This window comes from Ascidia mentula, chromosome 1, assembly GCF_947561715.1.
Source record: "Ascidia mentula chromosome 1, kaAscMent1.1, whole genome shotgun sequence".
Lineage (NCBI taxonomy): Eukaryota > Metazoa > Chordata > Ascidiacea > Phlebobranchia > Ascidiidae > Ascidia > Ascidia mentula.
In genome coordinates this window covers 12,287,235-12,348,182 of record NC_138566.1, presented here as the reverse complement: position 1 = coordinate 12,348,182, position 60,948 = coordinate 12,287,235, and the positions used below count along the sequence as shown (strand labels likewise).

General features: G+C 37.3%; 6 protein-coding genes across 7 annotated transcripts in view; 3 read left to right on the top strand and 3 right to left on the bottom strand.

Moving 5' to 3' along the window:
- Positions 1-2,031: 2,031 nt before the first annotated feature.
- LOC145910849 (cyclin-J-like) lies at positions 2,032-9,467 on the bottom strand. Its single transcript, XM_082998063.1, has 8 exons — positions 9,435-9,467; positions 9,219-9,358; positions 5,509-5,719; positions 5,380-5,453; positions 4,678-4,776; positions 3,729-3,840; positions 2,316-2,475; positions 2,032-2,251 (listed from the first exon to the last, which is right to left on the bottom strand). The coding sequence occupies exons 2-8, from the start codon at positions 9,330-9,332 to the stop codon at positions 2,032-2,034; spliced, it is 990 nt and encodes a 329-aa protein (XP_082854189.1). The 5' UTR covers positions 9,333-9,358; positions 9,435-9,467.
- Positions 9,468-21,490: 12,023 nt separating this feature from the next.
- On the top strand, positions 21,491-29,616 carry LOC145887767 (uncharacterized). The gene is made up of 10 exons (XM_082978983.1): positions 21,491-21,586; positions 21,692-21,748; positions 23,046-23,186; positions 23,344-23,451; positions 28,009-28,081; positions 28,384-28,440; positions 28,760-28,952; positions 29,197-29,235; positions 29,289-29,406; positions 29,478-29,616. Exons 2-10 carry the CDS (start codon positions 21,715-21,717, stop codon positions 29,489-29,491), a joined length of 777 nt encoding a protein of 258 aa, XP_082835109.1. The 5' UTR covers positions 21,491-21,586; positions 21,692-21,714; the 3' UTR covers positions 29,492-29,616.
- LOC145887766 (kelch-like ECH-associated protein 1) lies at positions 29,518-34,214 on the bottom strand. Its single transcript, XM_082978982.1, has 11 exons — positions 33,921-34,214; positions 33,660-33,844; positions 31,643-31,823; positions 31,441-31,561; positions 31,216-31,386; positions 30,997-31,161; positions 30,734-30,939; positions 30,530-30,670; positions 30,264-30,469; positions 30,029-30,205; positions 29,518-29,975 (listed from the first exon to the last, which is right to left on the bottom strand). Exons 1-11 carry the CDS (start codon positions 34,013-34,015, stop codon positions 29,833-29,835), a joined length of 1,791 nt encoding a protein of 596 aa, XP_082835108.1. The 5' UTR covers positions 34,016-34,214; the 3' UTR covers positions 29,518-29,832.
- Positions 34,215-36,191: 1,977 nt separating this feature from the next.
- Positions 36,192-37,098, top strand: LOC145917776 (uncharacterized). The gene is made up of 2 exons (XM_083003058.1): positions 36,192-36,824; positions 36,883-37,098. The coding sequence occupies exons 1-2, from the start codon at positions 36,192-36,194 to the stop codon at positions 37,096-37,098; spliced, it is 849 nt and encodes a 282-aa protein (XP_082859184.1).
- A 10,016-nt stretch (positions 37,099-47,114) lies between these two features.
- On the top strand, positions 47,115-51,313 carry LOC145887705 (serine/threonine-protein kinase 36-like). The gene has a single exon (XM_082978891.1). It carries the CDS (start codon positions 47,532-47,534, stop codon positions 51,222-51,224), a length of 3,693 nt encoding a protein of 1,230 aa, XP_082835017.1. The 5' UTR covers positions 47,115-47,531; the 3' UTR covers positions 51,225-51,313.
- A 4,700-nt stretch (positions 51,314-56,013) lies between these two features.
- Positions 56,014-60,948, bottom strand: part of LOC145902353 (RNA polymerase-associated protein LEO1-like) — a 9,373-nt gene continuing 4,438 nt past the window's right edge. The window contains exons 10-11 of one of the 2 annotated variants that reach the window (XR_014402597.1): positions 60,855-60,947; positions 56,014-56,957 (exon numbers count right to left, since the gene is read on the bottom strand). The gene's annotated coding sequence lies outside the window, so the exon portion shown is untranslated. Of the gene's footprint in view, positions 56,958-60,854 lie in introns of those variants that run through there. The other variant, XM_082990292.1, reaches the window with a different exon arrangement.

The window sequence follows — 60,948 nt, the reverse complement described above, 5'->3', positions numbered from 1 at the left end:
GCAATTTATTGACAGTGCGCCTTATAATCGGGTGCGCTTTATGGTCCGTAAAATACGGTAGTTTCAAACATAGTAGAATCTACAAACTTTGTTACCTCAAAGGTCAGGACAAGGTTTTCATCATACAAAAATATGTCACTGTGACGTCACAAAGCAAAGGCTTATTTGTCCCTGATTATCGGAAGACCAAACAAGGGTATAGCAGCTTCGATAAGACTTGGATGGTGCGTTTCTTTGACATTACTTGACGTGATTTTGGGTGTGGTGTTATAACTTTAACCTCACGTTTGTGTTGACTTTAATTTGATGATTCCAACATTTAACAGTGCTGTGTTTCATAATCAGCTAATTTGGTCGGATTTTCTCGGAGGTCTTTGTCTGCCTCAAAATTCAATTACTAATATCTTTTGCTGTGAGTGGACAAAGCGACAATGCTTAATTGCCGGTTTGTCTCTGTCGTCTTTTCAAAAGTTTATGCATCAAGTTAGCGATCATAAACGTTTTTGCCACAAGATTACCCTGTCCCAGTAACTGTTTTATTATTACGCAACTAAATAAGACCTAATAGATCGAAACAGCGGCCATGTGTCTGCAGCTCAAATTAACATCAAATTCCGTTTGTTGCACTTGTTGTGCCCTGTTTTAATGAAAATCGATACTAAACCAGTTTTACAATGTTTTCCATTCCTACGCATATGGCTTGCTGCTCGCTTTCTCACGATAATCTCGCTTTCTCACGATTTTGTTTGCAACGGTTTAAAGCTGTATCTCAGAAACAAGTCGCTGTGTCAAGCTACTTTATTCGCCAAAATGTTTTAAAATTTTGACCATCTCTTAGTTTATTTATACTAGCCTATGTTTTATTTTTCCGTGTCACATGCACTATAAAAGTAGTAGAAACGTGGTAGCACGACAAACTAACGAACTCTAGACTACAGATTGTTACTCAGGTCGATTTTTTATTAACTAACATTCCTCTGATCCATTTGCAATTAAGTGCAGTCACCAACCCTCCTCTACACAATGAGTTCTGAATAAGATGCCTTGTAACTATTTTGGTAGCTACGTAAGTCTCAATAGGTGCCAGAAACTGCTTTTGGGAAACCGCCCCAAGTGCATGATTTCATATGACCTCCGAAACTGAATTTTTAGCATTTCATTGTGAGATAGGGAAAACAAAGGACCTATATGGGTATTAAATTGGAGAAATCCTGTTTTCAAGGCCCTCTGTGGTAATGCATCTGGCGACCGTTCCGCTCGTTTCCCAATGACCGTTGATGGGTCTTGTGACTTACACAGGGACCAAATATTCTTTAAAGTTAAAAAAAATTTGCTTCTGGATTGAACTGTACGGAGCAAGGACTTGTTGAGCCTCCTGGAAGATCTTATGACCGACATGCGGGTATAAACAGCCCTAGGATTATTGCTTAAGGCAATTTTTCAGCAACTAATTTTTGTGGTGTTGTGTAAAGGAGAGATGGGCCTTGCATAAAACCACAAATGGACTTATAGTTCAGCGATTCATTTTTCTGCAAAATCCAATTGCATTTTTGTTGTTTTTCACCCCAAATAATGTCCAACTCATTCAACCGAAAAATTTACCCCCATGCATCACTGATTGCTATGTGACGTGCCCCTTCTATTTATAACAGAGAACCCACAAGGTGGGCACTTCCCGGCTGCAAAACTTATTTTAATAGAGATACCCAAACGGGTCCTTAAGCGCAAACCATTTAAATTTAATTGCACAAAAAAAACACTCACAAAATAATCTTGCTTTTTGTTCCCAATACCGCGGCTCAACGCTAAACAAAACGTTAGACGAGATGCATTGTTAAGAAAGGTTTACACGTGATAATAATGCACACATTTCGCAAAATCCTAACTAATGGGTGACCAAGTACAACGAAATTTTTTAGCAACGTAAAATCACAGTGAAATCTTTCTACGGTGTTTACCAGCACAGGAAAAATAAAACATTTTGGAAGGACTACAAACGAAATTTTGTCATGATGCAGAAAACACACATTTTTAAACAAGAAAGCCCTTGTCTATCTGGTAAGAAGGCCGAAATAATGCACCAGTCTGGTGCTTGAAATAGCAACTTGAACGAAATGTGGGTGGAACAGGAGATGTTACAGGTGTGTTTCCTGTACTGTTCATACCATCTTGGTGTAGAACACTTAAACCACCAGATAAAGGTGTTGTTTTAATGCTGCTTTGCATTGCCTGTCTATCATCTTCATGCAATCTTTAAATGAAAATTGATTGTAAAAAATTATTGATGAGAAACAACACTGCAAAAACCCTCCTACCGAAGTAAAATTTCAATGCATGGAACAAGGTGATGCCAAGCAAAATCTGATTTTTTGTGCAATTCAACAGTCCATGTTGGAGCAATGTGTAGACAGATTCTTGATGCAGCAATGCATGATGCCATTACTAATGATGGTTTAAAAACCAAAAAAGACTGATCTATATAGATGATATGTCAAAATTAAACAATAGATCAGTGTTTCCCAACCTGGGGTAAAAGCTGTTGTTTGTTGTATTCCATTTATTTTTAAATTAAGTTTGGTTTCCAATTTTTCTTACTTGTTATGTCACACTCATTTATATTAAAATGCAGTCATTTTTTATTATATCTAAGTTAAAAGAACATGTGATGGGATTTCAGCAATACTAAGTGTTTAAAAATTATTGTGCATGTGTATAGATATCAACAGTCAAATTTCATCAAAGGCAAAAAAGTCACGAAGACTATTCACAGCTATTAAATTACATTGTGGGAATAAGGCGCAACATAATTACTATTTTGTTTTATGATGCATTTAAAATGGCTTGACAGGAGAAATACAACAAAAGTGCCTAGAGCGGTTAAATTTAATTGAGTTTAGTGCGACATGTACTATAGTTTGCATTAATAGGTTCATCAGCACAGTTGTATTGTAACAATATGGTAATGCAACTATCTGTTGGACATATAGGCCAGCAAAGAGAAAATACATATTTAATTAAAACACTGCTTGTTAGATTTAGTTTCAATCCGACGCGTGCAGTGGTTGAAAAACTTTTTGTGCAAATTTTCTCTAATGTTTAAGTGTACATTCAATACAAGTACTTTGTAAAAAAACATTACCTACACAATAATGTTATCCCTGACCTCATTTTACTGCATTTATCAGAAAATGACAAGCAGTGCAAAATCAGTTGATTTGTTACAGAGTTGTCTAGTATGAATTAGATATGTTGCAAAGTTGACAGATGCAAGGATATGAATGTTAGAAGTATATATTTGTACAGCACTAAATGGATCGGACTTGAAAATGATGTAACCTCGCAATCGTCGGGTCGAGTTCATGTAAACAGGGTTAACAATGTTGTGAAATGAATTTATGATTTACAGCAAAAATGCAGAATGGTTGAAATGTACAACAAAAAGTAATAAGTATTTTTGCAAGAAATGTCACTGTTTAACCAAACTATGTGTTCATAATATGTCAACAGAACCACAGAAATGATAAACTACATTGATGACTTTTGCTGGCCAACTTATCAGAATTTATAGTTTGTGGAATTTATTCGGCCAAAACTAGGGTTTTTGCAAACATTCGGTTTAGGCGCAATATAATTTGAATTGACCAGCAACCAAATTTTGTACGCTTATGATAATGACTGAATTACAGTATCAAATCCAATACAGTATAAAATAAATTTTAGTCACAAACCTTGTAATGAGACTTCCAAAAAATAGTTTACATTCTTCTCCATATACACATTTGCTTGCTCATGGTTGGACATAGGTTTTCCAGCATGCATATCCCGTTCCCCAAAAGCGACCTACATTCAAAAATTTACGGTTTAATATTTTATTGTGTGCGTAACAACAAAAAGACTTTTAAACTGCTTGATATTCAACTGTATGTTGCCTCACACTTGGCCATTATAGGTAAGATTCAAAATACTAAAGTGGCTTGAAAGGAGTAATATTATGTGCAATGGCATGATTGGCAGGATCGCCCCACTGTGCAGGTCCTTGCTTGGCGATCACAGCTAACTCATCGCGATCATGAGGTTTTCGAGTTTGGCAGCCCAGGCAATGCAACCTAGCTGGATCAGCCACTTTTTCAACTAGGCTGCATCGCCAAGCAAGGACCTGCGCAGTGGGGCGATCATGCCATTGCATGAGATATTACTGCGTTATCGGATACTGGGCTGCCAATTACTAAAACCTCATGATTGACTTGAAAGGTTTACAAATGTATTCATTTTATAATACAGTAATGACTTCAAACCTGTTATTCTTTTTGTTTTGTTTTTCTGGCTTAAATATAAAAACAGATTATTAATTTCTCAAAATTGCCTAACAACAGTTTAGCAAGCTTCCAGTCAACACTTAATGTACTAACAAACCTCAAAGCCATGAAAATTTCTAGGATACACCATGTATATAAAATCACTTCAAAAATTAACTCAGTTACTGAATCTCAATTAAAAAATGTACAATTAATCTATCTTGTTTAAACATAATTATTTTTTTGTTTTTATTTATTTCGTAAGATTTGAGATGTGACAAGTACCGATGCTTTTTGGTACTGCGCAGTGGTTAAACAAAAACTATTACTGTGTAAACATTGTATGCAAGGAAAACTATAATTTCCAGTGGTGTGAAGATACCTGCATGTAATAGTCCTTAAAATGACAAGCAGTTGGGAACCCAATGTCCCAGTGAAATGATGAAAGGATCCGGATTTCCATTTGCAGATAGTCGTTAGACTAAACACAACCTAGTTTTTAACCTGACAGCAAAATTTAGTCCAATCCTACTAAGTATATAGTCATAGGCACCAAGTACGGGGGAGCACCACACTCCCATTTTGCTACACGCACATGTGCCAGAACCTAACAAATTTACGTGGCTGGCAGAAAAAAATATGTTTGTTGTAACACCAATTCGCTAATTTAAATTACACCTTATCCAAGATGTTTAAACAAAAAGGATACAACAATTTGTGGTACTGGATCACAGGCATAGATTTGCATATTTACTTGTTCTTAGTAAAGGTTATATGGGGCCATAGACAAATTTTTGTTTTCGTTACAAACCCTGGTGACTTTTAGCCTAGAATATAGATGTTTAAACCTCCATTAACAACAGTGTTGCACAAAAAAACTCCTGAACACACCTAAGACGTCACAAATTTTCAGCACCCCCACGAATTTACCAAACCTGGCACCTATGTATACAGGTATGATTAGATATATTTTTTTAAATATTAACAAACTGTTGAATCAGCAAATTATTTAAAAACCCAGCTAAAAATACATTTTTTTTCTAAACAGCAGCACTTTAACTTACAAAAAGTTACCTAAACTTACATTTAAATTCCATTGCAAGTGTTCCATAAGTATTTTAAATTTTGGTATTTTCTCCTCTCTTTCTTCAAACTTACCTAAACATGTAAATCTTAACACACATCGTTTAATGAAATAGGTTTGCTTACTTACAAGCAATAAGCAGGCAGCACAACACAAGCATCTGCAAATCTTCAACCACAACATCAAATCTGTCAGTATACCGGTCATAAAGACAGACAGATAAATGCTGAGCATTGCAATTCAAATGAAACTTTTGGCAGGTTAAAGCTAGCCAATCTACCAAATATCTTCTCCAATACAATAATTTTGATCCTCCTTTCAAGCGCAGGAGTCTGTTTTCCTAAACAAAATGCAATGATCACACAATTATCCCTTACCACAGCTAGTACAGAAAAAAAAATGCAATAGGAGTTTAAGCCGTCATAACAACTGCACTTTTCATCTGATAGTAATTGAAACATTTAATAGCAATTTCTAGAATGTATTTAAAGCAATTGTCTCCTGTCTATATCAGTGGTTCCATAATGTCCAAACACACTCTTACTAACATTTGGAGTGACTTTAGAATAGGGTTTCTCCAACTATTATTGTGTAGGCAAGCAAGTTTCCCTTATTGCCACTTCAATGATTTCTTACAAGAGTGTGCTTCAAAATTAAAGTACATTAGTATCCAAAATAGACTTTGCTATTGTAAAGTCATTTGAAACATTATTTTGATGTTGTATGCAGACCAATCAAAATGTTAAAGGAATGTACGTAGTCAACATTTTAGGCGACTGCATAAAACTCTTGACAAATGTGACAAACAATTTTTTTTTGTTAGTTTAAGCGAGTTCATTTTATACTATGCTGTTAAGGTAAGATGGTTTGCTTGTTTGGAAGTTTACATTTATGTAAAGATTAGTTGACAAATTAGTGAAGGGATACCCACCAAATTTAACCTAATTTTATGCTATTCTATAAAAAATGTTTTATTTTTACATCAAAACTTTTAGGGTACTATGTACTGCAGTGCATGAATTGTGTTAAACTATTAAAGCAAGAAATTTAGGATTGAAACTATATAAAATGCAGGACTGTTTCAATGGTGTAGTCTCACATGGACATGTATGCATAGGCATCAATCATATCTTCCAGAGAAGGCCTGCCCAACCTGCGAAAAATCCAGGTTAGGCTGCCTACTCTGGTTTTGAAATGTCTGTGTAGTAACATGTCCTGTGATGGTGGAATTGCATTGCTTTGTGCATTACTTTTACAGTTCTTGGCATGACTGATCGAAATAGAACGTAATTCTTTATTCGATCAAACTGTGTTTGGCAAACAAACGGTTTCAACTGGAACCTTTGTTAGACCTGTGGATTGAAACAAACAGTGTATTAACAATAAATACAACATGGTAATGTGAAGGTGAGTAAACTAAATTATTAACATATGTGATTCGTTTAGGAACCCGCACATCCAAATACCACTGCCACAAAACTTTCAGACAAGCTCGCTGCTTTAGGACGCATATTGGTATTTCTATAAAAATAAGTTTCAGGGAAATGCCCACTGTGTAGACATCTGTCACAATGGAAAGGGCACGTCACAGAGCAAACCAGTGATGCATAGGGGTAAATTTTTCAGTTGACTGAGTGCAAATGCGTGTGCTGTTGTCATGGTAATTTTAGGGTGTTTGGGGCAGTTTTAGTGGGGTTTTGAGCTATTTTAATCAGGTAGTTACTTGGTGGTGGGTGCTACTGAAAATTATGGTGAAAACAGAGCACAAAATTCAGGCTGTATTTGTGGAAAAATGAATCATTTAAGTGGCCGATCATTCGTGATTTTATGAAAGGTGCATCCCAGATCAAAAAATTTTAATTAAAATTAGTCTCTGGAAACATGGTTTAACCACCCCCTGGTTAGTCAATATTTTGGTAAAAAAAGCAATAAAAAATGGAACTGGATTTTGCAGAAAAATGAATCATTTAACTGCCCACTCATCTGCATTTTTGTGTAAGTCAGAACTCTTCTCTATGCAATGGCATCAAATTTAGTTGCTGAAAAAGTGCTGAAGCACCCCCCTAGGGCTGTTTATACCCCCCTATTGGCCATAAGATCTTCCAGGAGGCTTAACCTGTCCTTGCTCTGTACAGTCTCATCCAGGATCAAATTTTTTTTAAAACTTTGAACAATATTAGGTCCCTATGTAAGTCACAAGATCCATCAACAGTCATTGGGAAACAAGCGGAACTGTCGCCAGATGCACTATATCAGATTTAAAAACAGGATTTATCCAATTTAATACCCATGTTTTATGCAAGATGCGCCAGATTCAAATATGTTTATATGCCACAAAACCTTTGGACCAAGTAGACAATTATTTTTCATGGTGAATTAAAATAATTGACGCCTATGTGTTGAGAACTTGTATTGTTGTTAAACAACCAAACTACTAGCGAATTAATAGATTGCATTTATCACGGTCTAGCCAAAATGACAGGCTCCGACCAATTGACAATGTGCATTATATTTGTTACATCTTGTTGTTTAAACATTTCACTCCTATTTTTGATGCAAAAATGATAAAACAAACTTTTAAAATATTTAACAATGCTTGGTAACTTTTATAGCAAAGTTTTGTATACTAATCCTTTTTCAATAGTCCGACCTGTTGCATCAAAACAGTGGCCATGTCTGCACATCACTAAAAAACATTATTGCCTCCATGCTGCTTATTTATACATGTGTTGTGGACCTTAAGACCGCATATTAGTATTTCCATTAAAAAAGTTTTGCTCGCGGGGAAAGCCCGTCTTGTACTCCTTTGTCATAGAAAAACTCAGTGATGGTGATGCATTGGGGTCAAAATTATGGTTGAATGCTGTCGCCAGAGCGATTTCAGCGTGTTTGATGCAGTTTTAGCGCATGTTTTGCCTTTCTCAGTCAGCTACTCATTTGGTGCTGGGTGCTGTGAAAAAGTTAGTTGAAAGAGCATCAAAAAGTTCAAGTGTTCATAGCTCAAAATTTAATCACAGAAGCACACCTTAATTTGTGATTTTATGTTAGGCCCGCCCTTTGTCTACTCTTCAGGTCAAAATTAGTTGCAAAATAGTGCTTGAAGCACCCCCCAGTTTGGATATTATTTTAGCTCGGTGGTTCCCAACCTTTTTAATTTTTTTTCTAATGAATCACAAAAACCTCGTCCAATTTGCAATTTAACCCTTTTCTACGCAATGGCAAAAAAATTGTCACAGGAAAGTTGCTTTGGTTGCCCCTTGGGACTGTTTTTGCTATTCTATAGGACATAAGATCTTCCTGGAGGCTCCTCAGATCCTTGCTGTGTCTTGTCCGATGCAGCTGCAATCAATTTTTTTCTCTTTGAATAGTACCAGTAAATCTTCATGGGTCACCGACAACAGGAAGCAAATCACTAAGTATGGGTATTAATGCCGATAGCCTTCAAAATTTGATTTTGGGGATTTAATACTGATATGGGGCCTTAAAAAACATTGCATTAAACACAAATTATTATTTTCCCATTTTACAGTCTGAGAAGGACACTTACATTGTGCTCAAGTTTTGGTTTGATATTGTCAAACAATTTCGCCTGAGTATCAACTAGGCTAGTTAAAAGTTTTTGTCACTACAGTTTAGCTTTCTTATATAACTGTCACAGGTTTTTGTTACATTTTTGGGAATACCTCAAACTTGTCCAAGTTAGGTAGCTACTCCTACATATTATCAATATATCAATTTTTATTTAGTATTTACAAAGAACGGTTCAACGTTAATCATTACCAGAAAAAACAAATGTAATTCTTTCATATGGTTTTCTTTTTTTTTACAAACCTACTTACACGTAACTTCAAAGTGTTATGAATATCATGAGCTAAATCTCCTTTCCATTCCCACCAATCAATGTCCATGAGGTCTGTGTTGCTAAATTCAAACCATCCAAATACAAATAACATTCACTGCTTTCTGAAACACACAGCACCTTCTAACAATAGGGGCCCAACATGAACGCTTTTTTCCTACAACCAAGGTATGGATAGAGATTTTGATATACTTACATACTCGCTGAGCATAGGAAATTCACAGGATTTAAACCTAGCAAATTTGTACAAAAGCCATAAATTAAAACAACAAACCAACAAGAATTATTAAAATTATGTTGATATGATCAGCAATAAAACACAGGGCATGGAGTCCATACAATTTCATTGCAAAACCAGATAAAACATCAATAATAAAATTGTAGTTCGGCGTTGACACAATTTTGTTTTTAATTCCCGCCAGAACACTTTTAAACAGCGAGGGTCGTAGAGTATCCGAACAAGCACCACACCTAATATCTCAGCTATCCCGAACACTACAAACCTGAAACTGCAACTAATCACAAGCATGTTAAAATAACACCTTACGTGATGCCAGGCCAAATTTGATGTCATCAGCTGTTACGTAACTACATTTACATGAGAAATTTCGCCGTCCATAAACGCGGAAGATACACTGACCAAAGAACGCCAGCATCGATGCAAACCAGATTGTTACGTCACAATTGGTTTTGACGATGATGATGCTGTGCGTGCGTCAGATGTACGTCTAGTTCAATGTCGTCTTCAACGCGTCAAGGTGTAGCATGGAAGCTTTGAATATTTTAATGTAGGTTGGGCCGAGATTTCAGTTATGGTGCAGCGTGGAAGCTTTGAATACTCTAGGGCCTGTAATGGCAGAATTTTGCATATAGGGCTGTAACGTTACGGCCAACATAGGTAATCATCCATGATCAGTAAATTGGACAAATTCGGTAACTTAAACACGTGACTGCAGCGGCAAACAGGGATTGTACATATTTTCATCCAAGGGGGGTAATTGAAATCATTTAACTTGTATTGCATCGTCGATAGGTAACTTAATTGTTAGGGAATCACGCTATACCTTGCACTGTGTCCATGATAGGTAAGTTTGTTAAACGTAAGAGTAGTCACGCTATACCTTGCACTATGTCCATCATGGTAAGTTTGTTAATTGTTAAGGTAGTCACGCTATACCTTGCACTATGTCCATGATAGGTAAGTTTGTTAAACGTTAGGGTAGTCACGCTATACCTTGCACTATGTCCATGTTAGGTAAGTTTGTTAAACGTTAGGGTAGTCACGCTATACCTTGCACTATGTCCATGATAGGTAACTTTGTTCATTGTTAGGGTAGTCACGCTATAACTTGCACTATGTCCATGATAGGTAAGTTTGTTCATTGTTAGGGTAGTCACGCTATACCTTGCACTATGTCCATGATAGGTAAGCTCGTTAATTGTTTTTAAACGTTTAACAAAGTTACCCATCATGGACATATTGCAATGTAAAGTGTGACTACCGTAACGTTTAACAAACTTACCTATCATGTACATAGTGCAACGTATAGCGTGACTACCCTAACAATGAATGAACTTACCTATCATGGACATAGTGCAAGGTATAGCGTGACTACTCTAACGTATAACAAACTTACCTATCATGGACATAGTGCAAGGTATAGCGTGACTACCTTAACGTTTAACAAACTTACCTATCATGGACATAGTGCAAGGTATAGCGTGACTACCTTAACGTTTAACAAACTTACCTATCATGGACATAGTGCAAGGTATAGCGTGACTACCTTAACGTTTAACAAACTTACCTATCATGGACAAAGTGCAAGGTATAGCGTGACTACTCTAACGTTTAACAAAGTTACCTGTCATGGACATAGTGCAAGGTATAGCGTGACTACTCTAACGTTTAACAAACTTACCTATCATGGACATAGTGCAAGGTATAGCGTGACTACCTTAACGTTTAACAAACTTACCTATCATGGACATAGTGCAAGGTATAGCGTGACTACCTTAACGTTTAACAAACTTACCTATCATGGACATAGTGCAAGGCATAGCGTGACTCTACCTTAACGTTTAACAAACTTACCTATCATGGACATACTTCAAGGTTTAGCGTGACTACTCTAACGTTTAACAAAGTTACTTATCATGGACATAGTGCAAGGTATAGAGTAAATGATTTTAATTACCCCCCCTTGGATGAAAATATGTACAATCCCTGTTTGCCGCTGCAGTCGCGTGTTTAGGTTACCGATTTTGTCCAATTTACTGATCATGGATGATTACCTATGTTGGCCGTAACGTTACAGCCCCCTCTCGAATCTTGCGCGCCTGGCACTGCGAGGCCGTCACACTAGGGTTGCAAAGTTGCACTCTGTCTCAATTCCTAAAAACGCGTGTATTTTTATCACACACTCAACATGGACACGAACACGGTTTTCGAAGATTTGAGCCAGGATGTAAGACATCAGCAAAGCAGATTCAGTTCTTTATTTAAATTATTTGTTTTTATTTTCATCTTATTCAAATAGAATGGATTAACTTTTACTGCAGCACAATCCACCTAACAGAAACTTCAAAGCACTCTCCTATAAAACACACACCTCAACAATTAACTTTACCATGCATGGCTGAAAGAAATGCAGTTCTTGTAGCATATTTACGTCACTTAGACGTACTGTACGGCGCTGTAGTATCCCTGAGTGATTTTGAATGCTACATTCTCCCCTTAAATGTGTGCTTACACTTCAAACACATTTACGAATAAGTCACGAAGTAAAGAAAGCAAAGCATACGTGTCGCCTGCGAGCAAGCTTCAGCCTGGCATATGCAATGCGCCGCATTTGTAAGGCGGCAAACTAGATGAGCACACACCCATCTTCATCAGTTTACGATCCTGTGCACCGCAAATCAGGGTCACTTCGACGACTCCTGAATGCGTCGGATGCACTTATTCGTTTGTCGTGATCGCCCCGCAGAGCAAGCACAATTTTGCAATCGGCTGTTTATATGTGGAACCATGCCTTGGCTGCGAAGCCTGATGTGAACCTTATGTGGAACCATATTGCGTTTTCACTGCGACCTGACAGACAACATCGTGACCTTCTGGGAACGCACGCAGAACACGTCCCATCTCCTAACGACGTCGGGATTGTGCCTCATCTACGATCATCACCACATCTCCGGGTTGAAAATTGCGTTGTCGGTCAGTAACTTCTGATGCAAGGCAATTGTGAGCAAATATTCTCGTGACCAATTCTCCAAAATTCGTCGGCAAGGTATTGAATGTTTCCACCACTTTCGATTGTTGCAATCTTTGGGATTGATGTCCAACGAATGCTGTCGCAAGCACGACCCAACAACAGATGATTGGGCGTAAGTGGCTCATCTTCTGTACATGTAACACTGATCGGCGTTAACAGCCTTCCACTTCGATTATCAAAGTTTGCAGCATGTCCGCAATGATTGTTGGGTTCCTTGTGAGCATTGCGTTCAAAAGGCGACGAATCGATCTAATCATTTTCTCCGACGAACCTCCCATATGTGAAACAGCAGGTCAATTGAAGTTCCACTTAATTTCTTGTCGTCTCGACTCCACTGCTGGAGTCCTTGCAGACCTTTACTTTGGGCCCTCTCAGCACCGACAAAGTTCGTACCATTTTTCGCTGTATATATCTTTTGGTCGACCTCTTCTTCCAATAAATCGACGCAGCGCGTTGATAAACACGTCTGTAGTCAAGTCGGGTGACACCTCATTGTGTACAGCTCTCATAGTTAAGCAGGTGAAGATGCACCCATAACTCTTTGTTTCACTTCCTCGTTTCACCATAAAATGGACCAAGTAGTCTATGCCGACGTAGGTACACGTCGGCTCGTCGAGCTTCAGACGGGCGAATGGCATCATGTCAGTCATTTGTTGTTATCCGCGTCGAACAGTCCTTTTGCGACACAACATACATTTGTTGAGTTCCTTCCTCACCGCTGCGACACTTTTTATGATCCAAAAGCGCTGGCGCAGAGAGGTCCATGTATGAGCAGTCCCACAGTGGCCAACCTTGTGATTGTGGCGCAAAATAACAAGTCTTGTCAAGTTGTGATCATACGGCAATATAATCGGGTGTTTTGCATCGATATCATTGGCGTCTTCTCCAACCTCCTCCCGATCCACAGAATTTCATCAAACAGCTGGGGGTTAAGCTTCGCCAACGAACTGGCATATTTCGACTTCTTCTTTCTTCTGCAACTCCCTTCCAGACTTTCCAACCTGTGACAAAATGTCAATCACAGGAGCGAAGCACTCACCTTTACTTATTACGATTATTTTCAATTTGCCAGTGATTGCAGAAACGTTTTAACGCAGGAATGATTTGAATCGTAGCAGCCATGCGACCGATGCCTTCACTTTATGAAATTCATCAGACGATCGGTTGACTCTGACTGTGTGCAAACGTTGATGACAATTCTTTTCCTCTCTGCTGGAACTCCAGGGGCAGCTGTTTTCATTTCTGGTGGGGTAGGCCATTGATCTTCTTTCTGTCAGAGAAATTTCAGACCTGTTAAGGCAGGATCTCCCCACTGCGCTGACCTTTTATATTTGGCGATCTACATACTTCTCTTATAAGATCAGTTCGCGCGACAAGCGTTTCTTCAGCGATCAAAGCTGTCGCTCAGCCATATTACTTCGCCAAGGAAGCGGCAAATACATCGGTATGTTTTCCATCGGTATGTTTTACCGAGTCCTTCAAGTCGAGCACTTTTCTGTCCTCAACGGACGTTACGAATGGAATGTCGCCAGGCTCTTGCTGGAATTCCTTTCTACATGATCAGCATTTAAGGAAATTAACTGAAATATTATCCACGGCAGGATAACAGATAGACGGGCCGGCAAGAGACCACTCCAGGTGTTCTCGCAGCAAATGGTTGTTTGCGGTTTCCTGTTCTCATCTCCAAGACTCTATGGGCATACGGAACGTCAGTGCCAAAAAGTAGCAGCACCTCACCATTACACAACTGAGGAAATTGCAATCCCTGAAGGTGTGAAAGACTGTCCAATTCCATATTTATCGGGGTTGGATTATAGACCCGATCGGAATAGCGTCAAAAGACAAGGCATTGTCCACATTGATTTTTTCATCTTTACTTAATGACAAAACGCGAAAACTTGTCTCGGACTTCCGTGTATTGGAAGTAGATCTGCTAACTTTTCGTCACAAAAACTTGTATCGAATCCCTGGTCGAGGAACACGTACGTCTTGTTCTCTCGACCATTGGCGCGAAGTAGTCTGGCTTGCTGCGCGGAATTCTATTATAACTTTCCGACGCTTCCCTATTTTGGATAAGGGACGCACAATCTTGTGTAGCGTCGTCGGAAATTCTTCAGCCAGGGCCGAGGAAATCGATTCTACTTTTGGGCCCTGGCTATGGTTTGGCCCCTTAGAATAGGCTTTAAAGGCTATAGTCTTTTGCATCGGCAGCCTGGAAATCGTATTTTGCCTTTGACGTCCGCCTTTCTGCTTCCAAAACTTTTTCCAAATCTGCCTTTCGTTACAGAGTTGCCTTTTGAAGTTCCGACTTTCGTTGCAGAGCCGCCCTTTTAAGTTTTCGGTTTGCTTGTTGCAGCCGATGCGTATGAGGCGCACGGACAACGCGATGTTGTGCTTATCAGGGGCCAGGACTGTCACTGATGATAAACGCGCTATTTGCATTATGGAGGGTAGTGTCATCAAAGTGGATGGACACTACCAGATTGGGTTACCTTGGAAGCAGCCCAAACCGAAGGAGCTTTGAACGATAAGCTGTTGCAAGGGCCGGACCTTACCAATAGTCTTGTGGTAGTGCTGCTACGTTTTCGCCAGGAGGTTGTTCCCTTTGCGACCGACATTAAGGGCATGTTTCATCAGGTGAAGGTTGTTCCAAAGGACTGTGATTGGCTATGATTTCTGTGGTGGCCTGATAGCGATTTAGGACGTCCCCCTGTGGACTACCAAATGCTTGTGCATTTGGTTTGGTGCCACCTCTTCGTCGAGTTGTGCAACGTTTGCGCTGAAAAAAGCAGCGTTAGATAAGAAGTACTTGTTTTCGACACCTGTTGTTGAGACTGTTTAAAAAATTTTTATGTAGACGACTGTCTTATGTCAGTATCGACAGTTGCCCTGGCCACTGAGCTTATCAAAGATGTAAGTGTCATTTTGCGCGAGGGAGGATCTCAGCAACTCATCTGTTGTGAAATATAAAGGAAAAATCACATACTCGCCGTGGTATGTTGTCAATAATCAGACTGGTCTATGACCGGCTGGGATTTATTCAAACAATTGTCCTTCCTATGAAAAAAGACTGATGCAGAATCTGTGCAACCAATGACTTGGTTGGGACGACCCACTCCCCCAAAGTGTGGTCGAGCATTGGTATGTCTGGTTGGACCATGTGCCTTAGTTAAAAAACGCGACAATTCCGTGACGTACACACCTAGCAAAACACGCAAAAACGCTTGTGTTTGAAGTCATTCAGATAGAATACCTGGGATTTGTACCGATTTTAATTGCTTTCCCGTTAATCATCACTAGATTCTTGACAGATACAGAGATGAAAACTGAAAACAGGTTGTGACCACCAGGTATCATGATGAATTATGAATTTGACGTTATTCTGGTCAGAAAATACAATCTTTTTTAAACAATAGGTGTATATTTGTTGCTTTTTTCACCAGAAGAACGTCAAATTTATAATTCAGATACACAGAGATTTAAAAAAATTTATACGGGGCGTAAAGTATTTTGGCACGCTGTTGAATGTGACGTAACTCTATATGTGCTCGCGTCAGTGCGGGAGAAATATTGGGTAGGTACAGGGCGTCGATTTTTTCTGCGTGCCGACCATCTTGAGGAAAATTATCGAATAGCAAAATATCGCATCTGGTAACTAACGCATGAGAACGACCAGGCTTATTTCGATTACAAACCTTGCATGTTGTAGGCTGCTATATCTCCTAAACCGATTAAACGAAAAATGGTAAAAATGGCTTGTTTCGTAACAATGCTCCATGCTTGGAAACAATGGTTAGTTTTAGCTTTAACGCGCTTATTCACTAAACGTTAAAGGAAGTTTTGGCTGGTTTTTGTCCAACAATTTATCGGGGTTGCGTTTATTTAGCAATCTAAACAGACAAATTTATTCTGGGTGGGGATCCCAGGCGATGATGCCATTAAGTTTTCAACACTATGGAACCGTTCCAGAAGTGTGTTTTGAATGTGTGCTAATACTAAAATCCAAAACAATTTAAACACTGTTTTTCACCCTACCAATTACAGCCTGAATCAAAATAGAATCAGAAATTAGTATTAGCACACATTCAAAACACACTTCTGCCACGTTGTCAGCTGGGCACAAACAACAAGGGTAGTGTGACGTCATATTTAACAACTTATTGAATTGAGTGGGGAGCAAGTTCACGAGAAATTCTTACAGGCACCAACGTCTTCGAACCACTTTGGCCACCAGCATCTACGGCATAAAATTGGCAAAATCATGTCAATAGGAAAATCGTTGCCGTCCAATCTTCCAAAAAAGAAAACTAGTAAGATCGATGTGAATGTTGCAAGATTGACACAACCGATACGTTAGTTAGGCTAAATTGAATAATTATAGTAATTCAATTTGTGGACGATTGTGGATATCAATAGCGTTGATTTGTTCGAGGTACTGTATGCCAGTAACTTAAAATTTATTCACGCCGCCCGTGTCGAACAGTGGCGTTGCGTGTCGAACACTTACAATGACGAAAAACGTATATGTCGACACCCTGGTGTAGGTAGTTAAAGTGCATGTGACACGGAAAATTAAACATGTTAATAATTAAAGTGATGTTCATAATTTTAAAACATTTTTGGCGAAAAAACTAGCTTGATACGGCGACTGGTTTCCAAGATACAGCTGATCAAAGTCGCATTTTTACCGCTGCGAACGAAATCGTGCGACAGCGAGAATATTGTTGCGTGACGTCATAGAAGGCGCTTTGGTCGTGCGAGGTCAATATCTTCTTCACACAATAGCGGTTAACACATGTTAAAATAATAAAGAACAGCTACAAGCTAGATTAATGAAATTGTCGATTCGATTATTAATCGCAAAGCCGATTTGCTCATATGTCATTGGAAAGTGAAACGATTAACCCAGAAAACCAAGTGCGAATGCACGCGACGTAATTACAATTTGTCATAAAAAGTCACAAAGGATAATGTACAATGGTGGTTGTCAGCTACTGTACATGCGTCATTGTTAAGTACGCTGAGATTCTATCGTTGCGAACGTCTTCATCGATTCAATCCGAGAATAGGATTCCGTTGCAATCGTTGTAATCTGTAGACATGCTCGAACAAACAGTGAAGATCTCCATTGGCATTATATTTGTATATTATCTTCATGTTTTCTGCTGTCATCCCAGCGCATAAGATAAATGCCACATGCTTTGTTGCAAAAAACACAAGCAAGTTATATCAATGCGTAAATTCTACGAAGTAATTTAGGCATAGGCTATAGGGACTTTATATAGGCAAAAAAGCAAGTCACTCAGTATGTGTATTAAGGCTGAAAACCTTCAAAACTTGATTTGGGGGATTCAATGCTGATATGGGGCGTTCAGTAAGTAAAAATTATCTGATTGCAATAAAATACACAAACCATACCAATAAATTACAAAGGTAATTATATCCAACCTTCCTCAACATCACTATTTTGCATGACAGCATGAATAAAAAGTATTGTGTAGTAGCCTACTACTGTATCGGGTTCAGGTTAGCGGAAAGTAGTGTAGGGATTTTGGCTTGTCGTAATTCGAATATTTATTGATATTTTGTTTAAACTTGTTCTTTGAAACCCCTTTTTACCCTTTTACATTTACACCCGTCTTTCTGGCGCCTTCGCTAGTTATCTCGCTTGCGTTACGTCTTTCAGCTTGCGCTACTTCTTCTAAGTGTACTTCGTCGCGTAATCGCAGAAATTATCTCTTTGTTTCTGTCTCGTCTTTGATGTATCCCCATATATTTGCGATTCTTTCCACAAATAAACAGGTCATGGTTTTCGATCTCATCGATCACGGTGTTCGGTCCCAGATCTCTGTTTTGGACTCCGAATTTTGCTCCAAGAACAAACCATGCGGTGTCGGGACCTGCTGCCATCATGGTGTCAGAAGCTTGATGTCGGTTTTTCGTCCATGCGACCCTTCAGTAGGCTATAGCTGTTGCAGAAAAACTAAAACTTATCCAAATGGTAAAAAGAAAAGTCTTATAAAACAAACATTAAATTGCATATATGCTTGTACACCATGGTTTCAGAAAATAAACACCAAATCTTTTCTATGTGAACAACAGACCAACCACTCCAGCCGCGCGTAGTCTTCTGAAACTGCTGAACAATGTTCGATTTCCCACCAGGTTTAAAGGTTACCAACGTGACAAAGCGCGCCAAAAGGGTCAGAATTAACACGGTCGTTAAATAAGCAACATGTTGTTCAGGCAGACTTTTGACCCTTTTAGCCGACCACGGTCGATTTCTATCAACGTCTCTTTTAAAACGTTGCTTATTTAACCAACATGTTGCCTATAATTTTACCACCATTGCAAAGCTCATTAAAAACCTTTCCAACGATACCAAACTTGTCTTCTCATTCGTGGGGGAAATATGTTTCCCGGCCAAATATTAATTATGACCGTCATAAAAAAATCAGTTTTTCACTTGTAACTTTTGCTACAGTTCGAGGGGAAAGACAATTCTACCACCATTGCAAAACTTGCACAAATACCTTTCCAACGATACCAAACTTGTCTTTCTCATTCATTAATCTATCGTATGTCGCTGTTCTTTTTTATTTTAACATTGTTATAAATATCGTATGGCTCTAAGCTAACTGGGGGAAGCTAGAGAAAGATCGGAGATAAGGCATAATATCGTGTTAGTGTCACTGCGTCACGCTAAACTTAACTGTTGTATCGTGGAAGTAAGTTATGTTGTCTCGTTGTCGTTTTTTATTAGGCTACTATTAAAGATCACGTCGCAAGGGTATATAGTTACGGTTTTAAGTTGCTGACAGTGTGTTGAAGTTAGACACGTTTCAATTAACGTCCCTGTAAACTTTCAAACGATATAAAAATATTGAAATAATACATATTATTATTCGAATATGATATTCTACCAGAGGGATGTTAGTTGACAAAAAAAAATCGCCAGTTAACAAAAGTTTAAACGGACGTGACTCGGCCGCCTTACGAGGTAGCGACTTACTTTTTTCACACAAAGATAGATCACAGGCTGAACTTTCCAACGAAAGAAAAATCAAAAAAAAATTTGCATTAATATTCGAATATGAATATGATATGTTTGCTATGCCATAACTATAAGTAAACATCGATTTCCGTTGACATCCTTGAGGGTAGATATTCTTTGGCGTCCATACTATCTAAAAATATCAAACTTTTTCGCGAGGAAAAACGGAAAGCTTCTCAAATTTGAAGAATATTAACCATAACCCCCTATACTTTTCCACGTTTTGCGCCCGCCGCGAAAGGTAACAAAAAAATTCCCAGTTAACAAAACTTTGGCCGCGTGTAACTCTGCCATCTTATAAGCCAGCGACTTACTTTTTTCACACAAAGATAGATCACAGGCTGAACTTTCCAACAAAAGAAAAATCAAAAAAAAATTTGCATTAACATTCGAATATGAATATGATATGTTTGCTATGCCATAACTATAAGTAAACATCGATTTCCGTTGACATCCTTGAGGGTAGATATTCTTTGGCGTCCATACTATCTAAAAATATCAAACTTTTTCGCGAGGAAAAACGGAAAGCTTCTCAAATTTGAAGAATATTAACCATAACCCCCTATACTTTTCCACGTTTTGCGCCCGCCGCGAAAGGTAACAAAAAAATTCCCAGTTAACAAAACTTTGGCCGCGTGTAACTCTGCCATCTTATAAGCCAGCGACTTACTTTTTTCACACAAAGATAGATCACAGGCTGAACTTTCCAACAAAAGAAAAATCAAAAAAAAATTTGCATTAACATTCGAATATGAATATGATATGTTTGCTATGCCATAACTATAAGTAAACATCGATTTCCGTTGACATCCTTGAGGGTAGATATTCTTTGGCGTCCATACTATCTAAAAATATCAAACTTTTTCGCGAGGAAAAACGGAAAGCTTCTCAAATTTGAAGAATATTAACCATAACCCCCTATACTTTTCCACGTTTTGCGCCCGCCGCGAACAGGTTTCGGCCATGCAACGTTGCACAAACAATAACCGCTGAAATCCCGTCAATCAAACAACCTGATACACACTCTTTGTCAAATTCGCCTCTGTGTTTGGTCAGCCGAAGCTGCTTCCAGTCGCACCACGAGGAGGTACACAGATGATAGGCCACAAATTCATATTCGAATATTAATGCAAATTTTTTTTTGATTTTTCTTTTGTTGGAAAGTTCAGCCTGTGATCTATCTTTGTGTGAAAAAAGTAAGTCGCTGGCTTATAAGATGGCAGAGTTACACGCGGCCAAAGTTTTGTTAACTGGGAATTTTTTTGTTACCTTTCGCGGCGAGCGCAAAACGTGGAAAAGTATAGGGGGTTATGGTTGATATTCTTCAAATTTGAGAAGCTTTCCGTTTTTCGTCGCGAAAAAGTTTGAAATTTTTAGATAGCATGGACGCCAAAGAATATCTACCCTCAAGGATGTCAACGGAAATCGATGTTTACTTATAGTTATGGCATAGCAAACATATCATATTCATATTCGAATATTAATGCAAATTTTTTTTTGATTTTTCTTTTGTTGGAAAGTTCAGCCTGTGATCTATCTTTGTGTGAAAAAAGTAAGTCGCTGGCTTATAAGATGGCAGAGTTACACGCGGCCAAAGTTTTGTTAACTGGGAATTTTTTTGTAACCTTTCGCGGCGGGCGCAAAACGTGGAAAAGTATAGGGGGTTATGGTTGATATTCTTCAAATTTGAGAAGCTTTCCGTTTTTCCTCGCGAAAAAGTTTGAAATTTTTAGATAGTATGGACGCCAAAGAATATCTACCCTCAAGGATGTCAACGGAAATCGATGTTTACTTATAGTTATGGCATAGCAAACATATCATATTCATATTCGAATATTAATGCAAATTTTTTTTTGATTTTTCTTTCGTTGGAAAGTTCAGCCTGTGATCTATCTTTGTGTGAAAAAAGTAAGTCGCTACCTCGTAAGGCGGCCGAGTCACGTCCGTTTAAACTTTTGTTAACTGGCGATTTTTTTTTGTCAACTAACATCCCTCTGGTGATATTCTCGTATCTCCGAACATGTAAGTTGACTGACCAAGCAACTACTTTGTACCATACAATCTTATCATGCCAGAAATTTCGTTTTACATTTGTGTATATCTGGTAATTGTTTTGTGTGTTGCAAGATTTTGTTGGAGAAATTACCTCCATGGCTCATATCAAAAGAGGTCATGTAACCCAAGGTAAGTTATGTTTCTTTATTACAAACTCATTATTTCACCTTTGTAACCAGTTAGTACTTTTTTGCACTATTTAAGCAATATGGGATCACAATCCAAGATAAAGTGTATCGTAGATTAATTTATGACCCTTGGTTTTATTGTTTCAATGCCCATGCCATTTTGTTTTGCATATTTATTGTTCCTATCCATCCATAGCAGTTCCAAAATGAAATTGAACGAATGAATAGGATTATTCTAAACTGGTTGTTAAACAGAACAATAACATTAGGTGTCTAGTGCAGAATTGTTCATATGTTACAGAAATATTGAAAGCCCAATTATTACATAACCACAAGTCAGGGCCATTGTTGAACGTATGCACCTACCAGTCCTATGATAGGTTCTCACATAAGAGTAGTTGATACAGCACAAGTCAACAGCAACAAATTAACAACCCCTCACACAGTTTCAAATTCATAGCATGGTTTAGTACAAACTAAGCATAACCTACTGTTTTGGGGGTTAAGATATTCTAACATAGGTTTCATGTATAAAGTGATTAATTTCATTGCAGTTGTACATTTTGAAAATATCCATAGGCAAGTATGGAAGTGTGTTAATTTGGTTTGTGACTTCACAGTGATGTATTTTTTTGTGTGATGTCAGAGTTTTCCCCTCCTTTATGGACACCTAATTTGGGGATTCCCCAATATTTGGAACATACATATGTACAATTCCGCACTAGACCCATACAATATGATTGTTTCCTTTCCAGAATGAAAAGCCTGGCAAAAATATATCTGAGTAAATAATAAAATTTACTTATGCTACTTTGTTTGTGTAGTAGCTTTAAAAAAGTCCACTTTAATGAAAAAGGCATAAAAAAGTTTTGTAATAATTTAAAAATTTCAAAAGTTTTAGATTGGAGTCTGCTTTTTTATTATGAACATTAAAAATCAATTTTGCCTGCATGGGCATCCTCAGTTTCTGCAAATTCAATATTGCAAGTAAACACAGAAAGCTGTATGTAAATTGGTAAATTGTCCGTGCAGGCGATTTCGATTTTTTAATTATTAATATTAACCAGCTGACTTAAATTGTGAAAGTTTCAACGTATTGACTTTCTATCGGATATATTTGTGTTGTTGGTAGAATGACAATGTTCAATAGAGGGATAGAGTCTGGCAAACTTAAGTCTAACCATTTTCTGAAATATCATTATAATTGTAAACACTCTCAGAAATATTTATAGTTACTAAAATCATAAATTTCCACTGATATGGGCAGTGGATTGGTTTAATAATAAAATGTATAACAGGAGCACAATTCCATCAGATTTCATCACAAACCAGCAATCCTGAAACTGCACATATGAGAGTTTTTGTTGGAAATCTGAACACCTTACACATAACAAAAACAGAATTACGAACCCAGTTTTTGAAGTATGGCTTGATTGTAGGTAAGAATACACTAGATTATGTGGTTACAGTAATACTATAAACATCATCAATCCATATTCTTATCTGGAATTTTTTGTTAAGATAAAGATAACATATGCCACCCCAAATGCATTCATAGCGTTTTGTTTTATAACTATTATATTCTTTTCTTGACAGCTATTTCAATCCACCGAGGATATGCATTTATTCAATACAATAACCCTGTATCAGCTAGAAATGCAGTTGTTGGTGAAAATGGAACATTTATTGGAGGACAACAAATAGGTGTGTTTAGGTGTTTGGTAGTAAACATTTTAAGGCTAATTACTATAATATGCACTGGTGGAATCCTTACTTTGAAACAATAGTGTATCTTTTTAGTAAATGCAAAAAGCATAAAGAGTGTAAAAGTTATATCAAGCACCAGCAGTGAGTGCATTCCAAATCAATGATTTTCAACCAGTGTTCCGCGAAAGGTCGTGAGGTGTTCCGCAAGAAAGTTATTAGTTTCATGTGGAACACGGGTCGGAGATCACATGTTTATCACAAAGGGCGTAAACATTTTTATGAAAGTATCCATCCACTATCACCAGTTTGAATGTTCCATCGTGAAATTCCAACAATTTGGTGTTCGGCAAGAATATTTTGAATAAAAAGTGTTCTGTGGCTCAAAAGGTTGAAAAATACTGTTCTAGATGCACATACTTAGATATGACGAAGGTTACACAAAGACAAATTTGCTTGTTAACCTGTGTCAGCTGGTCACGGTACTTGACTGTTTTGGATTTTTTTTTACCAAAACTATGCGTAATTACAAATCCCAGACAAATAATTATCTCCACTTGCTACCAATGTGAATATTTTACTTTATGAAGCTTGAAAGAGATATTGTTTGTAGCAATATACTGTTTTGCCAATACAATACAGTTAAATTTTAGGCATCTTGTAAGCCACCATTTGACAATTTATTGTTGAAGTTTCTGTGGGTTGGGAACAAATAAAAAATAGGACAAGTGGTTATTGAGACACTGAAAGTGCTCTAACTTGGTGTCCCTGTTTTTGTCCTAAATACTCATACATATTTTGTTATTTGTGCAGCATAGAGGTAAGTAAGTTTCTATTTCTTCATTTTTGGGGGCAAGGAATTCAAAAATGTTACCAGAAACAATGTAAAACCACATTAATGTGATCAAACTGTTAAATGATAATATTTCGGATGCAAAACTTTGTTAACCTTAAAACCCAAATTACTACGATAACAATTGAACAACTATCCTGTTGCAGCACGACCATTTGTCATGCAGTAAACTATTCTATCAAATATATAGCGTATGTGTTTGCATGACGTCACAATTGATTTATTGATTCGGTCGAAAAAGAGTTTGAGTCTGAATATGATAAGAATAAGGAACAACCCTAATTATCTCACCAAATTGCCAATTTTGTAAGAAACTCATTGCAAACACAGGTTGATGATCATTACTTTTTTCAAAAAAAACTTCGATGGTATATCGGGAAATAACTTTGAAGTAAACATAAAAATATTTTGTTGCAATGCTTTATGTGTTACTGTGAACCCAAATTGTGAGATTCTTTGCACAAACGAGTTGCTAATTCCAAAATAACTAGCACAATTGCTTGCTTTAATCCTTCCAATTCCTCTTGGCATCTGCCATTTATAAATAAGGATTCACATTATTTATGTGCATTGTCTACATAATCTTGTTGTTTAAGTCCAATAGTATAAGAATCTTATCTCAATCAAAATTTATTTTTTCCAATAACACTACGACAAAAATTGCTTAAAAACTGCCCAGTATTATGCTCAAACATAAATAACTGATTCTGTATGAGTACACCTTCCAACAACATAACAGATCAGTATCTTGGAAATAAGACACAACATATAATTCTCGAGATTTTCACTTTTTAGTGGATGAACTTTAATCTGAATTACCATATTCTAAAAAAATCCAAATTTTAACATGTAAGTCCAATTCTTGGACAACAGAACAAACAGTAAGTTTTTTTAAAGGAACCAAACATTTTATTCAAAAAGCCATCAACAAACAAAAATTAAACAGAACTTTGGCGAGACAAGCTTACTCAACCTGGAGCATACTTATTTTTAGGTTTAGGCCGTATCTCACAATTAAATCTTGAAAATTGAGCTTTAGAGGTCATTTGCCTTCATGCACCTGGTGACAGTTTCCCTAGTTTGCCAAAAACTCTATTTTCGTTCTTACAAAGCAGTTTGCCAAAAACAAACAACAAAGTGCTTTGTAAGTATGAAGTGCTTAGTAAGTATGAAATAGTGCATTGTGAATTAATACTGATGTGTACTAATGAAAAACACTGATATAGATTTTCAAGTAAACTTGAGATTATGAAAATAAAAGGGTGATATGAATGGTGTTTGGCAGTATGTTGTCTGTCTAAGCAGTGTACAATAGCCACTAAAATTAAGGTAAGAGAAGGAGGAATTATTACTACTGTGACTCTCACATAGACTTGCTTGCAGCAAAAATTCATGTTAAAGCTATGCAGGCAGTTGTAGGTACAGGCAAGCCAATAAATGTAAATAAATTTTTGAAGTTCAAATATTTTGTAATAAATGGAGTCTGTAACCACTAAAAAAGTGGTTCAACTCCAACTTAAAACCCTTACAATTCCCGACAATCATTTGGAAAGGCTATTGAAAAATGTTGCCGTCTTCACCCAAAAAAAAAGGGCAGTAATATAAAAATTAGCACAATCTGTTGGCTTTAACATTGCAAATGAAATTGGAAGATAATCAAAAAAAGATCAAGGTTTGGGAATCCAAAGAAAGCAAATCGTAGAAAGTTTTTTTTTGTGTACACAATGTCTGGTATGAATGATATCATAATTTTGTGGGACTCTCAACTGTTGGATTCTCAACTTTCTGTAGCCTCAGACCTAAAAACTTTTACTAAATTCCTCACCAAAAGATCAATGCAAGTGCATTTTCCATGATTTTTTTTTCTTCTTTAAAGGCCTTAAATGTGAAATATACACTTTCATACTGAGATGAAGTCCTATGCTCCACAGTCCCCAACAGTAAATGTTGGAGAATGCAGTGTGCTCTAATGTGCAAAAAACGATAAAACCACTAAATGCAATGATAGTTTACAATCAGTGGCAAAAAAAGATTCAGAACAACATATGTTGCACATTGTCACAGAGAAAAAATTTGTTAGGGATGTGTTTAAAAATTTCAAATGCAGTTTCACTAATTTGGTAAATCATGTGAATACAAAAAAAGTCAAACAAACAGTTTCTAAAGTGACCTCATGGATCCAAATAGCAGAGTATTACAAATTGACTTTCCCATGTCATATGACTGCCAATTTTAGAACTAGCCACAAAGTGCACTTTGGTCGAGAGAGAGTGTGACTTTGTTTGCAGCTGCACTCACATCCCTTAAAAACAACCACCTTTCTGCTTCAACACAAAACCAAAAGATAAGGACACAATTTATGTGTTCTTTGACCACCTGTACAAAAATTTTATAACGCCGCATCAAAATGAAATAATTGGGAGTGATGGGCCTTTAGCTGAATTTGAGAACAAGTATATGGTTAAAGGTTTAAAAAATTTTCAAATATATACCAAAAATCTTTTGTGTGAAAGTATTTTGCCACCTCACATGGCAAAGGTGTGGTCGATGGAATTGGTGGCAATTGCAAGTTATTGGTACGGCGAAAGGTATTCAGCAAGAGTGAATCAGGAGTTATTGTGCGAAATGCTCTAGATTTTGCAAATGTACCTTTAAAACTTGTTACAGCCACCAAAGTATGCTATTTTTCAAAATGAAATAGAAGATAGGATCAGATCCAACAAACCCTTATCAATGTTGCAAAAGTACCAGGCATTTAAAAAATGCATGTAATTCAAGCTGAGATGGGCTCTGTGAAAATGTAGAAAAATGTTGAATTTCAGAAAGTTTCAGTTCAATGGAGTTTTGCGATGAAGTGCCAGTATGAAGTTGGAGATTGGGTTGTAGTTGTTTATGATGGACAACACTATCCAGGAGAAATCACGGAAATATATTTAGATAGTTTGGGGGTCTGTACTATAGTTCAGAGTGGTCCAAATTGCTGTGGGTGGCTGGAAATAAAAGATGAAATTTTGTATAGTTTTAATAATGTTTTTGAAAACATCTCACCCCCTTCTGTTGGAAGAAGCAGAGGGCAGTTTTCATTTTCAAACAATATATAGTTTTACTTTTTATCTGTTGTGTGTTTATAGCTTCTTTATTACAAATTTATATTCTGTTTATTTGGGTTTTTTTCATAAATTTTTGTTTTTTTGCATCAAAATACGGTTGTTATGTTTTTAGCTGTTATTGTAACAGGGTTCAAGATTTTTATCCTAATTTTCTTTTTTTGTTTGACTACAAAATAACTTTAAAATTTTTTTTTGTGTGTGTTTTACTTATTTTCTACTTTGTTTTTTTAATTTAAGAAACAAAACAAAATTCAACATGCAATTCGTGTTACTTGTGACAAACAGTCAGTTAGTGGGTATCTAATTAAGTAGGACAATGTATATTTACAGAATGTCGCACACGTATCTTCACTGTCACACACAGAACTTTGTTCCCCCCCATTTTTGCAATGTATCAAATCCCAGAAGTTTAGGTGTTAGTGGTTTTATTGGGTTATTGGTATTTCTCAACCAAACGTCCCCAGTTTTTCTACTATTTTGCTGTATCTGTTTCTCAAATCAAATCTAAATCAACCGAGGTTTAAGGTCCTGCCACCTTCTAAATATTTTTTATAGAATTTTATTCAGTTTTATTTGGATTATTAATTTTTTCAGACATTAATATTGCAGCTGAACCAAAACCAAACCAGAAACCTCAAGGTTTAAACACTGGAGTTTCAAACAGTTTGTAAGTTACTCAAAACTTTTTTGAAAGACACCCATACACATTGGTTACACTATTGGCATGTGTAATGTTGTATTGCAACCAATGTTATTCTATTTGCTGCTTTGACCTGCCAAACAATTTTGTTTTTCCCCTATTACTGCATTACAATATATCCTTTTTGTAAATGTAACATTGTTTCTTATGCACAGATTTGCAAACAATGATTGTGTTTTAAGCAAACAGTTGTTTCTTTCCCGTTTTGCATACACATCTTGAGTCATGAAAAGTATAAATCTTAATCAATTGCATTGTTTTGTTTGCAGTGGATTTGGCTTTGGAAGTGAAAGTGGTTTCAACAAGCACAGTAATCAGGCTTCAAGGTGAATTTACATATTTTGCTGAAGATATTTTTTTTCTAGATACAGAGAACTGTTTGAGTGTAAATGTTATGCTTGACATTGCTATATTTATATTGTTGATTTACTGTTTTTAACATAAACCTGGCTGTGTATGTGTCTATGTGCATGACACATTTCATCTTGTGTATCAAACGTTTTTGTCATGTCTTCATTCCACTTACTTCACACAATAACTCAGAGAAGCCAATTTACTTTTAATAAAGACCGCATAGCAAAAAAGTTTTGCCCTAAAACCCCGTTTTTGTCCCCAAAACAAATCAGCATCACAGTTCTATCATAGAGTTATTGCTGGAAAGAATGTCCCATCTGTACGGGGTCTTGAATTTAGAGGATGGGGACGTGGCCTTTCTGTTGCAAGAGGTGGATTAACAGGCCTAACAAAAAAAATTCAAACTGGACGAATTGAAAAACATGCTATGAAGAAGTTTCCTACTGTTCATAAAGTTGCTCTACCACAAGCCACTGCAGCAGAAGTTAGTAATGTACTAATTTTTGTGTAAAATAAAATGTATTATTACTAACACAGATTTCTAAATATTAATGTATGAATCAGGTGATCTTTTACTAAATTAAAAAAATAGAATTTAACCAACCAGCTCCTTACATTTCCACTGTTTACAAAGCAAACTTAATTTAGATGAAATGTTTTAAAATTTGTTTGCATATTGCAATTAATCAATATAATTTGCTGTGTTTAGTTAACAGCATCTTTTACAGACAGATGTAAACATCAATACACCTGTCAAAAAAGAACTGGTAAGTCTACTTTTATGCCATTAAAACATTGCAAAAACAACAATATTCTGCAGGGTGAAGGTGAAAATTCAAGACTTGGTAAACTTGACATAAAATGGATCAATAGAGAATTAATGGAAATACAAAAAAAAATTGAAACTGTTATTGAACGGTTGCCCAAATACAACGGCGGTAAATACAATTTCTTTACACCTTTCAATTTAAAGTTAAAGTCACTGTCTTGCCTTTTTGTGTCATACTAGGAACTTCAGATTGAAAACCCTTGGACCCAGTGGCCATAAATAATGTTTGAAATTTATTTTTCCACAAATGGGAATTTCTTGTGCAACCATAATGCATGTAACTTCACTCTAATTGTATTTGCAACACCACATGGTTTTACAGGTGTTTACAACAAAATATACAACAATAAAACATAAAAAAATGTTTTCAGGATGCCCAATGCAAGGCATCAAGAGGGGAGGTAGAATACATGCCCTCACAAAACTTAACATTGCTATCTTACCAGACAATCACAGTGTAAAAAAGAGCAAGGTTAGCTTAAACGGATTAGGAAGTGCAGAAAAAAAAAAGTCAGGAGTTGCACTTTAAAAAATGCTATCTGCGGAGACATGGTTGAAATCCAACAGCAGATCCACATCCAGACCGGCCACCTGACATGTTAGTTACTTCTTTCCACTCATTGCGACATGGTTCGTAATATTCAACACTTGAAAGAAAGTCATGTCCATCATATCCACCTGCAAACACTGTTTACCATTTTTCTAGCAGTGTTTGTAGTACATTTACTTGCCTAAAGCAAAGATTTTGCCATTATGAACTGTCACTGCCAATGCTGATCGCCGATGTTTCATGTGGGCAACATATTGCCACGTATCTTCTAAAACATTGTACCGCTCTACAGAATGTAATTGTTCTTTGCCATCATACCCACCTATGGCAAAAATGAAATTTCCAACTGCTACAACACCTAAAGTGAAAAGTTATAAAGATATGGCCACAATCTATAAGTGAAAAAATATGCAAACCTGCACCACTTCGAGCTGTCAGCATCGATTTGACAAAACACCACTCATCATTTTCAGGATGGTAGCATTCAACTGAAGACAGTCGGTGTTGTCCATCAAATCCCCCAACTGCATAAAGCATTCGATTGATCACAGCACATCCAACACCAATTCTTTTTGTCTTCATTCCACAAACCATTGTCCATGTATCTTTGTCTGGATCATACCTGTACAAAATGTTTTTGGAAAATACTATTTTGACTAGAGATATTTTTTAGGATTTTCACCTTTCCATACTATTATGATGAATTGTTCCTTGTGAACCGCCAACAGCAAATATCATGTTGTCTATTACTCCAACACCAACCCTATTCCTAGGTACATTCATGGATGATCTTTGATCCCACTGATCAGACATGGGGTTATACCTAGACATATTTGCAACAACAAGTAAGCCCTGATCTAAATTTCCATTTTGCTAGGCTTCTTACCTATCACAAGCAGCAGAATCATAATTTCCTTCTGGAGAATTGTTGCGTCCACCAATAGCATAGAACAGTCCATGAACTACGCAGGAAGCAATGCCAGAACGTGGCATTGGGAGGTCTCGTAACCTTAACCACACATTTTCTTCGGGGTGGTAACACTCCATGTATGACAACGAGTGTCTGAGATAGCCACCTGCCACATATATTACCTGCAACAAATACAAGAGGATATTAAAGTGAGACTAAACATTTTTGTAAAACATTACCTGCCCTGCTTCTGGAATACGTGGCTTTTGCTTAATGGGCTTGTGCAAGGTTAGCTCTTTGAATATATGTGCCAGATATTCTTTACAACGAGGTTCTTTGTTTACGACAGGGCAATTTTGCAGTTGTTTTTCCAAAAATCCTGGTGTTAACGAGTGACATCGAACCTAAAAAAAACTTTTATTTACATTTTTTTATCTTTTTGATGTTGGCACACTAACCGCTTCAAGCAGCATTTTTAAATATTGCTGTCTCGCAGGTCTATCATATTGTACCCAACACAAAACAGCATTGTAAACTTGTGACTCACAATCAACATGTATTTCATCAGATGCAATAATTTTTGATAATCTACATGGGGAAAGTGTTTTAAATTCTTCACTTTGTGAAACCTTCAAAAATATAGTGGTTAAATTTTATGCAAACACAAGAATTTTATGACACACCTCCCCAAAATGAGCACAGATGTATTTTTCAATATTTTTTTTAAGCTCACTACATCCAAGATCCTCTGCAAATGCTGCCAGGCCCAAACAGTTTGATGGGTCAACTTGGTTTTCCAAAAATCTAAAAAAGTTAAAACGAAACTCCCTAACTGTTCACAAGAATATGTTCCTTAAGAGCCATATTACTACAACAATGACATACTTGCAACAAATCTGTATCACATGGGTCATTTGTAGCATCCATGCACCCATCATTATATAAAGGACACATTGCTCACTAATTAAAATCCTTGAGGTATACGCAAAGTCCAAAAGCTTAGAAAAAACTTCTGGGTGAATGTCTTTCATATTTATTTCCGACATATTGCGTTCTCTGCAACCACCTTTAAAGTAATAATTATGGTTGCACTTTTTATCCGAATTTTTACATTAAATGAATAAAAGATTTGCTTTATGTTCTCAAAAGAGGGATATGTTGCCTTGGCCAGCAACCAATTCCAAAGGAAGCAAAAGTGTATTTAATATGTCATTAATCCAAATTTACACAATCTCAAATCAATCGACAAGACTGCATTTAAAGTTAGCAGTGTGTTTCCAGGAACTGTAAAAAACAGCTAATCTTCACATGTACCATGGCAGTGCAAGGTTTTAACCACTTGCAACAATTTTCATTCAGGCTGTGTTGCCCTTGTTTTATTTTCTGTACAAAAAAATTAGCGTTGTTAATAACAACTTGTTATATTGCTAGCCCTTTTAGCCTAATACATATGTAAGTGAAGGTATAAATAATTCTTTTTCTTACCATAACGATTCTAGATCTTGGCTATATTCAAAAAGTTGCCCATTTTAAACGTATTTTTTACACTTACATTACATGTTCAGTTATACACAGTCTCTACAAAAACTACTTAAACTCTTGTTCAATTAAAACAAAAAGATGTCTCAATTAAATCTCAGACTTAACAAATGTCTCCAATCTTTATCCAGACAAATTTGGAATCCCGAATAATTAATTCTACTCTGTTTGCAATAACAAAAAATTGGCCATTTTACATCAAGTGAAGGGTTTCGAAAAGATATTGCAGCCAAACCAGCAAAAATACAATACTTTATTGAAGCTTATATTAGGGTTCCTCTATTTCCCGGATTTTTTCCTTCCCGGGATTCGGGAAATAAAAAAAATTCCCGGGATCCCAACAAAAAAATTGCCTTTTTTTTTCATGGGTAATTACATCATTTAATGGACAAAAATTTGTCTATTACACCTGCAAACATTTAATTTAGCAAGTTCCCGTCAAGTAATATCACATTCGCCAAGGTTAATCTACAAAACATAAAAAAAAATCAACAGAATTTTTGTACCGCTAGGTTGCACCCTAAAAAAATTTTACATCGTCCTTACAAATGCGTACCAACGTCGTTTATAGTGTAAGTTTCCACCATAAAACTGATTGAAAAACACAAAACAGGGTCATCGTTTTGATTCATAGGATCCAAAAAAGGAAAATTTATTCACATCTTAATCAATTTTGCTTTGTTGCCATATTCCCGGGAAGTGAAATCAAAATTCCCGGGATTCAGGAACGGAATATCGTCGGGAAACCTCGGGAATTTCCCGTCGAAACATTCCCGGGAAGGAACCCTAGCTTATATACGGACCAGTAATGAAGGAAATATGCAACAGTTTTTTTAAGTAATCTGTCATACCAGCCTTTAAGTAAAACATGGGCTCGATGTAGGTCCACTGATTTTTAAAAATCAGCAAATGTTTCAGTCGTACTTTTCCAAATAATAATTGCAGAAACTAAAGTACGTATTTCTATAATATTTAACATCAAAGAAGTTAAGTTCTTTAACTTGCCAAATACTTTTGTATTAAATAACTCAACTTCTTTTGTTTCTTGTTTTTAATGTGATGATGCCTTGTTAGGCATATATATTTTTCCTAACATCAACAAACTGATATAGACCCTTTTTGGGGGATTCTGGACGTTATAACTACAGAATAATATACAAATTCAAAATCGTGGACATTCAGTCACTTTTTTCATTTCTCCCCTCATATTTTAAGTCATTTTAGAACACCATTGCATTCCAGTAATGGTAAAAAAAAACTGTATACTTGCACACAAAAAATACTGTTTGGTTGCTTTGTAGTCTGTTTCATTTTGACCCAATTACACTTTTTCTAATGAAATGGATTTAAAATTTGTGCTTACCTGTAAACATAGCCTTAAAGTATGGAGAACAAGCTGCCAGAACCAGTTTGTGAGCAGAAAATTTTTTCTTCTGGCCATTGTAATCCAGTTTAATTGTTACATCACATAACAAAGTATTCTGTCTTAGCTCATTTATGATAGTCAAGGAATCATTGGGATATTCCTTTAATTCAAATCTTTCAATTCTGCACGTATAATTTACAACATTCAGGAGAATTGAATGCAGAGTTATTGTTTTACTAATACAATGATGAAACGCACCTGTCCCCATTCATTGAAGGAATGACCTTGCCTGGACATTTTCCCATTGAATTGCCACTATCCCCAAATGCAAGTTTTTTTAGCTTGCAAGACATTTTTCACACTTTTTATAAATTACCTCACATAAGAGCTATACAGACTGGGAATTTTTTTTGGCAAAATTCACACAAAATCGTCGCTTCTCATAGGGTGTTACAAAAACACCTTCCATTTTTTAGTTAAATGTAAATGTCTGGAAAAAGACATACAAACCAGTTTTGTATATTTATTAATAATTGTCCTAATTCTTCGCAAAATGGCAATAAACAAAGTCTTGCGAGGCTGAGACAAAGGTCTTAAATCTGCTGACTCATTTTGACAACATATTCAACCATACCGTTCTGCTTCGACGGTTAAGCGTATATTTTCTGTAAATTTTGGATTGGTTTTCACTTTAATTGTTAGATTTTTTATTCTCAAATGAGGTTCGTAAATTGTTTGCTGATAATCCTGGAAGAGATATAATTTATTAACGTGATTCAAGTGTACTTGGTTTTGCATACAATTCCTTTTAACATAGAATACTAAAGTTTAAAGGTGCAGGTGACACGGTCATGGCAACTTTTCGTAAAACTGAAGGTACATCCACAACAAACCTATTTCCAAAATTTTTAGGTTCAATGTCAACTAAAAAAAGCAGAAAACTGCATTAAACGTAGCAGCGACCAACAAACGTAAACCTTTTTCGCTGTAGCGAATTTAACGCCATACAAGGCGTTCGCGTCAAAAACTGCCTTGTATTGCAGCAAAAAAAAAGCGCCTTGTATTGCAGAAAGGCTTCTGTCTTCAATAAGTCAAGGATGGTGCGTTTCTTCGCTCAGGGACATAATATGACGACATTTTGGTTGTGATATCATAACTTTAACTTCACCTTTGTGGTGACTTTAATCTGATGATTCTAAAATTTCTGGTTAGAACTATACTGCGAAAAAATGTATTGGTGGTTAATTGTTGTAGATTTCATTGTAACAATGAACTTGAACAATATCCGGTGAAGTACCGCATCATTTAATTAGGTTGTGACCGAAACCGATTATTCGGCAGTTCATCCAAAGAAAGTTTAATTAGGACTTATCTTTAGCCTGGAGTAGTCTAAACGACAATGCTTCAATAAGTAATAATTGACGCGATAAGCACACCACTAACGGTTTTTCTCTGTCGTGTTTTTGACAAGTTTTTGCTTGACGTTAGCGATCATAAATGCCTTGACTTCTAAACTGGAATAATATGACATCATAAATGCTTTGACCATATAAGCACCTTGACCCAGCAACAACTTTATTATTACGAAACTAAATAAGACTTGATAGGTAAAAACAGCGTCCGTCTGTTTACAGCTCAAATTAACATTAAATATCCGTTTGTTGCACTTGTTCACTTGCTGTGCTCCTGTTTAATGTAAAACTACTAAACCATTTATACAATGTTTTTCATTCCTATGCAGAAGGCTCACTGGCAGTTCTCGCACGAGCGCCTTCTATGACGTCACGCAACTATAATATCGCTTTCGCACGATTTCGTTCGCAAGGGTTTAAACTTAACTTTTTTTGCCTAAAATTAGTAAAAGTTATGAGCATTTCTTACTTTAATTATTTCTTATTTTAATCTTTCATGTCATATGCTCTTTAAACTGTCAATCTAACCGGAACTGAACCCGAATACCTATAGGGTGGAATTATTAGAATACTAAACATGAAACGGAAAATCCGCTGAAAATTTTAGCGTTTTTGAGAGGGCTTAAAAACCTAGTAAATGGAACAAAATTTTAAAACTGTTTTAAAAAACAAGAAGTTTGGTCCCTCGTGTTTTGAAATCGCGTAGTATCATTTTTCATCGATTTGTTGCTTACTAACAATGGATTAAAATATGAACAAACATTGTGCGCTTGTTTGCAAGCATTAGAAAGGTAAATCGATCGACATTAACTAAGTTGACTAGTTTGCTTGTTATGTTTTATTTGAACCGTTTCTCTGCACACAGTATGACGGTATTTTGGAAATATTTTTTTTTGTAACAACAGGCCCTTTTGACATAAAAAGTTGACAAATGTCCTTTTTATGTCCTTTTGACACAGAAAGTTCTGCGATTTCCAGCAAAAAGAAGGTTGCAAAGCTACGAGCACTTGCACTTCCATAATCCAATATGGTACCTCCCGCATCACCCGGTGACTAATCCGAAGAAACCAGAGAAGGCGCCGCCAAGTTTGAAGGTCAGTCGTTAAATGACAGATTAATGAAGGGACCGGATGTGGTGAATTCACTCGTCTGGGTGCTGATGCGATTTTGCAAAGGTCGCATTGCAATTGTAGCCGATGTAGAGGCAATGTTCCATCAGGTGCTGGTAGCTCCGCCAGACCGTGATGCACTGCGGTTCTTGTGGTGGCCGGGCGGGGACATGTCTAAGACGCCGACAGCCCTTCGGATGAAAGTACATTTATTCGGAGCACGATCGTCAACCAGTTGTGCAACGTTTTGTTTGCGTCAAACCGCCAAAAAGCACAGGAAGTTCTTTGACCCGCGAGTGGCTAGTGTCGTCCGAAACAACTTCTACGTTGATGGTTGTTTGACGACGGCCGCGGATGACACGGCCGGGATAAGATTGGTCGGGGACCTACGAAATCCGTTGGCAACGGGTGGTTTTAAATTGACAAAATGGATATCAACAAGCAAAGCAGTAATGGAAACGGTGCCACATGACGTAACGGCTAAAGCAGTACAGGACGTCGCGCTTCTTGGTCAAGTGCAGGAAAGAGTCCTCGGGATCGGTTGGAACGTTGCTGATGATGATTTCAGGTTTAATGTCGATTTGGCTGACAAACCTCTGTCCCGCCGTGGAATGTTTGCCATAACTCTTCGACCCAGTAGGGTTTGTTGCACCGGTTGTACTTGAAACTCGACTGGTTTACCGAGAACTGTGCCGACAGCAGCTCGATTGGGACGAGGAAGTCCATGGAACAATTCGCTTGCGTTGGAAATGGTGGAGCGACAGCTTGGTTCGACTCCACGACGTGAAGATTTCCCGTTGGTTTCAACCCGGAGAAAACATGTCTGGGTTTCAACTTCATTTTTTGCTGACGCTTCGTCCGTCGATTGTGGCAGCGTTTGTTACCTCAGAAGTATGGCCGAAGACGACAGTATAACGTGTTACTTTGTCATGGGGAAGTCATTGTAGTCAGGGATCTGGAAAGCATACCATTCCTCGTCTGGAATTGGAAGCGGCTTTGGATGCTGTTGAGTTGTCTTGCATAGTTAAAAAATAATTGTGTTAAGAGGACGGATTCCTCAATCGTTCTGCAGTCATTGAACGCCGACAACAAATGTTTTCCGGTGTTTTCGCGTAATGGTTTGGCGCAAATTGAGCGGTACACGTGTGTGCACGACTGGCGACACGTCCGTACCCACTTAAATCCGGCAGATCAAGCTTCGCGTGAAATGACGACAGAGGAATTTCTCAAGTCAGGAATGTGGCACGACGGGCCTCCGTTTTTGAAAATGAGCCCAGATAAATGGCCCAATTTGTTTGCAAAGGAAAAACTTTGTTTTCCTTTTTATTTAACATATCGGCAACCATGCTTTCTTGGACAACTGTATCCTGTTTTAACTCCATTCCGCTATATGATTCCCGAATGACCCGACATCCAATAACCCGTTGTCGTACGTGATTTTGACCGGAAAAAAAATGATGTACAAATCGCAATAGGTTTTCAATCACATTTTGTGACAACTTTTCCGAAACGAAATTTCTGTTAAAATTTTGCAAATCATTTTTGTTTTGGTGGTAGTACAGACAAATGTGATAACAGTCTGTTCTATGTTTTCCAATGTGAAACGATTTGGAAAGGGACGCTGTAAGTTGCCTTGAAACAAACTTATACACCTCTTGCGTAGGCAGTGTCAAAAAGTTAAAATCTGAAACAAACTCGTCACTGCCGTCAACCTTGTGTTGAAAAGATATGTTTTTATGAATGATGCGATCACTTGATATTGCTGTTGATTCATTAAAACGGCGTCGCTTTCTGCGAATAACGGTAACTGGTTGAGGCAGAATGGGTCGGTTTTCAGGTTTTAACTTTTTATAAAAAAAAGATGCAACTTCCGGTCAATATTTTCTCTACTCCATATTCCGAAAACTTGTTAGCTACTTAGTGACCTAAATTAACCCCGGCTCCAATGTGTACCACAACAGACACAAGCCCAAATGAAACTCCTTGCGAAACAGACAACGTTTGATCAGGAACAACTCGTTTTGTGTTTTTTACTTTGTCTAAATTTCTATAAAATCCAATGCAAAGTATGTCCGCCGTTTCAGTAAGCTCTGTTAATACAGCTTTTTGTGTTTCTAAATCACAATGCGAACAACGGTCCCGAGCAACGCTGCAAAATTGAGCATCAAAATAAGCCCCTAGATTGCTTTTGTCGGGGATATCATCAAACAGAGGCAAACTTAATACAGGTTGTTGATTTTCAGATTTCTCCTGGTCGCCACAAGACTTGCAAATGATGGATGTTTTGTAATTAAACGAAAAATTGAGCTCACAAGTTTTTAAAATTAATTTTGTTTTAAAAAAATTAAAAATAAAGTCAATAAGCATTAAAAACTCGTTGGGATCCTGTTGCTGACCTAACGTCCAACCAAGGTGCGCACAAACATCTTTAACCAACTGCAAATACAAGGAGTATTCTACCTGATTACCCGCGAGGCAACAAACAAATTTAGCAATTCTTACTTTCAAGCCATTTCCATTACCACTGACAACAGGAACCACATCAAACAAACATCTAACTGTTTGCAACACAGAGTTAAACCAACAATTATTAAATACATTTGGAAGACCGGATAAGACAAAGTTGTTTTTCTCTATCTACGACTTAATAACATCATTACAACGAAGCAAGTCCTGCACTAATGCGTACACAATCCAAACTCGGTACTCTGAGGCGCTAAATTGCTTAACTGGTAAACGCATTATGATTCTAGTTATCGTTTCCACCGCCTAACAAACACACAAACCACAGCTTGTTCGGTCTTCTTGGGTGACTATTGAGTCAAGTTTTATTAAGACATTACAACCAGTAAAAGAGCTTAAAATCGGGACGAAGGTTTTACGGAATAAACTCAATAAATCTATCTGTGAACCTGCAGCGGAGTCATACAGTACCAGTTGGTTACTGGAGCTATTAAACCACAAAACCACAAAATGCCCATTATACAAAATTGGAACAAAGACGTGTTCACGTAATTTATCATTAAAAAATAAACCATCAAATGCCCTGCGACAATTTTTGAACGTTTTTCCGCGAAATACCTGTCTTGCTAAAATACTTGTTAGAAATCCAAACCGACCAGGATCAACCAAATTGCAGATTTTGATAGTCCTTGAAACAAAACAATCGACAACGTTATCCGTTAACTATCCAACTATAATATGTGTGAGTCTTAGCAACATTCTGTGTCAATGAGCGGTACGTTTTTCCACATGGTCTGTAACAAAGCGAACACAAGTCCAACCACGGCACTGACTGATGGCAAGGTGTTTCAAGAGCGGTATCAAAAATGGTAGTGGGTCTTCACGGAATGTGATGCCAAATAAAATCAGAAAGTTCTTTACATAGGCTAAAATCCATAGTTTTGTGTCTTAAATAAAAAGGGTATTGGCGTTCTTGCATTTTGTCCGACTCTTTACTTGTGAAAACATAATCTGTGGCGCCAGTTACACCAACACCATCATCGTCAGTGTCGCGGTTGAAGTTTTCTGATCTCGACTTTAAAACGAACAAAATGAAGTTGAACTAATGCCGATGTTGCTTTGGAATTGGTCAAAACTATAAACCTTTCAACTGTATCGTCAAGTTCTGCAATTGTTGTGCAACTAAAAAAACATTCACCGAAAACAAATAGGTTCTCATTAGTTTAAAACTTTCGAAATACTTATTGCACAAAATTTTTGCGGCCTTCATTGCATGGCTGTAGCAATTGTGAATCACAGTTTTTTGCAAGTCGCCAGAAGCAGGAACGCCTGTTGCAATTTTAAAGCAACGATTATATAATTCTTCGACAAGTTTCGCGACAAAATGATTTTAAAACTGCGTTCCACATTGCCATCGAACATCGATGATTATTGGTTTGGGCTTCCGCGTCACACAACAAACTTTCAAACAATGAAACAAAAAGGTTTCCAAAAAGTGACTGATTGAAATAGCATCATGGTTTGTTGTCACGCAAGTTGCAACTGGAAGCGGTGTGCAACCTTGGCTTGGGTTTCTAATTAATAACGTATAAACTTGAAAATCGTTGTAATTTTCCATTCGGCGCAACACGCTCCCAGTGGCTTAAATATAGACAACGTCCACAGCGCAAACCTGATTAAACGCTTAGATTTGCGCATTTCTGTACAACGAACACAGGGGCGAGTGTAACCGAATGCAACAGATAAATGTATGGCTTTCCTTTTCCAAGTAATATTATAAAATTATTAAACCACAATTTACTGAATCGGTTTCCAGTTTCACGTTCACTTTTTATGTTGTTCAAAACGGATAGTGATGGCAAGTGGGTATGAGCTCCCAGCCAACGTTTGTTAAATAGTTTGCGAAGTTCTTAAAAAGCGCTTTTATGTTTCATCGATTTGCGAATCTTGTTTCTTAAATTACCACTAACAAGTCGACTTTTGCTACACCCCAAACGATGGTTTCGCTTTCCACAAATTTTTACTCGACCCTCAACTTTATCAACAAAAGACCAGAAAATAACAAACTTCACTCGTCAATTACAAAACTGATCAAATAACTATTGGAGTCATTGGACACATAACCGAAGTAAACTTTACGAATTTGCTTGATCGCAATTTCAACATACAAATCACTAGTAAAATGATTAGTAGGCCTATTTTTAACCATTGCTTTCCATTCTTGCAAAGACAGAACAAACAAACCGTTAATATTCACATCGTCGTTATGTGCAAAATGTTCCTTGGTCTCAACGTCTATTCCAATTTCATTACCCATGGAATCATGTATTTCTTATATGGCGTCAGGTTCAAAACAAACTTTGGCAAGAGGGGAGTTACCGAATGCAGTAGTCGAAATTTCGTCGAACGAACCATTTAAATCTTTCCCAACACCCTCATTTGCCACAGGCGAACTACAAACCGGCTCCTTATTAACACAAAAACTGCCAGGTGAAACTGTACCATTATTTTTACAAACATTACCAGCAGGCGACTTGCCATATACAATAGTCGAAATGTCGTCAAAGGAATTATGCAAATCCTTCCCAACATTCTCATAATCACAGCTTTCACAAAACAAGTTCGGCGATCGAGCATCTTATGAACTGAATTCTGGTTCATGTTTATAGCAAGGGGCACATACCACCTTGGTGGAGGCACCCTTTACATCACCCGAGGATCGGCTAGGAGCAATTACCACCTTGGTGGAGGCACCCTTTACATCACCCGAGGATCGGCTTGGAGCAATTACCACCTTGGTGGAGGCACTCTTTGCATCACCCGAGGATCCACTTGAAGCACGAGCCAATTCGGTAACCGCACACTTTGCTTTTCTGGCAAAACTACAAAATCTTTTCTGATTCACGAACCGGGTTGAACAGACACTCGCTGTGTTCGGAGTCACTGATGATCTGCCAGGGTATACCTTCGTTGACTCGGTATAGTTGAACACGCAGCTGAAGCAAGAGAGAGGTTTGTAATTTCTTCTTTACATTGTTTTTTTTGGGTTCGCGATTGTTTGTTGGACTTCTATGCTCTTTGCATAAAAGAATTTGGTTTAATATAAATACAATTGGACATTGACCAGGCAAAAAAAGTTATATACATGTTGAAGATCGACATTTTTTACTTGTTAGGATATATGGAAGGGATTTTCTTGGCTCACATTTTGAAATTAAAAGATAAACTATTCATTATTCGACAAAAATCCCTAATTAAAGGAGATATATGGTAGTTGACAACTCAAGTAATATTTGCCTATGTATGACAGAGAACCAACGGCTTTCTGCATCACTTCCAGACTTTCCATATAATGGAACAGACCAACATCCGACAAATGAAGGTTGTCTGCCCAGTTCACGCGGTCGTTGGAGATGTTGTAGTCAAGGAAGCTGAATCCATAATCAATGGTGACATTTTGCAGCAACATGTTCGATTTGGGAACACAAGATATATGAAAACCCGTTTGCTGCAGAATTCCAGCCAAAACGATCTGGAGTTTAAAAAAGAACTGTAAAAAGAATTTTGCTCGTTTTTCATGTTTTTACGTTGGCCTGCGGGTACTTTTGCTGACAAGTCTCAACAAGCAATTGACCTTCTGCTTCCAGGCTACTGTGATTGTGGTCACGCCCAGCAGCGAGGTCGTTCGTGCCCAATGCCAGAATGGCGATATCCACCCGGTCGAACCTTCTGCCAAACTCTAGTTCTTTACAGCCGTGGCTAATTTTTCCTCCTGGAATAGAGATAGCATTTTAACTGAAATACTTACTTTTGGAAGATACCACCTGGGGGGGCAGACAATGTTCCTCCCGTTGCTGTCACCAACAACACTGAAGGGAGTTGAACCTTCAGCCCGAAGGTAACAAGTCTGCTTTCCTGAAATTCCGATGTTGTATTGAACTGGCCGAGTTCTTGTTTTCAGAGGCTTTTCAGTAAGGAATCAAAAAATCTACGATGAAGTACGATGTCAATTGATAAAAGCGTTTTTCGTATAGTTTGTCTGTGTACAAAAAAGCCATTTAAAATTGCCATTCATAGAATTCATAAAGGTGATTCAGGTCAAACATTTGAAATTGCGTCAAAGTATGACTAAGTCAAAGAACAATATTTTACTTCACAAAAGCTGCTATATTCAATATCGACCAAAAACGTCGAAGAATGTTTTGTGCTAACTCAAACAAATAATTGCTACACATCATATACATAAAAAAATTAACTAATACGGGATTTGCGCATTGTCTCCAAGTAAATAACAGCAACAATGAAAATTTAGATGCTGTACTTTATTAAAATAAACTGAATAGATTCTATCACATGATATTCATGGTTCCGAATTCGCGTCATCAATGGGCTTGAGGTTACAATCATACCGTTAAAAATTGACTGAAAATGAATTGATTTGGATAAAAGTTCTTCAGTAAAACGAGTGTAGCACAGCGGCAACTTCTTTTTGGGGGTAATTTTACGTTTAGATAAAGAAGAAATTGTTGTGGACAAAACAAAAATTAATTGTTAGTCAAGAAAAACGTTTGGAATTAACGGCAACTAGCTCGTTGAGCAGCTTTGGTGTGCGTTTTTACTGCCTATCAAAGAAAAGACACTAAATCGAAAAATAAATCCTAATTGTCTAGAAAAGTTAGAAGTCCTAAGATATTAGTATTTACGAATTCTTATCTTTTTTAGTTGTATGAAATTACAAAAGATATAACAGATAAACTTTAGTGTCCGTGTACTGTTATTTTTCTTGTGAACAAGAATCAATCGCCGGTATAGGCGCACGCGAAGCCCAAGTATATAACTACCAGGCACGCTAGTTGCCGTTAATTTTAAATGTTTTTCTTCGCTTCAACGTAAAAATTTTTCCGCAAACGAATTTTTCGCTGCGCTGCATTCGTTTTAATATATAAATCCCATCCAAACCAATGCATATTCAGCCAATCTTTACCTGAAGCATTCTGACGTCAGACCTATCGGTGACACATAGTTGGATCCACGAAAAGTAATGTGGTGAAAATATATAAGATAACCCGCGGGCCGTAAGAAAGGTTTGTCGGGCATTCTGTTATTACCGCCATCAATACAGCTGCTGACATTATTTTAGAACATAACTTTTATACACATATGATGCAGAATTGTTTTCTCTTACTTTCATTAAACAATACATTCACGCAAAAATATTACAAAAAAGGAACACTGCAAATCCAAATAACAAGAACTCACCATATAATTCAGCATTAAGTGAAGTGCCAAAAAAATTGGTAGCAACGTTCGTTTTACGCTTTGATGCTTCAGAACAGTTTCCATGTGAACAAAATGCATAACTGCCAGATTGGACAAATTGAACAAGATGAGGGAAAATGTTGCGGGAAGAGTGAGAGCTGCCATGCGGATTTCTAATTTTGGTCCTTCTGTGACAATTTTCTAAAAAAAACAAATCAGCGTTATGGGTAAACTGTAATCGGCACAAGGTCATAAAATTGTACGTTCAGGGAAAAAATTTAGGATATCTACAACTTTTTCTAGTTATGTGTCCACAAAAATTGGGTCGAAAATCAATTCGTTGGAATACAAGCTATCAATGCAAAAATTACGCATCGGTATCTTGTTCTATTTGAGATGAGTTTAAAAAATTCCTTGGTTCGGAACATTTTCAAATTTGTTGTCAAACTGGTTGCCTTGAATGCGCACTAGTTTAGGTTGATGTCGCCTTGTCGGACTGAAAGTTATTTCGTTGGCATACGAGCTACCGATGTAAAAAATAAGCACTAATGTATTGTTCCTTATGCTCTTGGCTACATTTAAGGCGAGTTTAAAAAAATTCCTCGGTTCGGAACATTTTCAAATTTGTTGTCAAACTTGTCACTTCTTTGATTCTAGGCTTACACTGTATGCTGAACAGCTTATTATTATTTGGCATTAGCTCATTGTTGCGTCACAGACCTACCAGGATTGTCTACTTCACTGCGTTTCGTTCGAAGTTGTCAAAAAAAATCAAAAATTTCGTCACGCATTACTACACACAATTACATATTGCAAAACGACAACATCCCAAACTCAATACAGCCTTAAAAAGCGATACAAAATCAGTTTTAAATACCAATTAATGCAATATTCGAACGAAACAACTTTACTTCCGATCAGGTGGAATATTACAAACAGCGTACGGCCTAGAAAGTAAGGTGCACATTCAAGTCGACACGTTTGATCAAAATTTTTAAAATGTTTCGAACCAACGAATTTTTTTCAAATTGTGGCCCAGGGCTAATGTGTTTTTGGGCACTCATAGCTCATATTTCAACGACGTGACTGCACGCGCAGTTACTCCAATTGTCTACTTTTTAGTTTCCCTTCTTGACGAAAGCATGGCTGTTTCTGTCTAATTCAACAACGAACTATTTCCATTCTATAAGATACAACATTTCTTTAAACCTCCTTACACACGCAAAGAGTTTCTTTAAACTTGATTGTAGCGAAATGTTTTAAACAAGCGATACGTGTTTATGACGCAACAATACAATAGTGCTGAATGATCTACTGCAGTGCTTTTCAACCTGTGTAACCATCCGCACTGGTGCGGATGTGAAAATTTGTTGTGCGGGTGGCAAACATGGTGCGGATGAGTGCGGATGACAATCGCCCGATAAGTAGGCTTTTTAGTCTAAGAATTTTTCATATTTGGTTACGTACACTCGCTTCAATAAGCAACGCTAATCCTTCCCCTTAAATCGTCGGTAGGTTTCCAATCGATTAAATTTCCAAACTGTTGTTTTCTTGAGTCACAAACAGTTGAAATGTATTTGTACAAAACGGTGCGCAGGTTTTACAGCCAAAGCAAACAGGCAAATAACGCCAGGAACGCGATTAACTCTTACTGAGGCGCGCAGTCATTCCACAAGCGCAAGTCACATTGCAACACATGTTGATTACACGGTGAATCTAAAACGCCCTTTGTTAGGTCAACTGTAGGTCACAAAACGATATAATTACATGACAGAAACGCTCAAGATAGGGCAATTTATCATGCCGCCTGGAGGTTAGTATTGGTTACATGCAGGGTGTCGATTTATGCCTTTTTCACCATTCTAAGTGTTCGACACGCGACGCCACTGTTCGACACGGGCGCCGTAAATAAATGTTGAGTTATACTGGTATACAGTACCACGAACAGACCAACGCTATTGTTATCTGCAAAAGTCCATAAATTGAATTACTATGATAACTTAATTAGGCCTAATGTATCGGTCACGCCAATCTTGCAACATTCACATCGATTTTACTAGTTTTCTTTTTTAGAAGATTGGACGATTTTCCTATTCACATGTAGTTGTCAATTTTTTTTGCCGTACATGCTGGTGGCAAAAGTGGTTCGAAGACGTTGGTGCCAGTATAAGTCGTGTAATCGGTGCGGTGTGACGTCACTCGGTGCTGTGACTTCAATCGGTGCAGTGACTTCACTGAAAAGTGCTTGGCCCTATAATACATGCACGTCACCAATTGACGTCACTTAACTGTACCCTGATTTGATTGCGCACCACTTGAACCCATGTCGCATATTTAATAAAATTTCCCAAGAAGCTAACGTAACAACATCAAATGCAAACCAAGTTTATTTAAATTGTTTGCAAAGGATGCAACGAAAACTTCTTTTTGGAGCGTTTGGAGCACATTTCATGTGTGTCCATCTCTTGCAAAAATCACATGAAATCTATGAACACAAAATCAGCATTTGTTTTGAATTATGAAAACAGACAGTTCAAACATGTCTAAAAACACATATTCGAGTATTATCTATAATTTTCAAATGATTTTTTTACCCCCGGTTATAATGTGTTGATGAAAGACCTTAGTAGTAATTTAGAGTAGACAGCATTTTAAAAAGCAAATAACAGTAATGTTAAATTATTTATTACATAATGTTTAATAATATGTTCAACCTCATCATCAGTATTAAATGTTCTGTTAAAGATGTTAACATACCTTTCAGCCCTACACATACTAAGTGATTTGGTATGGTTGGAAAGGGTTTTTAATGTTTGTCAACAGTGTAGGAATAGTCGTGGCCGCGGTTCAATAAAAGTAGTTATGACCGATTTATGACAATGTACATTAATATTCGTTTCATAAATCGTTGGAATTTTTTTAATTTTTTAATCTTTTTTGAAACTACATGCCATTTCATGCAACTTATGCAGAAATCATCGAAATCCATTGAGAAACGGCAAAGTTATGGGCGTCCAACGTTTTGTCGACTGGAAAAAAAAGTTTACGTGTTTATTAATAGAGATCATTAATAGAATAGAGATCAGTTAGCACGCAAGTACATAAAAGAACGCAAACCGCTACATTTAACCCTTGATTTAATGCAGTTGAAAATGGAAAGAAAAGAAGTCAACAACTTCGTAAAATCGTTGCTTGGAATGGAATTAGACTTTTACATTCTTGTGTTAGGGGTGAGGTACCTCTACTTTTTTGGTGTAACTTGCCAGCAACATATGGGGCGTTACCGTCTTTGGTAAATACGCAGACTATGTTTGGTTAAAAGTGCAGCAGACTTATAAAGTGAGTAGTGAGAACCAAGATGATAAGGGATTCAGGGTCCAGATTGGAAAAAAATATTTGAAGTTTTTTATTGACAGGACTGATCTCGCAAAATTGAAGTTTTCTGTAGCATTTGTCGTGCCTGTGTATGCACCATAAATTAACACACTTCATTTCTATTTTAGCAAAACATAAAAATTAAACTTTGTTCAAGTGATCAATAACATTCTTATCGGCCCACCTTTAGCAAGTAATTTGTTTTTCTTTGTTTGATATTTTTTCAACTCCATTAGCTTACCATTATACTGATGGAAAACTATCATAAATTGGAGCATATTGGAGAAGGCTCATTTGGCAAAGTTTTTAAAGGAAGAAAAAAATACACTGGGCAAGTTGTTGCGCTAAAATTTATTCCCAAAAGTGGGAAAGCTGAGAAAGATCTGAAAAACCTCCGACGTGAAATTGATATTATGTCAAAATTAAAGCATGGGAATATTATTGAACTTTTGGATCATTTTGAAACAGAAAATGAAGTTGTAGTTGTAACAGAATTTGCTGAAGGGGAACTCTTTCAAATTTTAGAAGATGATGGAAAATTGTCAGAACAGCAAGTCTGTGACATTGCTTGTCAGTTACTCTCAGCTCTGTTTTACATACATTCACACAGAATTTTACACAGAGACATGAAACCTCAAAATATTTTAATTGGGAAGGGTGGGGTGGTCAAGCTGTGTGACTTTGGTTTTGCAAGAGCTATGAGCATGAATACATTAGTACTCACCTCAATCAAGGGAACTCCCCTTTATATGTCACCAGAACTGGTTGAAGAACGGCCATATGATCACAATGCAGATTTGTGGTCATTGGGTTGTATTTTGTATGAATTGTTTGTTGGCAAGCCACCATTTTACACAAATAGTATCTTCCAGCTTGTCAGCCTAATTATCAAGGATGACATAAAGTGGCCAAGATCAATAAGTGACAATTTTAGATCATTTTTAGCAGGCCTTCTGACAAAGGACCCAAGTAAGCGTTTGACATGGCCATTTTTGTTAAAGCATCCTTATGTTAAGTCCAAAATCTTAATTTCAAAAGATGATGTACATCCTTCTCCATTGACTATTGAGCAGTCTGCAACTGTAATTAAAGAAAAAGAAAAAATGTCTCAAAAATTAATATCAAGGGGAAGTGGATCCAAAATTTTGCGCAAAGCTCGACAAAAAATTTTGTCTAAAGGGCATTCACAAATAAAAAAACCCCAAGAGAACATAGCTGCTGCAAATAAAAAAACTGTGAGTAAAGTCAACAGTGAGTTCAGCATCGATATTGTTAAACTTGATGAAAGTGATTGTGAAACTGATTTAGAAGAGGACTGGCAGGAACTATTGGAAGCCACAGATCCTCATCATATACAATTAACTACACCAATGATGCTTCTTAATGACAGCTTATTTCTTTCAAAAATAAAAATTGATTTAGATTTGTCCATTCCAGGTGTTATTAAGGGCATTTCTAAGGACTTTAAGAAGTTTTCATCAGTGATTCGAGTTGTTACTAATCTTTTAACCACCAAGTGTAATGCAGAAATACTGTGGAAGCTTTGTGAGGACTTGTGTATAACAACCACTGTTACTAGGTGTTTGTCCCAACTATCAGAACAACAAACTGTACCACAACCAAGTTGGTTACCACAAGTTATTGTGGAAATACTGGCTTTACTGACTGCATATTGTGCAAGTGATTTTAACGTTCGAAACATTTTTGTAGATTCTGGTGAGACAAAGAACACTGTTGAATGTTTTTCTTCCTACATGGAACAATTAATTCCAATATTGGCTAAAATTATTTCAAAACCTTGCATTCCTCAGATTGTGGAGCAAACCTTGCTTTGTCTGATTTTTATGTGTGAAAGTTGTGATCATGGAAAAAATGAAGCCACGTGCAAAATCTATCAGTCTCTGCTGTCAAGTGGTGTAGTCAGAAGTGTGTTTGAAATAGCTTGTTTTGACCAAACAATTTCACAGCAAGTCATTCTTGCTGTGTCTTGTCTGACATCTTTGTTGTATGTACCAGTCATTGCATTTTCTATTCAGAACTGTAAAAAACAGATTCATGATTATATATCAGGATTATTCTCTGAAGAACAAACATATCTTGAGGCCATTCTTGCAATTCCTAACAAACAACCACAGGTTCTGAATAATAGCCTTAAAATAGTTTATACTTGTTGCCAACATAATGCTGTTATAAGCAAGTATGTAGCTGTGCACTTTCCTGGGTCATGCCTTGAGTCAACATTGCTTAATGCAGTTAATGCTGATTTTGAAGTAAATACACAGTCCTATGAACTGTTGCTGAACATCCTGACAACAATATTACAATTTACACAAGATGGTAACATTATGACTTTTCTTGAAGATCAGCTCACTATATTTTGTCACATATTATCAAGGTCCACTCAACCAACGACAACTCTTTGTAGTACTTTACTGATTCATAAGTTGAGTTGTCTTGGGATTAGTTTGCAATGTTTAAAAACAGATTTTTTTGCGATAATGGTTTCGGCTGTCTCTAGCTTGACCGAGGTGGACATTCTACCTCCTTGGGATACTGGTTTACTGGATGGTGTTATTGGTATGGCACTAGAAATAGTTTTAAACAATAAGGAAACGTCAATTATGGACTTTGTATCATCAGGATTATGGACAACTCTGTGGTATAGACTAGCACATGCTCTTGGCATTAACGCCAAAATGAGGTATAGTTCAGAAACTGTATCATCGACACATTCACTGGCAATGCATTATCAACAGCTGGATCATCTACTCATTTCTGTATGGGGTGTATCTAAATTTATTACATTGTCTGCAACTGTTTTTGCCTGGAATCCAACTGAATGTATGTCTTTGTTGTGCAATAGAGACGGTGTTATCATCCAATGCATGTATACACTAATGTCTAAAGATTTTTTTCACAGTCCAATTTTTTCGAATAAGTTGGACATGAGAACTCAAATAGTGTTGGGAGTTTGCCAATGCCTTTATATACCTTTTGTTACAATTACTGATGGAGTTTCTATTAACAGTTTGGTTAAGGTATACTCCGACACCAACATTGTTTTATGTTTGAGCTGGTTACTTACACACATGCAAATTGAAACATCTGACATTCTAACTGCTTTAACTTTAAATATTTTGAAAAGTGTATGTTCCAACACTAAGCACTTTTTTGAACTTCACATTTGTAATGACAAGACATTCAGATATTTTTCAAATGTTTTGTCATGTGATGATGCGACTCCTGAAATCAAAAAGAGAATTTGTGAGTTACTTATGCTGATGTTATTTAAACAAAGCACCAAAGTTTCAACAATTGTTAGAGACATAATTTTATATCATCAGAATGGAGAGCCTGCTATTCTTTACTGTGTGCGTTCCAAAAATTCAGATCTACAAGAAGCAGCATTAGATGTTTTTGCAACATTGCTTTGTGGTCCTATAACACAGCAAATTAAAATAAAAGAAAATGTTCCAGATTTCCTGTTATCGAATGAACAACAATTGCTACCTGATGTGTCCTATTGTTTTGAAGTTGTAACACCTATTTTATGTGATTTTTTGTGTGTCAAAAACAGCAAACAGTTGATTGCATGCACTTTATTTTGCCAGTGTTTGCATTGGAACTTAAGACATGAAAAAACACTCAATGCACACTGTGTTGGGGGAAAATTGCTTGATATTTTTGAAAATGACCAACCTTTTCGCATGAAAGAGACCGCATTAAATTGTTTTTGTCAACTGTGCACTTACAGTACTATGCGTTCTTGTTTAGCTGCAAATTACCTGGAACGCCTGAACTCCTTGCTTACTGTTTTTAAACATAACACTTACATTTCCAATGTGCACCTTTTGCCAACAAGCACAAAAACAATTGAAAACGTAGTGTTGTATTCCCTATTGAAAAAGATACTGCACAGTATAGATTCTAATTCCAACCCATAAGTGCTGTGTGTATTTGTATATATACTTGCATTGTTTCTTTGTATTTAATGAATTCTCAGTTGTCTTTATTTGCTGTCAAATAATAAACTTCCAGCATTTTGTGTATCATGCTTTCTTACAGTAACAACCCAACTAACAGTTTAGTCAGGTCATATGTTTGTGGTAAATTTAAGCATGAAAAAAGGTTTGATATTTTATTTGAAAGTTTGTTTGCAGTTTAATGTGATACGTCCGAATGGAATTGCTCACTTTTGTTCTTTCCTTACACAAATGAAAAAAGCCAGGGTCGAAATATTTTGCTGGGTAACATAAATTCAAACCATTTTTTCCTGTGATAGGTTAATTTGTTAAATATTAGAGTACATTGCCTATATCTTGCACTGTGTCCACGGGAGGTTGATTTGTTCAATATTAGAGTACTACAGAGGTGTAATCAATATAGTAAATTTCTAAAATATAGAATTAGCCTATTACTACAAAATATTCCGACCGGTAAAAAGTGTAACAACAGGTGGTGGTTGGGTAGTTGATGAAACAACCCTAAAAAAAGTATGTAAAGTTTGCATTTACCCAATCTTATTGGGTATACACCAGATTACCAAACCACAAACTTTGGGTAAGCATGTGTTGACCCAACACGTAGGGTAGAATTAATATTACCCAAATATCAGCTTTGGGTAAGTGGATGTATACTGTGGCAACACGCATGTTTTCCCTGGCCTAGTTCTGACCACGACGCATATTTTCTGAAACGCAACACTGGAACACTAGACGGAAAGGACACAGGCGGAGTTAAGCCTTCATGCAGAGCAAAAACAAGCTGCTGGACAACCACGTTTTTCCTTTCTTTTCTGTTATAAAACGCCCTCGTAGTAATCGTTCGCCCTCTCAGTCTCTCTGCACTGACCGTTCTGGGAACGTAGTACAAAATATAACACTGCCGTGTATCTGACTCCTGGTTACTATTTAAACAAAAACTGTAGACCTTTAAGAATTTCCCTTCAATTTAATTCGTTGAACACAAACAAAAACATCGACAACTTCCAAACGAATGTATCAAATATGTTCCCAAACAATAGCTCGTATAGTTAGGCGACAATCAGCCCAATATTTTGGTAATCTTCTTAGTGCGGTCTGGCTCTTTCTCCTGACCCTCTCTTCAGTTCTCTTGACTATTGGTGACTCCTTCCAGCACTCTCTGGTTACTTGATGAATATGCATGGAATATATAGCCAGGGCGAGTGCAGTTAATTGAGTTCAGGTAAAAGGGAAAAATGACGTTGGTGTTGACGTATGACGTTGATAAAGGTGATGACAAGATTGTTGTCACACGTCTTGATGGGGTAGACAGGGCGCAGAATGAATGATGAAATGATTTGATAGATGCATAACTTCCCTTTCACCAAAGTGTGTTCCGGAAGAGTTTTGGTTCAGTAAAATCTCTTGGATGTTCTTTTCTACCGGTGGTTTCCAATGATTCGATGATGCGGAGAATTTCGTTTGTTGTTCTATAATCGTTCACGTTAATTGTTTGTTGTGACTCTTCCACTCTTCAAGTGGATCCTTTTCTTGACGACTCTTGGCTGAGTTGTTGTTATCGTGAAAGCTCTCTCAACTCCACGTACTCGTTTGAGGTCGTTGAAAAGCAAAACCGGTGGAGTTGATTGCGATGGAACGTCTTCTTCTTACATACATTTTCGGTCGTACTCTCGAACATTCACAGATCGTCGATGCACGCGTTAAGACATCCTTGTGTCTGTTCGAACCTATCCTTGTTGTCGCGATTCGTACATCTCTGTAAAGCAAACTCAAACATACGGCGGTAAACCTAAACCTAATACTAAATTATTACAATACAATATTAAAGATATAATGGGGAATAAATGTAAAGTACATGACATCAATAGGCTTTGTTCTACGAGTTTATTGTGGGACATAATGATACAACAAACATTTTTGCTTTCATATTCGTGCTGAAGACAATATGTAAAACTGCTCCGTGAGGACACCATAGCGATTATATACAACAGCGACAAAAAAATGAACTCGGTTGTGATAACTTGTGAGTAACTATTTAGTGTGTTAAGGAGGTGTATACCAATACAAATAGATTCGACATTTGACATGTGTTCAAGAATTCCAATAATATACAATTTAAACGAGCCTTTGTACTTGACAATGACAAGAATTTGCAAATGTGAAATGTAATCCACGACTAGGACAGATCATGAATCTCCCACAATGCATTTTATAGACTCGCAGTGTGTTATAGTGATTGGCGTTATCTGCGGTCTGAAAAATAAGTCGCTTATTAAAATTTACCAGTGCGATTGAACATCGTAGGCAAATCACTGTGGATTTTTACAAGTGGCCCACGGCCCAACGCATGATATTTCAGCACTATGCCCATGTTTTTACTTGGGTACATGCAAAATAAGGCCATAGTTACATGCACCTTATAGCGACTAAACAGTCGTATGCTGCTTCTTCGGACATTGTCCGGTAAAATAGAGTTCTGTGTACAAAAATGGATAAAAAAGGGATAGCGTAGAAAGTACGACTCTTGGTTCTTTTGACTCTTGGTGACTCCTTTCAGCACTCTCTGGTTACTTGATGAATATGCATGGAATGTATAGCCAGGGCGAGTGCAGTTAATTGAGTTCAGGTAAAAGGGAAAAATGACGTTGGTGTTGACGTATGTCGTTGATAAAGGTGATGACAAGCATGAATGATGAAATGATTTGATAGATGCATCTCTTTCGGTTTGCCATTCGCGCTGTTAGGTTCGCACGTCCTTTTGTTATTTAATTCACTGCAATTTAGTCACGCGATAAACTCTAGTTAAACGAGCTTGGGCCAAATTAAACTTAAGCCACCTGGTATTGCAAACGTATCTTTCAAATAATAAATAAGTCTGTTCACGGAGTTTAAAATTCAGTAGTCAATACAGCAAGAACACGCAAGCAGACTTAGATTCAGCAAAGCAGCGACCGGGAATTCTATTTGTACGCTGCCATGGTGAACTTATACCCGACGTGATCACTTTGCTTTACCAGGTTGGTTTGTTCCGTTTATTTTTGTAATGTTCTATTGCATTGTGCTTTGTGGTTCTCACGAAATTTTACTTGTTTAGAAGTAAATTTCGTGGTGGATTATAGAGAATGAATCTTCGCTCTATAACCATGACGGACGCAAAAAAGAGCTGGACGCAATGACTGAACACCGTTTATAACCCGGTACTGTAATTGTAATTAATAAGTCTCAACGCAATATTAATAGGTCACTACGTTTAAAGCCAAACTGCTAAAAAGCATGTTTTGTCTATATAACAGTATGCTATGAAAGTAAAACGCCTATCCTTTCTGGTTATGCCAGTATGCATGTGTGTATTATATTCTTTTTGTTTCAACAAGGGGGTTCTTTAGTTTAAAATAACTCACGTAACTAAAACGATAGTTTTATTTTTGCATACGTGTTTGGCGTTACCTAATGGTAATTGTGAAACCTAGCCTAAACATTATGTCTGCTTAGAAAGTCCTCCATATGCACAGCAGAGATATTTTTTTTACTACTATTAGTGCCACAAACTCAGTCTTCGTCTACTTTTGACATTTTCTTGTAGCGTAAATTTTACGAAGGGACGCCTAACTCTTGTAAGTCCATAATTTTTAGGAAGATCACCTCCAGTTTGGAAGTATTAAGTGTGACGTGTCTTAAAACTTGGCATTATTCCAAAAATTGGCATTGAGGATTATGGTTATGCCTATACTACGTTTGTTGTTGCACATTGCTAGGCCAGCTCTTTGTTCATAAACGCACCGGAATGAGTACTGATTATTTCTTACACGAGATCAGTCAATTTACTTTTTGACGGCCATCCAGCTGAGCCCTTATTTGTTATACGCGCATATTTAGTCGCATGCGGGTCGTTGCCTATACTTTTTGACGGCCCAAGAGAAAATGTAAGCATTTGTTGCGCACGCTTTAATGTGATGGAATTTGTGGTTCACTGTAGTTTTTAATAACCTTTTTAATTTGTCATGCAGCACGCAATTCCCATAAACGCTTGATATTTTCAATTGTTTGAGCATTTTACTGCCGGTATTCTTTTCTACACAGAAAAAAAATCACGTGACAGCAAAACCAAGACGATAACGCGGAAGATAACCACCACTAGTCACCGAATTCAATGCAACTCAATTCGCAACAACCACAGGTCAAGACGATATTGGATTTAGGAGAGAAACTATCAATCTTCACAAGGAAGGGGCATGTGTAGCAACACGCATGTTTCTCTACTTAACTCTTCACACATTTGGAACACGGTGTTAGGCTTTCCGGCAGAAATCGCACAGTCTTCTGGCATCCAGCTCGACGACAGACCTTTTTTTTCATTGTAACTTCTTTAATACCCGTTCGCTCTTTTCTCTGGCACAGTTCGTTATTATTCTCTGTCATTTTACTTTGCCATCCAACTAGTCTCGGTCACTTAACTAACAACTGGCACGCGGTAGAAGTTACTCACTCAGTCACTAAAACGCACTTGGAACAATTAAAATTTACGCCACCTGATTTTGCAAACGTATGTTTCAATTAATAAATAAGTCTGCTCTCGGAGTCGAATTTAGTATAAACAGCAAAAACACGCAAGCAGACTTAGCTTTAGCACTAGCAGCCGACCGGAATCAATTGGTACGCTGCAGTGGTAGGCTATCTGCGACTTTCAAAACATTCTGACAAATCTTTGTTTATACGCGAGGTGAATATTCATGGCACGTCAAAATCATACTTAACACTATTTCAAAGTTTTACACTTAAACTATTACATTGTTTTTACACACCAGAAGGTTAGCACGGAAAGCCATAACATTATAAGAGAATAATTAGTGCATTGGCGCACTGCGTTTTGAATGTTGCCGACCCCTGGCCAAAGACATTGTATGTTGATATAATATCACACTGCGAGTACGACGCCCATATATTGTTTCGTCACAACCCGTTTATTGGTCCCGTATTTTTTTAGTTAAAATAAGCAACCTTAAATTGATACATACGGTTTACAGGCTTCGCAGCCAAGCTGGATCAGCAACTTTTGCCGACTTCTTAAATTGATACATATTATGTTTTTATCGTGTTGCAGTGTTTAGCTAGCTAGCTTATTTACGTAGATCGACAAAACACAATTGCTTTTGGAACATACCTGACGGTTTTATATATCTTTAATACAAACCAATTAGCCAATAAAATGGTTGAGAACTTCATGCTACAGACGTTTCGATTGTTTTCTACAATCATTTTCAGTGTAAAATGAAGGTGAACCGGCAAAATGGTACGGTGAAGTTGCGATACGTAAAAAAAGGCGGGGAGTTAAAAAAGCGCAGTTGTTGAGATTAGAAGCCGAACAAAGTTGCCTGTGGTAGTCATAAAAACAAAGGGTAAAAAAACATTAAATGCACTGCACGTTAAAAAATTAAAAATGTTATAAAATACACGGCGACCAAGGGAGGTTTATACGTTAAAAAGTCGTGGTGGCACAGCGGATGTAACGGAATTTAACAGCGGCTGAAAATTTTGGATGTAAATTGTTTCCAAAAAAGAGAGGCACGGTTTTCCTTCAATCTGTCCAAGGATTGTTGGGTTCTAAAAGTCGACCTTGTTTGTTGGATAGGCCACAAGATGTTGACATACATCCGAAGAAGGGCACGTCATGTGCTTCTTGAGTCTCGTGAAAAGCTAGAAAACAATCGAAACGTCTGTAGCATTAAGTTCTCAACCATTGTATTGGCTGTTTTGTTTGTATTAAACAATTGCTTTTGGTTTTCGGTCTAACAGAACACAATGTAATCTCACGCAGATCACGATTTTCGGTTCCAGATTTCTGTTTTGATCTTAGGCCGAACTTCGGTCCTAAGAACAGACCATTGGTGAAGGAACCTGCTGCCAACATGGTGTCAGAAGCTTGATGTCGGGTCTTCGCCCATGCAGAACCCATCACGGACTACAGCAATTTTTAGCCTTATGGAACATCAACAACCCAACGACAGTTGCCAAGTAACGAGTAACCGATTTGTGCATTTACATTCTGTCTTTAACTTTCAATGTATTCTTAGTATATTTTCACGTAAGTTATAATCTTTGAGGTAAATCATGGTGCTTTAGCAAAATGTTTCAGTATTAACGGTGTCACAATTATGTTGAAGTTGTAAAGTGTTCTTATCTACATTTCTTTCCTGCAACGCACATTTCACACTGTAGTTTGTCATGCTGAATCTCAGTGTTTGGTGGCTGTTGTTGCTCATTCCAAATACAACAGTACTTTGTACTACTGTACAGTGCTTCGTGTAATTGGGTAAAAATGTAATTGTCCAATACCAGGTACCCAATAAAAAAAAAACAGGTTTCTGCACATTGGAACCCAACTAAATTGAGTAGAGTAGTTTTGTACCCAATTTAGGTGAAACGATTATCTACCCAACAAAATAGGTTAGTCACAGCCCAATGAATTTTTAGGGGTTTCTGCAAATTACTAACCAAACGTTTGGTTGGTCACTACCCAACTTTTTTAACAGTGTATGGTGGAGTCGAACTTCGGCAAAGAATTCCACTATATATTCGCAATGGTTGATTGTAATCTTTATTGTTACCACTAAATCTGACGTTCTTCTGGTGAAAAACAACAAATATGCACCTTTTGTTTAAAAAAGATTGTATTTCTGACGTTGCGCCTGTACGAACGACTAGGCTTCTTCAGAGAATAAAACAAACATAGTGGCGAACCCACGGGCAAAGAAATTAAGCCACGAAAAAGTACAAAAGGGCGCAACAGCTAAAAAAAAAACAGCGGGACATAAATCAATGGACAACATCAATCACGGGTCAAGCGGCCAAACATGGGAAACAAAAGTCAAGAATGATTACAGGCGAAATTGCGGAACACAAAATGAAGCTTTTGGATAATTCCAACAAAGATATCAGACTACAGGTTTCCGATCAAAAAGAAATTTGGATTTAAAACATTTCTTCCCGTGTCTTAACAAAAGCAGAAAAAACAGTGTTAGAAAACGGACAAAATATCGCAATCACTACACGCAAATTATCCACTATTGATTTGATCAGTGTCCCTGAAGCAGCTCTTCAACGCCCCGGCACAGATAAACTAGCGGAAGCCGAGCATGCCCGGAGCAAAATTTCAAAAAATTTAAAATTACCACCTTCAAACTTTTCTAAACAAGAATGGGAAGCAACAAAGAATTTAAGGAAAGACACCAACATCATCATATCCAAGGCTGACAAAGGAAATTGCACTGTGGCCATGGACAGACAAGATTATGACAATAAAGTGATAACCATGCTTTCGGACAACGAAACAAGAAACTTGTCAAATCACCTTGTACCAGACTGGAGGCGAAACTGAACAAATTTGTGCGGAAAATACGAACGGAAGACTGCGTATCCCAACCGGAGTATCAAAGACCACGTATCAGCGACGGGGTGCATGCTACCTAAGTTCTACGGGTTACCCAAAATCCACAAGGAAGGTATTCCATTACGACCAATTGTTTCTTTTGTTAACTTGCCAACCTACCAGCTATCTAAGTTCATGAGCCAAATTTTATTGCCTTTAGTGAATAAGACTGACCGTACTGTAAAAAATTCGAGTGAGTTTGTTAAGATTCTTTCTGAACATAAATTACTTCCACATGAGTGCCAATTAGTATCGTTCGATGTCGTTAGTCTGTTTACGTCAATTCCGACAGATGTTGCGCTCAGAATATCCTTGGACAAACTACAACAAGACACAACACTGCATGAACGTACCAATCTTAAGGACGCATATTGGTATTTCTATGAAAATAAGTTTGGGTGCTGGGAAATGCCCACCGTGTTACCCTGTGTCACAATGGAAATTCATGCATCACCAAGCAAAGCAGTGATGCATTTAATTTAAACTTATGGTTGAATGAGCGCACATGTGCGTGCTGTTGTCATGGCGAATTTTAGGGTGTTTGGGGCAGTTTTAATGGGGTTTTGGGCTATTTCAATTAGGTAGTTACTTGCTGGTGGGTGCTGCGGAAAATTATGTTGAAAATGGAGCAAAAAAATCAGGCTGTATTTGTGGAAAAATGAACCGTTTAAGTGGCCGATCATTCGTGATTTTATGAAAGATCCATCTCATAACTACAAATTTTGATCAAAATTAGTCTCCGAAAAAATGGTTTAGCCACCCCCCTAGGGCCATTTGCCCCCCTGGTTACTCAGTATTTTGGTAAAAAAAAGCAACAAAAAATGGAACTGAATTTTGCAGAAAATGAATCGTGCAACTACCCACTTATTTGCATTTTTTGTAAGTTCCAACTCTTCTCTATGTAATGGCATCGAATTTAGTTGCTGAAAAAGTGTCAAAGCCCTCCCCCAGGGCTGTTTATACTCCGCTGTTGGACATATGATATTCCAGGAGGCCCAACAAGTCCTTGCTCTGTACAGTCTCATCCAGGAGCAAAATTAATTTTTTTTTTCAACTTTGAAGAATTTTAGGTCCCTATGTAAGTCAAAAGACCCATCAACGGTCATTGGGAAACAAGCGGAACAGTCGCTAGATGCATAACAGCTGAGGGCCTTGAAAACAGGATTTCTCCAATTTAATACCCATATAGGTCCTTAAGTTACCACACATCAAAGAGCCATTACAGTTGTGTTTAGACTCGACTGTATTTCAACAAATTTTCTCCCATTTCACCGGTTCTGGCCAACATTACAATGGAACAGATTGAACAAACCGCTCTTGCTTCCTTCAATACACCCCCGCGACTTTGGCTTCGCTATGTCGATGACAGGCCGCAGGGTTTCACAATCACATAAACAATATCGAACCTTCTGTTAAGTTTACCCGAAAAACACAACACGACCATAGTTTATCATTCTTGGACGTAAACGTCACTGCAAAACATGACGGGAAACTTACCACCTCCATTTTTACAAGCCTACATCACACAATAACTGCTACTTACAATACACCTCACACCATCCGAAGCATCAAAAACTCACTGTGGCCAGAACCTTATATAGCAGAACATTTACACATATTGCCGATCCACACACTCGAAGGGTTGAACGCAAACACAATCGGAACGTCCTAAAACTTAACAAATTTCCCACTAACATAAATCTCACACCCCCCACAAACATACACAGCATTCACTTCATACCATATGTAAAGGGAGTTTCTGAGCGTATATCAAGAATTAGTAGGCTATATTAATAGCAAGAATTAGTAATACAAGAATTAGTATATAAATGTGTTAAATCGTAATAATGGGAAAGTACTTTCGCCGTGTTCCGCAATTTCGCCCGTAACATGACCTGTGATTGATTGTCTATTGATTCATGTCCCGCTGTGTTTTAGCTATTGCGCCCTTTTGTACTTTTTCGTGGCATAATTTTTTTGCCCGCGTGGGCTCGCTACTGTGTTTGTTTCATTCTCTAAAGAAGCCTAGTCGTTCGTACAGGCGTAACGTCAGAAATACAATCTTTTTTAAACAAAAGGTGCATATTTGTTGTTTTTCACCAGAAGAACGTCAGATTCATATTTCATAATGATACCTGGTGGTCAAAACTTATTTTCAGTTTTACCTCTTTGTCGTGTCTTGCAAGATAGATTGCTATAGTTGTGTCACGACACTGAACTTTCAGCACAATGTGTCATACAGGCAAACATCCGTAAAGC

Bases quoted from the DNA above. Each gene is read 5' to 3' on its own strand.
- LOC145910849 (XM_082998063.1), bottom strand. From the start codon at position 9,332: ATGTTATTTGTATTTGGATGGTTTGAATTTAGCAACACAGACCTCATG. The intron at 3,841-4,677 runs GTATCTTCACAC...TTTTGAATGTAG, and splicing joins TTAAGGACTATTACATGCAG to GTCGCTTTTGGGGAACGGGA. The intron at 2,476-3,728 runs GTTTGTGACTAA...TCATCTATATAG, and splicing joins TTTGGAAGTCTCATTACAAG to ATCAGTCTTTTTTGGTTTTT.
- LOC145887767 (XM_082978983.1), top strand. From the start codon at position 21,715: ATGGCTCATATCAAAAGAGGTCATGTAACCCAAG. The intron at 28,082-28,383 runs GTAAGTTACTCA...TTTTGTTTGCAG, and splicing joins ACTGGAGTTTCAAACAGTTT to TGGATTTGGCTTTGGAAGTG. The intron at 29,236-29,288 runs GTAAGTCTACTT...AATATTCTGCAG, and splicing joins CACCTGTCAAAAAAGAACTG to GGTGAAGGTGAAAATTCAAG.
- LOC145887766 (XM_082978982.1), bottom strand. From the start codon at position 34,015: ATGTCTTGCAAGCTAAAAAAACTTGCATTTGGGGATAGTGGCAATTCA. The intron at 31,562-31,642 runs GTATGTCATTGT...TAACTTTTTTAG, and splicing joins GTGATACAGATTTGTTGCAA to ATTTTTGGAAAACCAAGTTG. The intron at 30,206-30,263 runs GTTTGCATATTT...TTTTCACTTTAG, and splicing joins GACAGCTCGAAGTGGTGCAG to GTGTTGTAGCAGTTGGAAAT.
- LOC145917776 (XM_083003058.1), top strand. From the start codon at position 36,192: ATGAAGGGACCGGATGTGGTGAATTCACTCGTCTGGGTGCTGATGCGA. The intron at 36,825-36,882 runs GTTTGTTGCACC...CTGTGCCGACAG, and splicing joins TAACTCTTCGACCCAGTAGG to CAGCTCGATTGGGACGAGGA.
- LOC145887705 (XM_082978891.1), top strand. From the start codon at position 47,532: ATGGAAAACTATCATAAATTGGAGCATATTGGAGAAGGCTCATTTGGC.